Below are 51,127 nucleotides of genomic sequence, written 5' to 3' on the forward strand. Positions count from 1 at the left end.
AGCTGTATCTGGTGAAAGACCGCCTACGAAAATTTTCTTTACAGGTTCCTTTTTCATTGCCTTGGCTTTTTTTGGATCAATCACTTTGCCATTCAATTTATGCTCCTTCTGTTCCATAACCTATATGGAAATGGAACAAGAAATTCCAAACATCACACAACGAAAACAAATACTGAAACTTGATTTCATTTCCATTATCTTCTGAACCCACTTTTTAAGCCCAAGGTTTTATGATCAAATACCTTATCCACACTGTCAGCCTCTTTAAACAGGACGAATCCAAATCCTCTTGAACGCCCTGTAATGGGATCCAACTTTAATGTGCAATCTACCACCTCTCCAAATTTAGAGAAATAGTCCTTCAGATCTTTCTTTGTGGTATCCCAGCTGAGGCCACCCACAAACATTTTTCTGCAGAAACAGTGAAGTATACACACATCAGTAGCCAAATCAAAACTTAAGCTGCCTCACACAGTAACCATGTACCTTAGTCACCTTCATCAACAGTACATGCAAAACCCCATTAAGCAAGCAGAGACATGATAGTGGATGCACAAGAAAGATTAATTAAGCAATTGTTTAAACAGATTAGGGCCTTGTATTTTACTGTGGAGTAATCCAAAACAAATCAAGATACAAGTCTATACAAAGCATAGATGAGACTGATCTCCAGCCAAAAGTCCTGGAATTTCTCCTACCAAGAAGTCCAATTTATACCAGCACCCCACAATGTATAGTTTAACTGCCTCAACACTTCCAAAATCATTCTTATAGTATGTCAATATTAATTCCTGGCCACAATGGACTCAATCTTTTACACAGCTTCCTCTAAAACATTGAATAGGTCAGAACTTCAAGGAATATACCTTTAATTTTAATCTTGAATTTTCTAGTTTCAACCAAGACTGCTTTCCTTGCTGAGTGAAGTGAATCTCAAAGTACAGTGACATCAAAACTAATCAAAAGTGAAATGAGCAATAAGGCCTTAAAAGTTACCAAGATACAGGCTGTAAATATGCAGAAAACAAAAATCATTTTTTAAAACAAGTTTACTGAATCAGATCAAAAATAACAAACATGAATTATATACACTGGACAGTAAGGTTTAATTGCCAACAATTCTAGACCTTGGGCTTAGTAGTGACACAAGTGCACACTTAAAAATTGTTACATGCAGCTCTACACCCATTTCTGCCAAAAAATGTTGATGATGGTTCTGGCCAGAAGCTGTCCACAATAATGGTAGGAGAAATTTTTGAGCAGAAAAAAAATAAACCTCGGGCTTTAATTTTCACTTTAAAAATCAATCTATTCCTGGGTAAATGCTCCTGTCCCATCAACCATTCCCTGATATTCAAACTTTACAGGGAATACCAACTTGTTATGAGTATGACATTCCTGACTTTAAGCATTTGGTCAGACTAACAGGAACCATAGCTCAAGAATCTAAATGGTGGCTGATTTCGTCACTCTTCAAACAGAACCAAATGAAACACACAACCCACTGCTCTGATTGAGAAAACTTACCAAACTTGTCACTTGTAACTCAAACATCAGGTATGTGACCACTGCTATTTCAGCTTCGTAGGAATTGGAACAATGCCTCTTGGTCCCAATGGAAGGTTAATTTCCAAGATTTAAAATGGATTGAAGTTTTTGCCAAGATTTGAAAATCAGAGACGAGGAGGATACTCAAACAACTAACTTTTTTTTCTTTTCTAATAAAGCAGTTATGAACTGAGACATCATTACTGTACTGTCAAGTACACTATACAAACCAGAATAATCCCATTGCTGACTGCTATATGCAAGAAACATTTCACAGACACATCACAGATAACGTCCAAAACTGACCAAGACATTACAAATAACTCCGATTCTGTTTGCGTTTGAAATTAGCCACCAAATAAACGCGCTGGAATGTAAAATGTGCAAAATCATATATTGACCTATTATCCACACGGGCAGAACTGGACAACTTGACACCATTCAACTCTGTACCCTGAAATTGGCAGAATAGTTAACCCCCTCCCAAAAAAAAATTGCTCCAAGTATTAATCTTGCAAAAAATATAGCAAACAAAAACAGACTTTTTTTTATTACCGTACAACCAATATTACATGTTACCTTCAAAGGACATGGCCATCAAATTGTGTGATGGCTGTACTAGAGACAATAAATAAACGAGTGCTTTTCATACAAAAAGGTGTACACGTTGCCAAATTTGCGTTCTCCAACAGGAGTTACAATTTTAAAAGAAAATCGACTGAAATGGATAAGTTTAAAGAGCAGCTCGACTCCTGCCTCTGCCATTACAGCAGCATCCGCGGGAAGGACAAGAGCACATGGGGGGTGGGGGAGACTTCAGGCGGAAAATTGCGGCGGCGAACGCGGAAATGAAATGGAGACCGTCTGCAGCGGGGCCACCATCGCGCCCGACACGGCCTCCGCCCCCTCCCGCCATCCACACACACACAATGGCCCCGCATATAGGGCCTCCGACCACAACAAGGAGCCCGGGCCTGGGGGCCAGTAATCGGTAACCCCCCCCCCCACACCCACTGCCCCAGCACTCGGGCGGCAAGGACGGTGATGCCCGCGGCACCTGTACCGACACCGCCGGCCTGCTGGGGCGGGGTAAGGGACGCGCCGACCGGCTGGCCTTCGTCAGGGCGCCGCCAATCACTCACCCTTCGTCCTCCTCCGTTTTACTGGCGTCGATCTTGGCCCCCTCCGTCTCGACGACTGCGGCTGAGCTGTCGCCGCCCTTGGCCTCCGACGCCGCATCGCTCAGGCCCACCGCCGCCGACTCGGCGGCCGCCGCCACCGCTCCCAGGCCTTGTTCCGTAGCCTCGGCCTCGGAGAACTGCACCGCCTCCGACATCACTGGGCACACCCGGGAACCCGCCGCCGCCGCTGCCGCTGCCCTGATCAAAGGGGGGGAAATGCACTGGACACACACGTCACGCCGGGCGGCAGGAGCGGATAACGAAGGGGAATGGGTGGAGTGTGCGGCGGAACTGGGACACAACGACGGGGAAGCTGTCGAGCCGACTGGCGGGGCCAAAGAGGAGAAGTGGCTGCAGACGCTCTTCTCTTTAAATAATGGTGTCTCCACAAAATGGCCGCCTCGACCGGGACCAAGGCCCAAAGATGGGACACGTGGGCCGGGGCAGCAGCCAATGGGAGCGCGGAGGAGCCGGAGGCCGGCGCCGGCTGGGGAGAGGAGAGGGACTGGAATGTTAACAAGGAGGTGTCAGCTCAGCTGGCTCCGTGGACAAGAGGTAACCCCGGCCAGCCGGGAGCGAGAACGGCGACGGCGACGACTAACGGGGAGGAGCGAAGTGGGCATTGTTTTGGCGTGCGGAGTCCTCCCGCAGGTCGTGGCGGCGGCGGCGGCCCAGGCAGGCTGATGGCTTTGTGTGTTGTCTCCCCTCCGTACCGTACCGTACCGCTTCACCACGTAGCTGATGGGCTCGAGGCATGTTTTTTACCAATGGACAATTGTGGGGTTGTCCGTGGTGTAAGTTTCCAATATCACTACCCCGAGCCTTACCAATAGCATCATATAAATCGGGGGAAAGGTTTTAGGCGCCTCGTCTTTCTGGCGATATTGAAAAATCAGTCACGCTGGAGTGTTTTAATGTAGCCCTTATCAACAGCATAAATGCAAGAGATTCGGCAGATGCTGGAAATCTGGAGCAGAGGAATTCAGCGAGTCGGGTAGCATCTGTGGATGAGGAAAAACAGACATCGTAGGCCGAGAGATTTCTCCCGGACAGGAAGCAAGGGGGAAGAAGCTGGGGAGGGTGAGAAGGGAAGGAAGTGGTAGGTGAAACCGAGTGAGGTGGTCGGGGAGGGGGCATGAAGTAAGAAGGATTTTCACTTAGACAATTAGCACCAACATCTTCCTACTGCCAGCAGATTAGCTACAGATAAATAAATTATTCCATTTATCCAAAAAAATAGTTTGTACACTGTACATTTTCTTCCACCGATTGCAAACGTTTGCCTTCCCACCCACTACGATGGTACTTCTGAGATGATAAACCCAGTGCAGTTAAAATCACAGCTGCATCTTTACCCTGCTCAGAAACCGCAGACCCTCTCATGGGTTAGTCATCCTCTCACCTCGTCTCTGAGTATTGCCGCCATGTGATTGGAGATTCTCCTTCAAATGAGTGCTCAAAATAGTTTTTATTCTGCAAGTTTAAAATAACATGCATATATGTAGAGACTATAAGCATGTTTTGCTTACAGCATTTCCAATAAAAATGAATTTTAGATCCCAATGTTTGAGTGATTTGAAGGCACATCTCTTTCGAATTATCACTGGTTAATCTGCTCCGTACCTTACAGTGTTTAATTTATGCGCTTTGGTTTGTTATTTATGCGTCATTCATCTGTAGATTCCATCCTTACCTTCATATGTTATGTGTGTTCCGTGTACTACCGTGCTGTACAGCCTGCTTCAGAGAAACGTCGACTCGTTTCTGTAAACATTGTATGGTTTATATACGTCATGTGCATGCATATATGGATATAAACTTGACTTGAGATCTCAGGACGAAGTACTTCTGAGACACAGTGCCTGTTATTGTGTGAGATAATTTGGTAGTAATAATCTTTACTGCGGGGTGGGAGGGAATAAGTGATCTCCTGTGTACCTCAAACCACCCTGCTCCCATCCGTCTGTTCTTCCAACAGCGCTATGGAAACTTAAATTCCCTTGAACCATGCCAATGCGGGAAAAAAATGTTCAATTTCATCCTTCAGATGAGCTGCTGAAGAGGACCTTTGTCAGAGTTGCCCTCCAATGTCAGTGCAGATTAGGTGCACAGAATTACATTCGAACTATTAGAAATGAGAAGTGTATTTTCACTTCAACCAGGCTGATGTTGATGTACGTACATTAAACAATATTTTCAAAAAGTTATTTTTCCCTGGATGGCAGATGCTGGAATCTGCAGGAAAATCCCCAGCAGGCTGAAGATCGTGGACATTTCGGGTTGAAACTCTGCATCAGAATTCCTGAAGCAGGGTTTCCACCTGGAATGTCAACAATTCCCTCTCCTCCCACTGAGTTCCTCCAGCAGATTATTACCTGCTTATTCTGATTTCCATATCTGGCATTTATGTTACCAGTATTATCAGGAACAGCTTCTTCCCTTTTGCCGTCCCATTTCTGAATGGATATTGAACACCACCTCGCTATGTCTTTTAATTTTTTTTAGTTTTGCAGTACTTAAATTAACTATTTGGGGTATATATATACTTGGTGTAATTCCTCTTGTGTATTGTATTGTACTGCTGCAGACAAGTCTCACAACATATGCCAGTGATATTAAACCTGATTCTGATTTCTAATATGATTTCCCATTCATCCCAGAAGGAAGAAATGTATTTTTGGTCTTGAGCAATGGCTTTCTGTCACTGTTTCCAGATACCAGCTTAGAATGTGTGTCGGCGGTAGGCTGTTCCATTACTGGAGGGATGTCTCACCTTGTTCTTGAACAGCTTTACAAATAATCCATTTAACATGCGTAGCAGTCTGTATATTCAGGGCAGAATGAGACTCCTATTAAATTTTGAAGATGCACAGATGGTTTCCATGAAAGCAGACTAGAAACTCAAGAGATCATTGCGCTGTTTTTCCAGAGTTTTAGCCAACCTTTAGCAACTCCAAGCTGCTGCATGAAGAGAATTTCTTTCTAACTGAGTTAACAGGGAAGTCAAATAGTTTGCATTGTTGAGACACTGCCATCTCTTGGGCTTTGTTGGTTCTTCCATATTGTTATTTTTGGAGCTTCTAATTCTAATACTCATCTCTATGAGAGCAGTTCACACTGAATGGGGTGGAATTGATTGGCATTATTCAGCAAATAATGGCAAGACTATTATGAAAGCAAAATTACATTCTTGTAAAAAAATAAGTAATTTTATTTTAACTTTCATGCTCTAAAATATCCCAATAATTCCATGTTAGGGACAAAGTTAGCAACTAGTTTCCACAGCAAAGTATCTCAGAGAGGAATGAGGCAAATGAATGGTGATATTTTAGACAACAGAGAGTCTTATAATGATCAAAATCTCTTCACTTTTCACTTCATCTGATTACTTTAGCTGCACACTTCATATGCATATGCCATTGCCAATAAGTATTGTCATCAGCCAAACCTGGGGTCTGTTTTCTCCTTTCATTTAAACAATAATGCAGTTAACAAGGACATTCCTAGTTAGCCAGTAGCTGGCTAATGTTAGGCAACAACATTGCTGCTTTCAAATACTACTATCTTGGGTAGTTTGGCTAAATCTCGGTGAAACCAGTATCCTTGTGGGAATGTTGGTTTATTAGTTGTGGTTATACACAATTTTATCACAAAGTAAAATAGCAAGGGAAGATTAATTAAATCCATTTGCACTACAACCACAATGTGTGAGGTGCTGAGATGGGCACAGTCACAACGTTTCAAAGCCAAGTAGATGGTTTTAGAGGGATAGGGTCCGAACACGGACAGATAGGGCTAGTCCACTGGGCAACACACTCAGTATGGATGAGATGGGCCAAAGGGCCGGTTTCTATCCTACATGATTCTATGGCTCCGTAACTACTTAGCCTTTTTAATGCAGTAAAACAGCTCTAGGCACCTCAGGAACGTCAGCCAATAACATTTGGCATTGAGCAATTATGAAGTGATGTAAGAAGAGGTATTTAAAAGCATGGTCCAAGAGGTCGTTTTAAAGGATGTTAAATGAAGAGCCAGAGACAGAGGTTAAGAGTTTCAGAAAGAAGCTCAGATCTTAGGGGAAGGTATGGCTGGCTGTTATGCAGCAATGATCTGGGATAATTCCCTACACAGGCCTCGGCTCAATGGTCACACTATCAAAATAGATTCATCTCCGTAGTCCCCTTTATATTTTCAAATCAGATGCAGTCAGAGATTGTGTGAGGTGACACGGCAAGTATATTTTTCTGAGTCTATCAGCTGTATTGCTACTTTTAAATGATTTCCGTTTACTGCATTTTGAGGGGAATTCTCTGCTGACTTGAGGGATGCTCAACAGCTGTGGCAGGGTTTGAATTTAAAGTTAAATCAAACGACATGGGAGACAACAGGGCTTTGCTTCCAGATGAACTCAATGCCTTCTATCCTCGCTTTGATTGTCAGAACATGGAGGAACTATCGTGAACTCTCACATTCCCCAATAATCCTATGATCTCAGTCTCTGAAGCTGACCGGCAGGCTGCCTTTGGGAGGGCGAAGCATCTGGACCAGCAAGGGTACCTGGCCAAGTACTAAAGACCTGTGCTGATCAACTGGCTGGAGTGTTCACTGAGATCTTTAACCTCTCACTTCGGCAGTGTGTAATACCCACCTGCTTCAAGCAGGCTTCAGTTATACTAGTGCCCAAGGAGAGTGTGGTGACCTGTCTCAACGACTATCACCTAGTTGACCTTACATCAGTGATGAACTGTTCTGAGAGGTTGCTGACATCGGCTCCTGCCTGAGTGACGACTTGGATCTATTCCAATTTTGCTACCGGTGTAACAGGTCCACAGCAGATACCATCTCATTGGCTCTTCAGTCAACACTGGAACACCGGGACAGCAAAGATGCATACATCAGGATGCTCTTTATCCACTACAACTCAGCACTCAATACCATCATCCCCTCAAAACTAATCAATAACTCCAAGACCTTGGCCACAATACCTCCTTGTGCAATTGGATCCTGGGTTTCCTCACTTGTCCCAGTCAGTTCGGATTTGCAACACACCTCTTCTACAATCTCCATCAGCAAATGTGCATCACAAACAAGGCTGTGTGCTTAGCCCCCAACTGTAATCGCTTTATGAATGTGTGCTTTAGCACAGCTCCAATACCAGCTTCAAGTTTGCTGATGACACCACTGTTGTGGGCCGAATCAAAAGTGGTGATGAATCAGTATACTGGAGGGAGACTGAAAATGTGGCTGAATGGTGTCATAACAACCCCTGTCACTCAATGTCAGTGTTGTGACGTGGATGAAATTGCCGGAGAGACAAAGTCACTGGTAGATACAAAGCAGCTTCTTTATTCGACACAACAAGGTACAGCAGGCATCTTACAGATGAAGACGCTTTCGGTGGAAAGGTCTGCTAGCCCAATATGGGCTCAGTATTTATATGCTAAACACAAAAGGCAATTGCTACTTACAAAGTTATAGACAATGCTTCCTTTTGAAACTACATACAAACACCACACCTTCTGACTTCATCCTTTCCTCCTGACGCCTACATGTCTCAGTTGGTACTCACAGCTTTTAGGAATGCAAGTTAAATCCACAATACATTTATATGTCCTGACGAAGGGTCTCGGCCTGAAACGTCGACTGCGCCTCTTCCTATAGATGCTGCTTGGCCTGCTGCGTTCACCAGCAACTTTGATGTGTGTTGCTTGAATTTCCAGCATCTGCAGAATTCCTGTTGTTTGCGTTTAAAAAAATACATTTATATGGTATTTTACGTGCTAACATAGAGGACAATTAACATTTATAAAGTATAGATAATATTGCCTTCAAAACTACAGCATCTGGTCAAACTACGGCGTCAGCAGCGTCTGGTATTCACAGCTTTCAGGAAATGCATTGTTGTGAACTCAATCCACGGTACTTTGTCAAACAGAAGACCGGTGGCCAAGCCATTTAAGTGTAAATGAATCATCTACCCAAAAACTCACCCTACAGTCCCTCCTCTTGGCCCTCCTGGACAAAAATTAAATTTGTACCAGGAAAGGCCAACCTAGGATGATCTGCTCAAATAGGGCAGCAAGAACGCCCTGTCTCGAAATTCCACCCCCCCCCTCCAATTTTGTGTGCCTCGATATCTATCCTAGCATTCCCTAATCACTACCTACCAAATGTTAAGCAGAGAGGCTGTTCCAAGTCTATAGACAAAAACAACAGGAATTCTGCAGATGCTGGAAATTCAAGCAACATACATCAAAGTTGCTGGTGAACGCAGCAGGCCAAGCAGCATCTATAGGAAGAGGCGCAGTCGACGTTTCAGGCCGAGACCCTTCGTCAGGACTAACTGAAGGAAGAGTGAGTAAGGGATTTGAAAGCTGGAGGGGGAGGGGGAGATGCAAAATGATAGGAGAAAACAGGAGGGGGAGGGATAGAGCCGAGAGCTGGACAGGTGATAGGCAAAAGGGGATACGAGAGGATCATGGGACAGGAGGTCCGGGAAGAAAGACAAGGCGTCTCCTTTCATGTGCCTGTCGCTCTTTCCCCACAGGCTGACTGCAGCTTAATCACATTCCTTTGTCTTCAGCCCCTCATCCTCTGGTCGCTGAAACTCTCCTTCCAGGAGCACCCACAGGCTCTCTCATCGATGTACAGGAAGGGGTTGGGGTGGCATCTACGTAAATGTCTGCAAGGACCTCTCCCCAGTGGCACCCCCTTCCGAACTGTCCGGTCAATCACTGGCCCAACTGCTGAAAAGGGCCCAGCTCCTCAGACTGGGGTGACTGCTTCCAGATGCCGTGTGCAGTCTGAAATGCCATTGAAATGGTGGAATTTGCCGTCTCTGCTTTAACTCAAAAATCCCTCCCCACCTGTTTCCCAATAAATTTCTATACTATGCTATAAAATTAATCATCTACCTTCAGCAACCAGCCTTCTTTACAGAGTACCATCATCATCACACTTCAGCAGGCTATTCATGGTTTTCCAACAAGCTCTCAGTGTCTTCTGCCTTTGCGTTTTCATCGGCTGTGGTCAGGTCTGGCATGGCCGGCTGGTGTTCCTCTCTTAGGTTCTCTGTAATTACATGGTTACTGGGTACACTTGGTTCCCCACTCTGTCTGTGGGAGCAACAAAAGGGTGAGTTGTGTGCTTTAATCTGGGTCCAGTGTTTCCACTGGCTGCCTCGCCGAGTCTGTACACAGACACACGTATCATTGGTTAAGAGTACCGTCTGTGGTCCTATCCATCTGGGGGCAAACCCTGGCCTTTCTGGCAGAACCCTCACCATAACTTGGTCGCTGGGCTGTGGAAGGACTATCTCCTTTCCCTCTGGCTCTCTCTGATCAGTGATTCGCTGCTGTTGTTTCGCTCGGTCCTTCAACACTTTAAATTGGTTACAAAGGTCTTTCACGTATTGGGTCATTCTATCCCTGTAAGCCCCAGGCTCCCCGCAACCCATAATTACCCCATAAGGGAGTCGCATTTCTCGCCCCATCGATAATTCGTAGGGGCTGAGACCCAATGTGCGGTTCGGGGTTGCGCGCAATCTCATCAAGATTCCTGGTAATACATCGACCCATGTCTTTCCTGTCTCAGCTATAGCTTTGATTAACGCATTCTTGATTGTTTGATTGATCCTTTCTACCATCCCTGAACTCTGGGGGTGGTAGGGTACATGGAACTGTTGTCGAATCCCTAGTAGTTGGCACATTTCCTTCATCACTTTCCCCGTGAAATGTGCTCCCTGATCTGAATCCACCTGAACTGGGGTTCCCCACCTTGGGAGGATTTCCTGAACTAGGATCCGTGCAGCGGTGCGGGCAGTGCAGTCCCTTGTTGGGAAAGCCTCTACCCACCGGGTGAAGTGGTCCATGATTACTAGACAGTAGCTTTTCCCCCTGCTTTTTGTCAGGAGCCCTGTGAAGTCTATCTGGATGTTTTCCCAAGGTCCCCTCGGCCGAGGCTGATTTGCCAGCTGTAGCTTTCTGCCCTTACCAGGGTTATGCTGGGCACAAATGATACAATGGTGGCAGACATCCCCGCCCATCCCGGGCCACCACCAGTCCTGCCGGAGGGTTGTGATCATGCTCTGCCTTCCCTGATGCATCACCCTAAGAAATAACTTTAGTAGTATCTGTCTAATACAGGGTGGGGCCACCGTGACTTTTTCCTCCCCATGTGTCCAGCACCCACCTGGTCCCTCCTTTGCTCCTTTTCTCCTCCATTTTTCCTTCTCTTCTGCCTCGACCCCTTTATATAATTTTACTAAGCTGGCTTCTGTCGTTTCCTCCTGCACACTTGCAATTTCAATTGCCTCTTGTTCGCAGTAATGTCTGCCCTCGGAGGAACTGGGAAAACTTTATGTTCTGGAGTGGCCGCAGTCTCTCTGAGTATCCCCTAGTGTTTTTGTTCCTTCGCTATACCCTGAACAGCGGTCAGTGTGTCAGTTTGTATAGGGTCCTGCTTAGGGGGTTTATACAGACCCTCCTCCATTTTAACTGGGTTTATCTTTACTCGACCACAATCTTGCTTGTGTGTAGCCCACACTGCTGGGAACTGCTGACAAGGTAACCCATAGCCCCCATCCGAGCTGCAGTCTCTGATGACTGGAGCGGCTGCGACTATACTAGGCAGGTTGTGCATTCTGTTGATTGTGTGCGTTCGCTGCCCCTGACTCATCCATATTATTTCTCCCTTTCCTGAACAGCTCCTGCTTCCCTTAGGATGTCTATTCCAAGGATCGTGCCCTCATTATTTGGACATACCTAGAAATACACCGGAAGCTGCACTCCCGCGATTTCTAGTATTTGCGACTCGCTTCTTTCCGCTTTTACTGTTTTCCCTCCTACACCTCTGATATAACTGGCCTGTCCGGTTGTTGGTAAGGGTAAGTCTGTTATCAATACCGATGCCCCAGTCCACTAACATATTGCATTGCCGTTGTGTAAATCCCCAGGTCTCCAGCGCTGGCAGTGGAGCCCGCTGCCACATCTTTTTCTGCCCTGAGAGGCGCCGTTACTAGCTCTTTGATCTGATCGAGTCAGTCTGGTTGCTGATGGGATGAGTGACAGGGTGTCTGCCGTGACCTTCGCCTGAGTTTTCCCCCTCCCTTTTGGACACTGTCTCCAGCCATGTCCCGATAGGCCACAGCTGTAGCATATCAACTCCTTCACTGTTTTATACCTGGTCCGGCAGTCCTTTGCTAGGTGTCCTGACTGCCGGCAAGCAAAACAAACCCTCCGGGACGTCACAGCAGCCGCATCCACTATACCCACTTTACGATTTCTCTTGCCTTTTCTTTGGTCTATCTCAGTGGCCCACGAAACTATCGCAGAGTAGGTGGACCCTACCGTTATGCCTAAATCTAAAACGTCCTGGTGGGCTGAGCTCAGGCCTTCCTTCAGCATTTTTAGGAAGACTGGGTCGTCCCTCCCTGAATTATCCAACCCTGAATACTCCTCATACGCTCGATATTTACGTTCTGCATAATCCATGGCCGTCTTGTCAACCCTCTGGGTCACTGCCATTATCGTTCCGCAGCTACTCTCGCCTCCCCCCCAGCCGCTGCCTCACTTCCCCTTTAAAGGAGCGACATCTTTTCCCGCACCCCCTGGGCCATCCTGTCCCATATATTCCTCGGGCACTTCTCTCTTACCAACCGTGTATATCTTTAGGGAGCATCTGGTGAATTTCAACCATTTCCCCGAGCTTACGCCAGAATTCTGAATTCCCACAGGCGACTTTAAGTGAGAGCAACTCAGACAAGATGCTCTGTTTCTCCCCGGGGGTGAAGGGATTATGAATGGTCGTAATCAAGGTCAAGGGCTGGCTCGGATCATCAGGGTTCTCAACCTGACGTTGCCTAACCTCAATAGGTGCCATTCTGGTAGATCTATCCGGGTAAAACCTTTCCCTGAGAAAACCCCACACTAAGCAAAATATAAAATACGGGTAGCAGTTAAACAGTATATACTTAAAATCGCAGAGTATGTATTCCACAATCTGCCACTTTTGAGTACCCGAACTCATGATGCCTGCTGTATTCCTTTGCATCACACTTGCAAACGCATACACTAAAATGCAGCTCCCCGAACGAGTATACACGCCCCTACTCCGGCGTCTCGAACCGTACCGTCGGTTACCACCTTTCGCAACTGGTGGCTCCGTCTCACCAAGTTAACACACAAAGCTTCCTCACTTACAATAAACACACATGCACACGCACACACTACTTTTATATCTACCAGTTCAGCTCTCCGCGTTCGTGATACCTCGTCGCCCGTGTACCACCGACCAAACAGATCCAAGTGTGAATGTTATTTTAGAAAAATACTCACCAACTTAGGCTGCTGGCCACACGACGGGTCACGAAGTATCCCATCACTGACACCAAATGTTGTAGCGTGGATGAAGTCACCGGAGAGACAGAGTCACTGGTAGATACAAAGCAGCTTCTTTATTCGACACCACAAGGTACAGCAGGCATCATACGGACGGAGACGCTTTCGGTGGAAAGGACTGCTAGCCCAATGTGGGCTCGATATTTCTATGCTAAACACAAAGGGCAATCCCCATTTACAAAGTTATAGACAATGCTTCCTTTTGAATCTACATACAAAATATCACACCTTCTGACTTCATCCGTTCCTCCTGACGCCAACCTGTCTGGGTTGGTACTCACAGCCTTTAGGAATGCAAAATTAAATCCACTATACACTTATTTGGTTATTTTACGTGCTAACATGGAGGACAATTAATTTTTATAAAATATAGATAAGACTGTCTTCAAAAGTATCTGTAAGCTTCACACTTCCATCCTGGCTAGTATTCCAATATTCACAGCTTTTAGGAAATGCATTGTTGTGAACTCAATCCACAGTACTTTGTCAAACAGAACACTGGTGGCCAGAGTCATTTAAGTGTAAATGAATCACTTACCCAAAAACTCACTCTAACAGTCAGCAAAATCAAGACACTGATTGTAAACCTCAGGAGAGGGAAACCAGAGGTCCATGAGCCAGTCCTCATCGACAGATCAGAGGTAGAGAGGGATAGCAACTTTAATTTCCCAGGTGCTACTATTTCAGAGGACCTGTTCTGGGCCCAGAGTTTGCAGGGATTCACATGACATCCAAAACGTTGACAAACTATTATAGATAAGAGTATATTGACTGGGAGAATCAGAGTCTGAAATGAAAACATCAATGCCCTTGAACAGAACATCCTGCAAAAAGTAGTGGATTTGGCCCAGTACATCATGGGTAAAGCCCTCCCAACCCTGGAGCACATCTACATGAAACTCTGTCATAGGAAAACAGTATCCATCATCAAGAATCCCCACCACGCAAGTCATGCTCTCTTCTTGCTGCTGCCATCAGGTAGAAGGTAAAAGATGCTCAGGACTTGCACCACCAGGTTCGAAAAGTTACTACCCCTCAACTGTCAGGCTCTTGAAAGACAGGGGATAACTTCACTTCCCCCATCATTGAAATGTTCCCATAACCAATAGGCTCATTTTCAAGGACTCTTCATCTCATGTTCATGTTATTTATTGCTATTTATTGTCACAGGGTGACAGTGACATTGCAGATAGATCCTCATCTCCATGAACTAGGCAATTAAATGGGTAAATTGCGGAGTCCAGGCCCTTGCTTAGACGAGAGTGCCACTGGGCGATTGTTTTTGGGGCAGCTCACCCTGCTCTTCTTGGGCTCTGCTATGGTTGTCACCCTTTTGAAGCAGGTGGGAACTTCTGACTGCAGCAGAGACTGAAGTCACTCCCACCAGTTGGTTGGCACAAGTTTTCAGAGCCCAACCAGGTACACCATATACACATTATATAGCAGAGGCAAGCTGACAGGACATTTGTATACTTTTACTGCATGCTGTCAATGAGTTGATGATCTGAAACTTGATCTCCAAAGGTGCACCTACACAAGCATTGCCTATGTATTAGTTTGAATAATTATACTGGCCTTGGTTCTAAAGTGGACATAGAAGATTGTTCAAATTCCCATGTATTCTGTTAATCAGCCCCATTCCAGCAGAGAACTTGGTAGATTCAAGGTTTGATAGTTCAGTGAGAAAGCGCGTCAGATCTAGCATTATGGGTCAAAATCAAACTGCATCAATGCAACTTAAGATGCAGTTAAAATATCGAAATCCAGATGATCTCTTACATTATTTATATAAAAATACTTTCTGCCTACTTTACCATTGAAACAAGGCCTCACCTATTTCACAGGTGACATTAAATGCACTTTGTTAAAACAGTAGTTATCAATCTGCTACTGTGCAATCATTGGTTTTATTTGTTCAAATCTTAATTGTTTAAAAATTAACTTTTAAACCAAAGAACATTTTTCCTTTTTACTACTCACTGCTATATTTATTTCCTGTACCCACTATTGGACAGAATTAAGCACCTACTCTTTCAGTGCAGCAGCAAAACAGCAGTGCATAGATCAAACAACTCTTAAGTGCAGGTTTATAAGATTCCATCTGAGCACCTACTAATTTACATTTCCATTGAGCTTTTACAGAGTTTCAGATTATCCTAGGCCTGGTTTTACAGCAACAACGCAGGATAAGGCACATCTGCACTTACTCCTGTGGATATTTTAAAAAATCTATTTCCTCTTTAGAGCAATTCAGTGAAGCATTAACCTTCCACTATTTCTTTAACATGATCCCGTATAGCATTAAAATCAACAGCTAGATTTTGTATTTCAATAGTTTTTTTAATGCTATGTACATTTTAAATTTAGGAGTCCAAAACCAGACAATATTCCAGCTGCCATTTGAGGTCTTGTATAATTGAAGTTGTCTTTATTCCCATAATCAGAGCACCAACTAAAGCAATATCCTTCTTAATGGGCATAATCCATAGGTTGGCTTTCGCCGATTTGTGTGAAAGACAGAACACACTGGGTTTCTTTGAACATTACACAATTTTTCACTATTTAGAAAATTGTTCTGTGCCCCTATAGTTGCAAGAATAAGTTTGCAAACACTTTGCAGTTACCTGGTTTTCTGCATAAAATGTTATCTGATCTTCATCTAAGTCACAATAATAGACAAACACAATCTACCTAAATTAGTAACACACAATTAGTACTTCTCATCAATACTGAGTACACCATTTAAACAATATGAACCTCCGGGATAATGCCTTCTACAAAAGCTATTTGAGTCAGGTGTTCCAATCAATGAGATGAGATTGGAGGTGTGGGTTGTAGAGGTGCCCTGGCCCGACCCCTCTCTATGTATTTATAGACAGACACCACAGAACAATGCTTCCCTCCCCAAAAAATGCAACAAACATCGCCACGTCTCAAATTTGCAAAAAAAAACACACCTGGATGTTTCTCAATGCTTCTGTGGACAGAAGTGAGACTAAAGTTGACATTTTTGGCAGAAATGCACATTGCTATGTTTGGTGGAAAAAGGGCACTGCACACCAACACCAAAACCTCACCCCAACTGTGAAGCATGGTGGAAGGAGCTTCATGGTTTGGGGCTGCTTGGCTGCCTCAGGACTTGGACAGTTTGCAATTGTTAAGGGAACAATGAATTCAAAATTGTATCAAGTCATTTTACAGGAGAATGTCAGTCTATCACCTGAATCTGAATAAGTTGGATGATGCAACAATGATCTGAAACACAAGAGTAAATCAACAACAGAATGGGTTAAAAAGAAGAAAAATTATGTTTTAGAATGGCCAAGTCAGACCTGAACCCAGTTGAGATGCTGTGGCATGACCTGAAGAAGGCTGTTCATACAAGGTATCCCAGAAACATTGATGAACTGAAATAGGTTTGCACAGAAGAATGGTTTAAAATTCTTCTTCGCCTTTGTGCAAGTCCAATCAGCAGCTACAGGAAACAACTGGTGGAGGTTATTGCTTGCTAAAGGAAGTTCAACCAGTTATTAAGTAAAAGGGTTTACACACTTTCTCCAGCCTGGACTGTGAATGATTAAACAATGTATTCAATAAAAACATGAAAAGTGCAAGTGTTTGTGTTACTAGTTTAGACAGATTGTCTACTATTACAACTTAGATGAAGATCAGACCATATTTTATGAGTAATTAATGCAGATAATTGCAAAGGGTTCACAAACATTTTCTTGCAACTGTAAATGGTAATTTCATATTTTTCTATATTTCATCTATTGTGTTCTTGTCTATACTTAACCAGGCCTATATTCTCTTGAAGCTCTTTTATATCCTCCTCCTTACTAAGTACCACCTAGTTTTCTATCTGAAAGCCAGGAAATGAGATATTTAGTCCCCTCAGATAAAATTGTTTTTATATTGGTCTTAAGAACACAAGAATCAGGAGCAGTAGTTGTCCAACTGGCCCATCAAGTCTGTTCCACTATTGAAGGTCATGGCTGATCTGAGCCCATGGACTCAGCTCCACCTACCTGCCATTTCCCCAACTATGCAAAAATCTGTCTTAAATGTATCTAATGACGTAGTCTCTACGGCTTCCCGGGGCAAAGAATTCCACAGGATTACTTCCCACTCCTCTCCCTCATCTCCATGCTAAATCTTTCTTCTTCCTCTCTTCCAGGCCTTTGTGCGATTTGCTTTTCCACCCATTTTAGTGTCATCAGCAAACTTGGATGCATTACAATCAGTCTCCTTATCCAAATTGAAAATGTGTATTGTGAACAGTTGTGTGTGCAGTTCTGACACCCAGGACACCCTGCTTACCACCGAATGCCAACCAGAGAAACACCAATTTATAGCATTTCCACCTTAACAATTAGTTAACCAATCCTCTATCCATGCCAATACATTACCCAACTCTATGCATCCTTTAACTCTGGACAAGCTCTCTGTATCCACAGTTTTTGTTACATCCTCAAAGAACTCCAATAAAGTTTGTTAAACAGGACCTGCCCTTCCTCAATCCACACTGCATCTACCTGATAGAACGATTCCTATCAAGATGTCTAATTTCTTCCTTAATTATAGCTTCAAGCATTTTCTCCAACTGAAGATGTTACACGCTTTCTGCTTACACCTTTTTAAAATAAATAAACAGTAGCTTGGCCCCAAACATGAATGTCTACTATACCGTATTAGTCACAGCCTATAAAACAGATTTATTCCTAGTCATTAATTATCAATTTACCTCCAAATCAGTATGGTCTATTGATAAGCCACCTTTATGGGGCCTTACTGAAATCCTTTGACTAATGATAAAACTATCCCAAAGAATTACTCAGGAGGATGAGCTCTGCAAAAGCATATTTGTTTGAATCTTCATTATGCATTGTCTCCCTTTCAGAAATCCAAATTACTCACCAGGTAAAATTCAAGCCTCTGTAAAGTTACTTTAACAGAATGCAAAACCATTATAAATTAATTATGGCTTCCTCATCAATAAATATATATCATCGAAGTTTAATGAAACTGAGCACTAAGATACTATCTCCAAGATGTGGAGATGAACTTGGCAATACAACACACAAAAAAAGTTATAATTAAAGTCAACGTACAGATGAAAAGTTATTCAAGAAACTTGACATCAGGAAGGGCAATAGTTTTAAATTGTTTAACAAAAAAATAATTTTGGGAGGGTGCAGTTGGAAATGGAAGAAAGCAACAAGAACTAATTCACTTGCAGATCTAGTGCAGAATATAAATTTAGATAACATATTAGTAGCATCAATGTAAACAGGAAAACCTGTTCCCTCTCAGACATTAGCCTAAATACAACTCCCAGCGCTCAGGAATGAATCCTTAGTCTACTGTATCTGTAACTAAAGGGCACCTTTGCACAATCAAATCAAAAAGCCAATTTTTCTCAACCCAATAAACAACTTGACATTTGAGCATTCACACTCATTTATTTCAGCAACAGATGCCATTCAGCAGATACAACAGGGTACAGCGACAAACATGTGTTCCATCACACCAGTTAGTAGCAACATTATTATATACTATCACAATACACAGATGTTAAGGAATGCAGTTCTCAAGTCGTACAAAGCAAAGTAACTATATAACTTAAAAACGTTTAGATGCTATATACATTTGGGACACAAAATATGTCAACTTCAGATTTCATGTGGTACAAAAGTCCCAAAGGAAAACACTGATGCTCTCAGGTTTAACATTTTCTCTTGACATTATCTTCTGTTATACTGATGTTTATACTTCCAATTCTCCACCTAGGAGAAAGTACAAATGTTTTAGAATAAGAAAGTAGTTTGCACAGTTTCACATATTATAACACACACTTGGCAATACTTCATGGTGCTGCGCACAGGAAAGCATTTTACTGCAGCAGATCAAGAGACATCAGACCTGAATTATCAAGTCTGACACATTTAACCCAGACAAACCAAAATATTTTACAGCTTGCTTGATGTTGTTTGGTTATTTGAATCACAGAGCTATGAAGAAACAAAACAAAACAAAAAAAAAGCATTGAATATATTTTTAAATAAAATTACCACACTGAAGATCCATAACTGAAATACAAGATGTTACCAAATAAAGAATACTGAATTAATTATGCAGTAAGTCATTATCCATTAAAAAACAAATGCCTGTAAGAAATGTTTATCCAATGTTATATATGATATATACACAAAGAAGACTGAAGACAAAGTCTGAAGTTTTCCAGTTTATCTTTAACGTTGATACATGTTGGAAGAGACCATACCACAGGGCAGCATTTTCACGAGCACACCTCACGTTCTGTCCGCAATGCGCGGCCCCAAGAGAATCGTGTGGTCAGGGTGACACGTGTCCTGCAATGAAGTTCCCGCTGGCGGGTACAAACAAGGTATAATGTCAGAGTTAGAAGGCAACTTTTTCTTTTGTCTTGCTGGGTCCTTTATTTGTACCCATTAGCAGTACTTTACCTGTTAAATTTACAAACTTGTTTAAAAAAAGTGTTAATCTCTCAGACCTTCCTGTTACAAAAGCCACAAATCACTTGAAGCGAAAACTAAGGTACCTGATGTTCAATGCTTAAAGCAAAATTTAAAAATAACCTGACATTTTACATTATTAAAAATGTACACTGGAATTTTATTTGTGCTCTTTTTTCCATTAGCTGCAATAAGATGCAAACACATACCTGCAATGAAACAACTAAATAATTTTTTCTTTAGTATGGTTGGTAGTTATTCTGGTGACTGCCTGCTCCTCTAGATGCCTTTCCGTAGCTGCTCTGCTGACCTGTCAAAGCAATTGAATTGCACAAGTTTAACATGCAAGCTCTATATCCACATTTACACAATTTTAAAAATATACCAAAGTGGCCATTATCAAATTTGCAGTAACATCTTTGACCTAACTCAGTAAAACCTGGACAAAAAAAAATTCCAGTTCCAACTCTGATTCTCTGCTGGTTGCAGAAAATGGGCTAAAGCTCATTTTGATTTATGGTTTATCCTATTCTCTTCTTTCACCCCTACAATTTTACCCACCTGGCCACTTGCCTCTAAACAGCCTCCTTCAGCAGAGAGGGTGAGGCAGTCCAGGCCGCAGACTTCTCCACGACCATCAATGCCGTTCCTTGATTGACCATCAGGAGGCACATTTGCTAAGAGGAGATATGAGCAATGTTAGTTTTTCCTCCTCTCCAAGATGGAATGTTGTGTTACCTGGACAAAAGCTAGCTAAATACTCCCCTTATCAAGGGTAACAACAAAAACCTCCAAACATAAAACAAGCTAATTTCACTACCTTATAGAATTCTTTATAGAAATTTAGTGAGAAAAGTTTACTGGCTAATTCAAATCTATCCACAGATGAAGTACTTTGAAAGTACTTTTGTGGTGTCATAAGTAATAATAAACTTGGTTAAGCAAGGCTAAAATGGTAGCCAACAGCACCAATGGAAACACAAGAAACATCACATGGCTTATAAAGCCTTAATACCCCTCTCATTGAAGTTTCACTGAGGTTTAATTTTTCTTTTGTCAATACGTCCAGCAAATAAATAAATAAGTCTTTAGTCAGTTTATTAACATTTCTCCAAAATTGTGCCACTTCACAAGAGTGTATTACCAGCCAATTAGCCAAATGCTGTAACTTACTATTGTAGGTATCATATGCTGGAGCATATCCGTAGTTGTTGTAGTTATACCCAGAGTAATCATAACCTCCATATCCATTGTAACCTGGATTGCTATAGCCATTGTTGTAACTACTATAACCTTGATTCCAGTAGCTGTTGTATCCTTGGTTCCAGTTCTGATTTTGTCCTAAAAGATAGCAAAACAAACAACTTTGCAGTTTCTTCTAAAGCACAAGATAATCCAAAATATCCAGAGGAAATTTAAAGTTCTCAGAAAAGCCAAAATATCGATCGTGTGCTCTGCCAAAACCTAGCAAGCTCCCAGAGAAGATCTCCACTACCAAAAGGAAATAGAAAGCTCAAACAGGGACTCCAACACCAGTGTCAAAACTCCAGTTAAAACCATATTGTTTTTACAGAGGAGCATCGCTTATCAATCAGGATAACTACATATGAAGGTGTATCCCTTAATGACAAACAGCTAATTTCCCTAATAACAAACACCTGTGGAGTACCAATTTTGGAAAGTGCAAACGATCTCTTAAAAATGAGCACCTATATGAAAAGTAGTTAATTACATATTAAATCTGTACCTAAAGTTTAAAATGACAATGCATAACTTGACATTGGAACTGTGGAGAATGTTTGCTTTAATTAGAAATATCATATCAAGAACAATAGCTTCTAAAATACTTTTCTTATTCGAAAGTAAATCCACAGCTTCAAGAATGCCACTATTACATTCTAAGGCCACCACTTGCCACCAACTAAAGCGTAAAAAGAGAAAAACTAGGTACAACCTTGGATTATATGAAAGTATCATTATAAATCAAATGAACTAACAGACAATGCTATCATCATCATCCTCCAAGTGGCAATCCACACTTTCTCCATCACTATAAGGAAAGGACAATCCTAATAACAAATGTTAATTTATCTTGTTCCTTGTAAACACAAGATCTGAAAACAAGATTTGATACATGGACATCTTCTGACAGACTTTCACGAACTGCATACTACTAAAACAAATCAAAGGATAAAGATCAACACAAATTTACTCAAATATCCAAAACTATTCTCCCTCAAAACATACAATTCAAAGCCTTTCCCAACTAATAATAAAAGCACACAATCTCCCATGGAACAAGTGGGGTGGGGTTAACCAGATAATTACCTAGCGATGCATTTCTTTACTGTTTCAGTAAAGAAATAATTTCATGATCAAAACCCACTCGTCAGGAAATTAACTTACCCCCTCTACCACGACCTCTTCCACCAAACCCACCTCCACCTCTGCCTCCTCGTTGCTGCTGTTGTCTGTAGATTTCCTTGGGCTGCGCCACTTTAATTTCACACTATTAAAAAATTCAGAAGCACAGGTTAAAATATTCACAAATTACACACTAAAATTTAGCTACATAAAACTCAAACACAGTATTTTACTATGAAACAATTGGAAGCATTTCAAATAGAACTATAGGGAAAGGTTTGGTTCTTACAGGACACCTGCTCCAATTGTCAATTAGAGATCTATGTTCATAAATTCTAGATTTACTTTAATGCACCATCCAGACATACAAGACTGCAGCTAAGACCATAAGACATAGGAGAAGAATTCAGTTATTCATCTTGAGTCTGTTCTCCCATTCCATCATGGGCGATTTATTATCACTCTCAATCCCATTCTCCAGACTTCCTCCCGTAACCTTCGACGCTCTTATCAATCAAGAACCTATCAACACAACACAGACAAAATGCTGGAGGAACTCAGCAGGCCAAGCAGCAGCTTTGGAAAAGAGTACAGGTGACATTTCAGGCTGAAATCCTTCATCAGGACTGGACACAAAAAGCTGAGGAGCAGATTTAAAATGTGCGTGTGTGGGTGAAGAGAGAAACACAAGGCGTTACGTGAAACTTAGTGGAAGGATACAGCGGCTCCCACTTTGTCACAATGGTTTTCTCAAGTGATGCTATGTCTTAGTTTGGCGAAAATTAGAAATCAAACCTTTGAACCTATGTTTGATTTTGAGAAAAGATGGGGTTCACTTGCTCGTTATTATCATTTGAGTTAATTTATAGGTTTCCTCCATGATCTAATTGTAAGTTTTTGGTACTTTTTTTTCTTGCTGGCGGTTTGATATTCATCTTTAGAATCTTTTTGTATGACTCATGGCTCTGGGGTTGAACACCTAATGGGAGTTTTTTCCCTCACTTTTTTCTTGCTTAGTAGGGTTTCTTTTCTCTTTTTTTTAAAATCACCAAAATTTTTTCAATCTTTATAATAATGTTTTTTTTCTTGAGACATTGTAAGTGTTGCTTACTTCGATGTACTCTTGTAAATTTTGGATAATAATAAAAAGATTTGAAAAGAAAGGTGAAACCTGAAGGGGGAAGGGATGAAGTAAAGAGCTGGGAAATTGATCGGTGAAAGAGATAGAGGGCTGGAGAAGGAAGTCTGATAGAAGAGGACAGAAGGCCATGGAAGAAAGAAAAGCGGAGTGGAGCACCAGAATGAGGGGATGGGCGGGCAAGGAGATATGGTGAGAGGGAAAAGGGGGTGGGGAATGGTGGTGGTGGTGGGGGTAGGGGGGTTGCATTACCAGAAGTCTGAGAAATCAATGTTCATGCCATCAGGTTGGAGGCTACCCATATGGAATACAAGGCGTTGTCTCACCAGTCTAAGTGTGGCCTCATCACGACAGTAGAGGAGGCCATGGACAGACATATCGGAATAGGAATGTGAAGTGGAATTAAAATATGTGGCCACTGGGAAATCTGTCTTTTTCTGGCGAACTGAGCATAGATGCTGAACAATAGGACTTCCCATTTCGAACCTTCTTCCCCCCCACCACCATTCCCCACCCCCTCCCTTTGGTGCTTTTCCCCTCTTTTCTTTCTTCCACAGCCTTCTGTCAGATTCCCCCTTCTCCAGCCCTGTTTCTTTCACCAATCAACTTCCCAGCTCTACTTCATCCCTCCCCTCCCAGTTTCACCCATCACCTTGTGTTTCTCTCTCCCCTTCATCCACATTTTAAATCTACTCCTCAGCTTTTTTCCCCTCCAGTCCTGAAGGTCTCAGCCCAAAATTTCGACTGTACTCTTTTCCACAGATACTGCCTAGCCTGCTGAGTTCCTCCAGCATTCTGTGCGTGTTGCTTGGATCTCTATGTCCATTCTATCCAGGCCTTTCAATATTCGGTAGGTGTCAATGAAATCCCCCTCATTCTTCTAAACTCCAGCAAGTACAGGCCCAGAGCCATCAAAGGTTCCTCATACATTAACCTTTTCATTCCTGGGATCATTCCTGTGAACCAGCTCGGGACCCTCTCTAATGCAAACACATACATTCTTAGATAAAGGCCCCAAAACTGCTCACAATACACCATACGGTATAACCAATGTTTTATAAAACCTCAGCCTAAACAGAGTTAGAAAAAAAACATTGTCTTTTAAGAAGCATAACAATAACTATAATCCAAACAGTTATTATGGTTCTGTAAAAACAATCTGGATTTTCTTGTATTCACCCAATGTTATTGACAAACAAAAGGAACGGGGAAGCAAAAAATAACATTTACAAAATGCTTTTCATGTCCCCATAAATTCTGGGCACAAACCCTTCCATCTTTCTTAGACTAAGGCAGTTTGGTAAAGGTACTCACGAGGAAATCTGCAGATGCTGGAAATCAAGCAACACACACAAAATGCTGGTGGAACACAGCAGACCAGGCAGCATCTATAGGAAGAGGTACAGTTGACGTTTCGGGCCGAGACCCTTCGTCTTGACTAACTGAAAGAAGAGATAGTAAGAGATTTGAAAGTGGGAGGGGGAGGGGAAGATCTGAAATGATAGGAGAAAACAGGAGGGGGAGGGATGGAGCTAAGAGCTGGACAGTTGATTGGCAAGAAAATACAAGGCTGGAGAAGGGAGAGGATCATGGGATGGGAGGCCTAAATTGAAATAAAGGGGGAGGGGGGCATCAGAAGAAAATATAGTGAGAGGGACAGAGGGAGAAAAAGAGAAAGAAAGGAGAAAAAATAAATAATAAATAAGGGATGGGGTAAGAAGGGGAGGAGGGGCATTAACAGAAGTTATAGAGGTCAATGTTCATGCCATCAGGTTGGAGGCTACCCAGACAAGATGTTGTTCCTCCAACCTGAGTGTGGCTTCATCTTGACAGTAGAGGCGGCCATGTATAGACATATCAGAATGGGAATGGGACGTGGAATTAAAACGTGTGGCCGCTGGGAGATCCTGCTTTCTCTGGCAGACAGAGCGTAAGTGTAGGATCTCCCAGTGGCCACACATTTCAATTCAACGTCCCATTCCCATTCTGATATGTCTATCCATGGCCTCCTCTACTGTCAAGATGAAGCCACACTCAGGTCGGAGGAACATCTTATATTCCATCTGGGTAGCCTCCAACCTGATGGCATGAACATTGACTTCTCTAACTTCTGTTAATGCCCCTCCTCCCCTTCTTACTCCATCCCTTATTTATTATTTTTTCCCCTTTCTTTCTCTTTTTCTCCCTCTGTCCCTCTCACTATATCCTCCTCTGGTGCTCCCCTCCCCCTTTCTTTCTTCCTAGGCCTCCCATCCCATGATCCTCTCCCTTCTCCAGCCTTGTATCTTCTTGCCAATCAACTTTCCAGCTCTTAGCTCCATCCCCCCCCCCCCCACTTTCAAATCTCTTACCGTCTCTTCTTTCAGTTAGTCCTGACAAAGGGTCTCGGCCTGAAATGTCGACTGTACCTCTTCCTATAGATGCTGCCTGGCCTGCTGCGTTCACCAGCATTTTGTGTGTGTTGGTGAAGGTACTATTGCTATGTGGGCAAACTTTCTGAACTACAGCTATAGGACCATAAAATACAGGAGCAGAACTAGACCATTCGCCTCCAAGTCTGCTCCAGCTTTCATATTGGCTGCTTTTTCTCAATTCCATTCAACCCATAACCCTTAATCTTCTTACCAATTACAAACCTATCTCTGCCTTGAATGCATTGAATGACTTGGCTTCCTCAGTCTTCCATGGCAACAAATTCCATAGATTCACAACTCTGGCTGATGAAACTGCTCCTCATCTCAATTTTAAAGGGATGCCCCTTTATTTTAAGACAGTGCCCTCAAATCTTAGACTGCCTATTAATGGAGACATCTTCTCTGCATCCACTCTATCCAGGCCTTTCAGTATCAGGTTTCCTACCCTGGTCTTAAATTGATATGAAATTTGTTTTACAGTAGAAGTACAGTCAAAAATAGAAATTATAAGTGCAAAAAAGGAATGATGAGTTAGGGTTCAGACTGTTCAAAAATCTGATGGCAGAGAAGAAATTGTTTCTGAATCAGTGTGTGCAAGTCTTTCAGGCTCCTGTAGGTACTTCCTCCCTGATGGTAGTGATGAACAGAGGGCATGCCCAGATGGCGAGGTCCTTAGTGATTGATGTGACCCAGCTAAGTTTACAGCCCTCTGCTGCCACTTGCAATCCTGTGCACTGAAGCCTCCATACCAGACAGTGATACAAACAGTCAGAATCCTCTCCACTGTATATCAATAGAAATTTGCTAGTGTCTTTGGTGACACTCAAATGCATTATGAAGTAGAACGGCTGGTGTGCCTTCTTCCTGATTACACCTACGTATAGAACCTACTTTTCACAATGTTGACACCCAGGAACTTGAAGTTGCTCACATTTTTCAATGCTGACACCCTCAATCAGGCTTGGTGCATGGTCTCCAGACTTCCCCTTCCTAATGTTCACAGTCAATTCCTTGGTCTTGCTGACAATGGATCTAATGTTGTTCAAAGAGATTCGCCCATCATTCTTCTGAATTTCAAGTACACACCCAGAAATATCAAAATATTCATGTTTAGCCTCTCATTCCTGAGCTCATTCTTGTAAACTTCCACTCCAGGGCAAACACATCCTTCCTTTGAGATGGGGCCAAAAACTACTCACAATATCCCAAATGCAATCTGACCAACACCTTATGGAGCCTCAGCAGTATATCCTGGGTTTTATATTCTAGACCTTTCAAAATGAAAGCTAGTATTACAATTATCTTTGTTACTACTGATTCAACTGGCAAGTTAACCTTTAGGGAATCCTGAATAAGGGCACCCAAGTTCCTGTGCACCTCCAAGTTTGAATTTTATCCCCACTTAGAAAACAGTCCACACCTTTATTGTTCCTGCTGAAGTACAAAACCTCATACTTCCCTATGCTGCTTTCCCCACCCCCACCCCCCAAACCTTTTGCCTCTGCAGCACTACCTGTTCCTCCATCTAGCTCAGGATTCTCTGTAAACTTGGCCAAAAAGCCATCAGTTTCTTCATTCAGATCACTAATATATACAGGGAATAGTTGCAGTCTCTTGCCGAGCTCCACTAGTCACCCGAAAAGGATTTCTTTAACCCACTAACTTCTGGCACTCAGTACTATCTGGTGGTGGTTTGCACCATGCCATCTTGCACAACCAGCTGAACAAAAATGCGGCTTGGGTTTACTATCTCATCAAGAGCATCTCTGGCAGTAGTACTTCCTCAGAATTGCCTTGTAGTCTTAGATTTCAGACTAAGGTACTTCACGAGGGACCCAAATTCATGTTCATCTCAAGAACAAGACACAAGTTAACTTTAATGTCATGATAAAGCTCAGGAGAGTAATGAGACCAGAGTTCAATGAAAACACGTTCTTGTAATAATCACCAATGGGAATTTTTCTCTTCACAGATGCATGGATCAGCAATTTTTCCAATCAGTCTGCAAAGCAACATCATTCACAAATTCACCAGACCCACAAAGACAGACCAATGCAATTATAAATATGGACCAATCGCAACTCCAGGGCAGCCCACTCTACCCCCACCCCAGGCCACTGGTTCACCTCTGCAGAAATTGAAAATAAGCACTCCCATCAAGAAAGGCTGCAGTATTCTGAGCAAAGATTTGCATTAATATACCAAAAGTCAGTCCCCAACCTTGCCAGGTTAAATGACATCAGCAGATATTCATCTCATCACACTACATCCAAGTGAAACTTAAAGGATAAACACTCTGGATGTCTCATAGCCTAAAGGACAACAGAATGGGCACTAGAAAGAGAGATTCATCTCCAGAATGCATATGGGCTTCCTGCACTACACCTGTAATTCTACCACTGGGCTTGGACAGGGTACCACCCAAGGTAAAAAAAAACAACCACATACAGACTGTCAAAAGATGTATGGTCATCAACCACTCAGGACGAATCCTTCAAACATTTATTAACAATGGCACATCAGTGAAAAAACTCAACTGATATCACGGCTTAGGAAGGTGTTATCTGGTATTAGAATCTCGTCTCATGAAAACTACCACAAATAATTAGTGAAGCCAAAATTGTGAAGTCAGATCATACAATATGGAAATAAGTCTTTTGACCCACTTGCTAACTTTCAAACACCAATATTAAGCCCATTGTAATTCTCCCTCACAATCATTAACTTCCACCTCCCCCCAAATGCTACCAGTGAAATAAAAAGGTAATTTGCAGTGGCTAATCCACCAACCCTCATCTCCTTGGGATGTACAGAGAGCCAGTGCACACAGAGAGAACCCATACAGTCACAGAAAATAATGTGCACACTTCTCTGCTGCCCTAAATGGGACAATGGGTCAGATCAAGTGTTAGAAAATGTAGCAGAAAGCATTGTAAATATATTTGATTACAAAGACAGACAGTAGGCATGGGTAAATAAGGCCCTATGACACAAACACCAATTAACTAAAGTGTATCAGTCCATATATTTATGCCATATTTGAATGCAAAGAAAAACACTGAGCTCAGTAACTGATCACCAAGATATTACTCTGATTTAGAATGAGAATTGTTTGTGTATTTGTCAATATGATTGCCAATTAAACTACTTCAATCAAATAAATTTGAGCACCCAGACAGTTCATAGTTCATATTAAACTAATAAGTCAGGGAAGTGGTAAAAAGCAGTGTAGACAGGGAATTAACTTTTGATAAGCAGTATCAACATTTAAAAGTGGAAAGTCACAGAGAAAGTGGCCACTATGAAGAGACAGCTACAAAAGTGGTAAGCATTCGAGAAGATTTGGGAAATTGCTGAGATCAGGTTTGGGGAGGTAAAGAAACCCACAGATGAAGCATTGAATTGTGGGCCAATTAAGATTTTAGGCAGCAACACAACAAGATAGCAGAACTGGAAGAGATTTCAGATAGGGAGGAAATAATCAGAGATTCAAAAATAGGTAGAGAGTTTAAGCTTACATAGCTCAATATAGATGTTAGATTGCAAAGTGTTGATGTAAAAAGAGACTTCAATCTTAGATACCCATTATTTTAAACATACAGAAGCAGTTAAGGTGGCAACTGATTAGTAGCAAGATGGTGCAAGTACAGTTATAAAAGCTCAATGAGACCAGAGAATTATATTGTGTGCAGTTTTGGTGTCCTTATCACAAAATATACTTGCTAGGAGATTGATTGCTGAGATGACAAGGCTGCCATAAAAGGAGAGATTGGGTTTGTGCTCGAAAGTTTAGTAGAGGGAATCTAAATGAAACGGGCAGCACAGCAGCGTAACGATTAGCCTAACACTATTATAGCACCAGCTGTAAGACTGAGGTTCAATTTCCACCAACATCTTTAAGAAGTCTGTACACTTTCTCCATAACTTTAGGTGCTCTGGTTTTCAAAGACATATGATTAGCGTTAGTAAGTTGTGGACAAACTATGTTGGCACTGGTAGTAGCGATACTTGTGGGCAGTCCAGCACTACCCTCGCTGATTTGATCTGACACAAACAACACATTGCACTATATTTCAATGTACATGTGACAAATAAAGCTAATCTTGGATCTGACAGACAATTTGCCAGCAGGATGATTCCACTGACTGCGGTGCCTAGAATGACAGGTTAATCTCAGTTCACAGAAAATATTTAGAAAGTGAGATGAGCAGTCAGAGGACTGTAGAGATCAAGACAATCACAAATAGATACACTTCTGGATGCAGAAGACTTCCAGGGGCTTGGGGAGGGAGCAATACATTGAAATAACTTGAGGAAGGATATACTGCCTTTGGAGGCAGTGCAGAGGAGGTTCAGCAGGTTGATTCCAGGGATGAAGGGATTAACCCATGAGGAGAGATTGAGTCGCCTGGGACTATATTCGCTGGGATTCAGAAGAATGAGAGGGGATCTTATAGAAACATACAAAATTTTGAAAGGTATAGATAAGATAAAAGTAGGAAAGTTGTTTCCATTGGTAGGTGAGACTAGAACTAGGGGACATTGGCTCAAGATTCAGGGGGGAAAATTTAGGCAGAGATGAGTCATGGTCTGAGTCCACGTTCCCTCCCTGAGGAGAAACTGTTTTTCCCCAGAGAGTGGTGCATCTATTGAATTCTCTGCCCAGGGAAGCAGTTGAGGCTTCTTCACTAAATATATTTAAGAAACAGTTCAGTTTTTAACATAGTAAGGGAATTAACGGTTATGGGGAAAAGGCAGGTAGATGGAGCTGAGTTTATGGACAGATCAGCCATGATCTTATTGAATGATCTTATTCAATGGACTGGATGGCCTACCCCTGCTCCTATTTCTTATGTTATCAGCCATGGCAGAGAAAGATTGAGGGGCCTACTTCTGCTTTCTATGTTTCTATGGTTCCTCATATCAAAATAACCACAAAACTGATATTAATTTTGTAATTACACATCCAATTTGCAATTAAAACATCTGCAGTTGTATGAGATTCAACACTCACCTTTCCTCTATTCAAGACCTTCATGCCCAATCCCCCACCCACTTGCCAAAAACTCTAATCAGTGAAGCAGAAATATAATTCTACCACCTAGACCAAGGAAAACAAGCACAAACTGAAGTGCTTCAGAAATGCATCTAAATCAGACCATAGAGTAGGCATCAGCTTGGCTAAGCCTGATTGTGCTATTTTTGTGTTTTATTTAATGAAAGATTAGCTGCTTACAGCTTCCTCACAAAGCAAACATGTTCCAATCCTCTAGGTCAGGACGCTGGGCCATTTACTCCCTTGTCCTCACTCAATAACCACTGCACTTTGAGTACAAATGCCTGGCTTTATCAGAATAAAGTTTGTGAGCAGAACATGGCAGGAATGGCAATTCAAAGATACTTACATCACATTGTGCAAGGAGCAGCTTATTTCTGAAAAAGAACTCTTTGAAATTGCAGTTTGTCTCAGGGAGAGTCCAAATTTGTAACCCAGCTTTGATGACATCTGTACCCACTACTGCAGGTACAGCATTGCCTTGAGCTGGGTCTGCACCAGTACTCAGATTAACCAACTATATCAGACAAGTTTCCCAGGTATCCATCAATGACACCCTCAAACATCATTGCAGCAATGTCTTGCCTCCAGTCTACAGCTAGAACTCATCCTAGTCCTCGCCTACATCCATCACAGGTCACTCCTTTTTGAAGAACTTGAGCTGTTCTGAGATTCCTAGAAACTGCATAGCCAGAGCTACTATCTGTCAAGCATTCAGGCAGGTCAGGAGTCAAACCACGCAGGTTGCAGAAGATGCCAGTACTCGCAAACCATCTGTTGTTTATCACAGACCAAGAAATCAGAACCATTGGCAAGACCAGAATTCTGCCAAACATCACAAGTTTCTCATCCCAGTTCACATCTGACTAAATACATTTTTGGCTTCTACAACAAATAATGAATTCAACAATTTCAGGTAGCATCTATTCCAGCCTTGTTTACAGCTTTAGTTTTATTTAGCCCTTCACCCTTATCCCATTACTCCAAACTTCATTAATTGATCTATTGATCTTTGCCACACTATTTCAGCAAGTCTATTCCATGATTTGTGCAAAAGAATCTTCCCTGGACTCCAAAAATATTGTTTGTTGTCTGTGCAGAATCCCCCCCTGCCCACCAACAACCATGTGACTTATCTGGAAAAATCTCTCAACTCTTCAGTTCTGAGAGCTCTTAAACTGAAGCATGAACCATTTCTCTCTCCATTGGATGAAACCACCTATAAAGCAATTCCAACGTCTGCAGTTTTCTACCTTTGCCTGAAGATTTATTTATATAAATACTGTTAAGTGTTATTACACGAGAGCTCTTCCCAAAACTATTATCTTTAAATTGTATTACTGGACCTACCTTGCTGGAGCCTATATTATGATACTTATTTTCCAAGAGCCTTTTCACTGGCTCTTCTTCCTTGAATGTGATGAAACAGAATCCTCTCCGCTCATTAGTCTTGTTGTCAATTGGAAGTTCAATGCCTTCAATCTAGATGAAAATCAGTTTAGAGATATTTCATGCCTTTTTACAGAACTTGTTCAATTTACTTAAGGAAATTGCAATCTTGTGCTAAAAATTTGGAAACTATAACATAAACAAGTACATAAAATCAACTTGTAAATTAAATACTACTATATTAAAGTAACTACACAACACTTACAAGTAACTATGAAATGAATATTAAGTAATAAAAGGGCAGCGCAATGGTTAGCACAATGCTTTACAGTATAGGTGACCCAGATTCAATTCCCACCACTGTCTGTAAGGAGTTTGCACATTCTCCCTGGGACTGCGTGGGTTTCCCCCGGGTACTCCAGTTTCCTCCCACAGTCCAAAGACGTACCAGATGGTAGGTTAATTGGTCATTGTAAATTGTCCCATCATTAAGCTAGGATTTAATCAAGGGACTGCTGGGCCCTGTGGTTCAAAGGGCCAGAAGGGTCTATTCCACACTGTATCTCAATAAATAAATAAATCGCAAGGAGCACTTCCACACACACTGGATACAAATCTGGTGTATTAATTTCATGCTGGATAAAAAAAAATAACATCAAATACAATAGTTTTGCTATTGCTTGCTTGGTGGATGGTTGCTGTTGATGCTTCTTGCTGAAATAAGTGGATGGGGGGGGAGGGTTGATGCTTTGCTGCCTAGTGTGTAGGGGGCTAGAAGGGGCTTTAGGGTTCTAACGTTGAAACTGTCACTCATTCTTTGGGGTACTCCTCTTATCATGGATGTCTGCAAAAAGCAAGAATTTCAGGTTGTATATTGTATACATTCTCTGATATTAAATGGAACCATTGAACCTTTTAAATGCTAGCCTAGTGACAAATCAAGTATACATCAAGCACAACACGTCTTAAAAGAAATAGCATTTGAAAAAGTTGCTTTTTGTGAATGCAACAAACTGTGGATAAAGCAGTTGATACCAGCATTTAGAATTCTATCAAGCATTTAGTAAAGTGTCAACACAAAAGGTTTCTGCCCAAGGCAAGTGCACAGTTGGATGGGGGGGGGGGGAATGATTGTTGGAAGAGAGGTAACACTAGTATGAACAGAGAATTGGATGACCATTACAAAAACAGTCTAGATAAATGAGTTGGTAACTTTGATAATAAATTTACTTTGAACTTTGAAGTAGTTGTCAGATAAAGTAAATGCAGAGAAAAATAGGTTATCCTCTACAAAAAAGGTAAACATTATTTAAAAGGAGTAAAGGTACAAAATGTATTGTTTATAGAGATCTTAGGGCTCTGGTACATGAACCAAAAGTTATGGCTCAAACACAACAATTAGAAAGAGTAATTGAAAAATCACATTTATTCCCAGGAGAGTATAAAAATAATGGCTTGATGCAACTTTACACAGAGCTTTACTGGTGAGATACACCTGTAGTATTGCAAATAGTTTTGATCTTCATATAAGGATGTATGGTACTTGTATAAAAAATAAAAAGCTCATTTTGTTACCTTTTAGAAAGAAGGGGTTGACTTGTACTTAAGAGCTTAGAAGAGTGAAAGAAATTTGTATTGAAACATTGAAGATTCTGAGGGGGTTTGACAGAATGAATGCTGAGAGTATGATATCCCAGTAAGGGTACCTAGAAAGAAGGCAGAGTCCAAAATAACAGTAATGAAGAGAAATGTCTTCTGGCAGAGGTTTCAGGCTCTGGAATTTTCCTACTCCAGAGTCAAAGACAGAGGAAATTAGACAGGCATGGGGAGACCAAGATTCAATCAGCCATCTTATTAAAAGGTAGTGCAAGCTCAAGGGCCAACAGGCCTACCTCCACCTACATTTACACATTGGTAGGAGATGCATGGCAATGAATCATTCTTAAAAGTAGAATACAGTTGGCCCTCCTTATCTGTGAGTTAAGCATGCGCGAATTCAACCAACCGCAAATCGAGAAAACCTGGAAGTGCTCTTCTAGCACTTGTTATTCAAACATGTACAAACTTTTTTTTCTTGTCATAATTCCCTAAACAATGCAGTATAACAACTATTTACATTGTATTAGGTATTATAAGCAATCTAGAGATGATTTAGAAGTATACGGGAAGATGTGCGCAGGTTATCGTGGATCGGGATCAGAAAAAAAAACAGAAGTTCTCTTACTAAGTAAGTCGGAACAGGTACATCCGGTATTACTTAGTGTCAGTTAGTCAAACGTTTGGCTTAATATATCGTATATATTTTACCTCTCTATGCATATAAAACACTTAAGAAACGTACGTTTCAGCGCCGGGCTCAGGAACGGAAGTTCCTGAGTTCGATCCAGTGACAGACCGCTCCCGAGCGCTCTCCATCCGTGCCAGGTTGATGTGAAGGACCAAAAACCCAAAAATTAAACCACTGCGTTACTGCGTAATAATTATAGCTTTCATCGGGGCAGGGCCTTTCTCACTTTATCCTTTAAAATTGTTCCATTCGTTGACCGACTGTAGCTTAGCGCTTTTCCAATGACAGATGGCATTTCACCTCTTTCTAATCGCTTTATTATTTCCAATTTATTTTCAATCGTGATCGTGATTATTTCGTGAACAGAAACACAGCGGATTCAGAGCTCCACCGCCGGGTCCTAATGTCCACTGCACTGAGACAAGTTAAATAAGGTCTGGGGTTCCGCTGGGTCCTAAGATTCACCACAGTGGAAAACTGCCAGTGAGTGAGTGGAGCTTTGAGGCTTTGACTCGAGAGATTCTGGCAGTATTGGCAGTTGGTCTGTGCAATCAAGTCAATCAAGATTTCAATAGATCAGCAGAAAGCCGTTGATTAGACACTCAAGATTTGAATAGTTCAGACTCAGCAGAAAGCAGCTGATTGGGCAATCGAGGTCAGGTGACCAAGCATATTGAAAAGCTCAAACAGATAAATAAAGGGATAGCTCAAGCGAAGCGGCCAGTGAGTGAGTGGGTGGGCCAGTGAAGGAGTGGAGCTTTGAGGCTTTGACTCGAGAGGCTTCAATGAGAAGAGGCGGAGGACAAGCTAGCTCGCAGTTAGTCTTTACAATGCCTCCTGAGACGGTGATGTGCCTCTCATGTGAGATGTGGCAGTCTTGGGGGAACTCCCCTCTCTCGCAGAGTCACATCTGCCAGAAGTGCATACGGCTGGGCGATCTGGAAGACCGTGTAAGGAATCTGGAGCAGAAGCTGGATGACCTTCGACTCATAAGGGAGAATGAGGCAGTCATAGATGAGAGCTACAGGGAGGTAGTCACACCTAGGCTGTCAGAAGCAGGTCGTTGGGTGACAGTCAGAGGGGGAAATGCGAAGGTGAGCAGACAGGTAATGCAGAGCACCCCTGTAGCCATTCCCCTGAATAATAAGTTTATCGTCCTGGCTACTGTTGGCGGGGACGACCGACCAGCTGTGAGCAACGGTGGCAGGGCCTCTGGCACTGAGTCTGACCCAGTGGTGCAGAAGGGTGGGACGGAGAAGAGGAGAGCTGTCGTCATTGGAGACTCTATAGTCAGGGGAGCAGACAGGAGATTTTATGGACGTGAGAAGGACACTCACATGGTTTGTTGCCTCCCGGGTGCCAGGGTCCGGGATGTCTCTGACCGGGTGCACGACATCCTGGTACAAGAGGGAAAGCAACCAGAAGTCATGATACATGTAGGGACCAACGACATAGGCAGGAAGAGGGATGAGGTCCTGAAGTGTGAGTTTCAGGAACTAGGCAGAAGGCTGAAGAACAGGACGTCAAGGGTGGCATTCTCAGGAGTGCTGCCAGTGCTACGTGACAGTGATGGTAAGAATTGGAGGAGATGGCGTTGAATGCGTGGCTGAAGAGTTGGTGCAGGGAGCAGGGTTTTAGATTTTTAGACCATTGGGATCTCTTCTGGGGAAGGTGGGACCTGTACAGATTGGATGGGTTGCACCTGAACTCGAGGGGGAGCAATATCCTTGCAGGTAGGTTTGCTACCATGGTTTGGGAGGGTTTAAATTAAATTTGCAAGGGGGATGGGACGCACAGCAATAGAGCAGTGAAAGAAGTGCATGGAGTAAAGCCAGATCTAACATACAGAGAGGCTTTGAGGAAAGAGAAGCAGAATAAACGGTGTAAAGACAGTAAGGTGGAAGGGCTGAAAAGTGTGTACCTCAATGTAAGAAGCATCAGGAACAAAGGTGATGAACTGAGAGCTTGGATACATACATGGAATTATGATGTAGTGGCCATTACAGAGACTTGGCTGGCACCAGGGCAGGAATGGATTCTCAATATTCCTGGATTTCAGTGCTTTAAGAGGGATAGAGAGGGAGGAAAAAGGGAAGGAGGGCTGGCATTACTGGTCAGGGATACTATTACAGTTACAGAAAGGGTGGGTAATGTAGCAGGATCCTCTTTTGAGTCAGTATGGGTGGAAGTCAGGAACAGGAAGGGAGCAGTTACTCTATTGGGAGTATTCTATAGGCCCCCTGGTAGCAGCAGAGATACAGAGGAGCATATTGGGAGGCAGATTTTGGAAAGGTGCAAAAATAACAGGCATGTTATCATGGGTGACTTTAACTTCCCTAATATTGATTGGCACCTGATTAGTTCCAAGGGCTTAGATGGGGCAGAGTTTGTTAAGTGTGTCCAGGATGGATTCCTGTCACAGTATGTGGACAGTCTGACTAGGGGGAATGCCATACTAGATCTAGTACTAGGTAATGAACCGGGTCAGGTCACAGATCTCTCAGTGGGTGAGTATCTGGGGGACAGTGACCACCGCTCCCTGGCCTTTAGCATTATCATGGAAAAGGATAGAATCAAAGAGGACAGGAACATTTTTAATTGGGGAAGGGCAAATTATGAGGCTATAAGGCTAGAACTTGCGGGTGTGAATTGGGATGATGTTTTTGCAGGGAAATGTACTATGGACATGTGGTCGATGTTTAGAGATCTCTTGCAGAATGTTATGTCCCGGTGAGGAAGATAAAGAATGGTAGAGTGAAGGAACCATGGGTGACAAGTGAGGTGGAAAGTCTAGTCAGGTGGAAGAAGGCAGCATACATGAGGCTTAGGAAGCAAGGATCTCTGATGGGTCTATTGAGGAATATAGGAAAGCAAGAAAGGAACTTAAGAAGGGGCTGAGAAGAGCAAGAAGGGGGCATGAGAAGGCCTTGGCGAGTAGGGTAAAGGAAAACCCCAAGGCATTCTTCAATTATGTGAAGAAAAAAAAGGATGACAGGAGTGAAGGTAGGACCGATTAGAGATAAAGGTGGGAAGATGTGCCTGGAGGCTGTGGAAGTGAGCGAGGTCCTCAATGAATACTTCTCTTCGGTATTCGCCAATGAGGGGGAACTTGATGATGGTGAGGACAACATGAGTGAGGTTGATGTTCTGGAGCATGTTGATATTAAGGGAGAAGAGGTGCTGGAGTTGTTAAAATACATTAGGATGGATAAGTCCCCGGGGCCTGATGGAATATTCCCCAGGCTGATCCTCTGGCTAGGATCTTTATGTCCTCGTTGTCCACGGGAATAGTACCGGAGGAGTGGAGGGAGGTGAATGTTGTCCCCTTGTTCAAAAAAGGTAGTAGGGATAGTCCAAGTAATTATAGACCAGTGAGCCTTATGTCTGTGGTGGGAAAGCTGTTGGAAAAGATTCTTAGAGATAGGATCTATGGGCATTTAGAGAATTATGGTCTGATCAGGGACAGTCAGCATGGCTTTGTGAAGGGCAGATCGTGTCTAACAAGCCTGATCGAGTTCTTTGAGGAGGTGACCAGGCATATAGATGAGGGTAGTGCAGTGGATGTGATCTATATGGATTTTAGTAAGGCATTTGACAAGGTTCCACACGGTAGGCTTATTCAGAAAGTCAGAAGGCATTCGATCCAGGGAAGTTTGGCCAGGTGGATTCAGAATTTGCTTGCCTGCAGAAGGCAGAGGGTCGTGGTGGAGGGAGTGCATTCAGATTGGAGGATTGTGACTAGTGGTGTCCCACAAGGATCTGTTCTGGGACCTCTACTTTTCGTGATTTTTATTAACAACCTGGATGTGGGGGTAGAAGGGTGGGTTGGCAAGTTTGCAGACGACACAAAGGTTGATGGTGTTGTAGATAGTGTAGAGGATTGTCAAAGATTGCAAAGAGACATTGATAGGATGCAGAAATGAGCTGAGAAGTGGCAGATGGAGTTCAACCCAGAGAAGTGTGAGGTGGTACACTTTAGAAGGACAAACTCCAAGGCAGAGTACAAAATAAATGGCAGGATACTTGGTAGTGTGGAGGAGCAGAGGGATCTGGGGGTATATGTCCACAGATCCCTGAAAGTTGCCTTACAGGTGGATAGGGTAGTTAAGAAAGCTTATGGGGTGTTAGCTGTCATAAGTTGAGGGATAGAGTTTAAGAGTCGCGATGTAATGATGCAGCTCGATAAAACTCTGGTTAGGCCACACTTGGAGTACTGTGTCCAGTTCTGGTCACCTCACTATAAGAAGGATGTGGAAGCATTGGAACGGGTACAGAGGAGATTTACCAAGATGCTGCCTGGTTTAGAGAGTATGCATTATGACCAGAGATTAAGGGAGCTAGGGCTTTACTCTTTGGAGAAGAGGAGGATGAGAGGAGACATGATAGAGGTGTACAAGATAATAAGAGGAATAGATAGAGTGGACAGCCAGCGCCTCTTCTCCAGGGCACCACTGCTCAATACAAGAGGACATGGCTTTAAGGTAAGGGGTGGGAAGTTCAAGGGGGATATTAGAGGAAGGTTTTTTACTTAGAGAGTGGTTGGTGTGTGGAATGCACTGCCTGAGTCAGTGGTGGAGACAGATACACTAGTGAAGTTTAAGAGACTACTAGACAGGTATATGGAGGAATTTAAGGTGGGGGCTTATATGGGAGGCAGGGTTTGGGTCGGCACAACATTGTGGGCCAAAGAGCCTGTATTGTGCTGTACTGTTCTATGTTCTATGTTTTGAGACAGGTTGAATAAGGGACTTGAGCATCCGGGTTTTTTGGTATCTGCGAGGGGTCCCAGAACCAATCCCTCGCGGATATGGAGGGCCGACTGTACTCATTCAATATCTTAAGCACTGCACGCTTCCTCTTAAAATTAGTATGCAATTGAATGAAAAGGTAGATTTTACACTGGCACATTCTAAAACAGTAAATATAACAAACCCAAATTTTTACAGAATTAGCAGAGAAGCAGAATATTCCTGTGAACCTTAAAAGCAGTGCCCCTCAAAGTTAATGTGAGGGTTCAACTTACCTCTCCATATGCTCCAAAGTAGTCCTTAACCATTTCTTCTGGTACATCAGGACTTAGGCCCCCAACAAACACTTTCTTAGCTGTCTCCTTGCCTTTTATTGCCTTGGCTCTTTTCGGGTCAATAAGCCTCCCATCAAGCTTGTGTTCCTTCAGTTCCAACACCTAGAAGAGTTGAAGAAAAGTTTCTGTACAAAAGAAAATTTGTGCAAGCTACCTAAACTTGTTTGAGGCTGAACGAAAACTAAATGTAATGTTAAAAACTTAGGCTTACAGTAATTACAAAAATGTGAAGCAGGCAGAGGAAAATTAACTCTTAATTTCTGAAGTTTATCCATTCTGCTAAAATTCCAGCTATGAACTCAGTACTATTTAGTCAATTGCAACACAAGCAGAAATATTAGCCGTGTTACTTATCTGGCTCTACAATAAAAAATTAATATTAGCTTATGACCAAATTGTATTTTCAGACAAATTCATGAATTCAAATTGCACCCCATTCATATTAAATGGAAACAAATCAACTTCCCAATTTAAATTAATTTCTCGTATAATAAGCCAAGAAGATGTTTAAACTTCTGCAGCAGAGATCAAATTCAGTTGCACAGAATCTCCTACCTCAATCCAATATATTTTTCCCAGCGGGGATCAATAACAAAAAGCACATTTGTGTACTTAAAATGATCACATCCGCTCTTTACTCACCTAGCTTCCTGCCAATAAGATTCATGAGCTGGGGTGAAAAGCAGAAATCAGTGCCACAAGAACACAAAGTGCACGCTTCTTGGTATCATTCCCTGCTGACAACAAATATCTTCAAAAATGGATTGAGTTTTCAACAAAGTTCTCAACTACAGATCACACATACAAAATGGGTTCACTTCAGTCAGCTATCTGTAAGCCAACTTCCACACACCCATGACAAACTTGATTTGTGCACAGATCATGCTCCATTTCTCTTAATAATTATACAGTAGCACAGAAGAAATGGAGTTGAGGCAAATTTTACGCCTCTTCCCAAACTCACAAATAGGTTAATACTATTGTTACTTACAGAGTAGCACAAATAAAGTACCAGACCAGAAACTTGCTCCAACTAGGACATCCTAAACATTTATGAAAAGAAACTAACGATCTCACTAACATTGTGCCTAAAAAGGGAAAAAACAAATAAAACTCCCTTTGTGTTTATGTCACAACTGGATATTCAAATTTTCAAGAATTGATATCCATTTATAACACAATTCTAAATATCATTTAGTATCTTTTAGCCATGAACACACAGGAAAATACACCAACTGTCAAAATGATCCATAGCAGCTTAGAAGTTTGGATATGATTTACCCTGTCCACACTGGCAGGTTCTCTGAACAGTACAAAACCAAATCCTCTTGATCGACCAGTCACTGCATCCATTTTTATGGTACAGTCCACAACTTCACCGAACTTGGACAAATAATCTGTCAAATCCTTCTTGCTTGTGTCCCAGCTAAGACCCCCAATGAACATTTTTCTGCAAACAATAAAGATGTATATAGTGATCATGACAATCATACTATAAATTTTGATATGTTTAAAACTGAAAATATCATCCAACTGTACACATTAAATAACGTTTATTCAAGTTATTTTAACACATTATTCCTATGTATTAGTCACTTGAATGCCATGCTCAAGAGGGGGAGGGGTGGGGAAAGTATTGTATTTATATCTTCAGTGTTCCTTAGGATGTATTGGTACACTTTAAAAATCGTTTGACTTTCCCACCAAATTGTTTCCTTAAGTTTGAAGATCCAAGGAAACGGATTACTGTACTTGAAACCATAGTACTTGTGCAATAATCTACACAATGTTCTGAGGGTGGAGCGGAAGAGAGAAGGCAGGCCAAAAAAAAATACCCTAGCAAGCCTTTCAGAAAGAGAAAGAACACTTTCGCTTAGTCATGTTTTAATTTCATTCGGGCATGGACGCAAAATAAAAGCCAAACCTGAAAGCAGGCGGCCGAAGGGAAGTGGGGCGGAGATACCAAAACTAGGTCACACACAAGGAGCAACATCACTTAGTGATCCAAAACAAAAAGGGGCAACCAGCGCAATCTTCCCAAATCGTTTGACTGGACCAAGACAGACACTGGTCAATGCTGAAAAGTTCGGGTTTAGCCCCAGGGTTAATTTGAAACCAGCCTACCCTAACAACCGGGGCCCTGAGTACTTTCCACATCGGAAATTCTGCAGATGCTGGAAATTTTGAGTAAATGCACTGAGACGTCTTGGTGACAGGTCTCAGCCTGAAGCATAGACATTTAGACCCTGCCCGGCCTGCTGAATTCCTGAACCATTTTGACTGTGCACCTCGCCCCGTCTCCCCCTCTCCGACCCCAGAACCCTCGGCCCCGAGTGAACGCCACCCCGCCCACGATGCACAGCCGACCGCACTCACCCTTCGTCCTCCTCGTTCTTGCTGGCGTTTATCTTGGCCCCTTCGGGAAACTCCTCGGAGCCCACGGCCGCCATGGGCTGTTCCATGAGACTGACAGACGCCGGGCTGCACCCGTACGGCAGTAACGGAGGGAAGGGAGAAGGGCTCGGCTCCTCCGCGGGCGCCGGTACCGGGACGGTGTAGATGCCGCGGACTGACTGTGACAAGGCCGCCGGGTCGCTCACAACTCAAGAGCCCACACCGCCGCCGATCCGCTCGCAACCAACAAAATGGCGAGGGCAAAGAAAGGGGAGAAACCCAGGCACCCGTCCGGGAGGGGGAGGGGTGGGGTGCCGGGCCTTTATACGGATCACGTGACCGCAGCCGCCCAATCCGGGCGCCACGCTTTGTGTCGCGGGCGGCGCCTGGGCGCAGACTCGCGGCTCAGGACGCGGAAGGCCGAAGGCGGAAGGTGGGCTGGCCGGCGGTACAATTGAAGGTTCCTGCTGGGCGCGGGCGGGTGATTACGTGGAGTGAGGAGAGAACAAGCAAGGGAGTGAGAATTGGGTGAGGTAGAAAGGTGGTAGGATGAAGGAGAAAGCGACGGGAGGGAAGATGGGAGAGGAAAGGTAAAGTGGATCGTTAGATAGGAGAAATAAAAAGAGCCCAGACAGCTGGGTGAGGATAGACAGATCCCCACCCCAGTCTACCTGCAGGGTACATAGAACAAACATGAGAAATGCTGGAAATCCAAAGCACCACACACAAAATGCTGGAAGAACTCAGCAGGCTAGGCAGCAACTACGGGAAAGAGTAAAGAGTCGACGTTTCGGATCGAGACCTTCAGCAGTGTATTTTCCAGACCTGGAGAAGGATCTCGGCTGGAAACGTCGACTCTTTACCCTTTTCCACACAGATGCTGCCTGGCCTGCTGAGTTCCTCCAGCATTTTGGGTGTATAGAACGACCAGTCACTATAATTAGATGGGTATGAAGATGCAGATTCGACTTGTTTAAGTGATTCAGTTTATGTCTGTGTGTTAAAGTTTGAATTAAAGGCACTTAACAATTCGTACCTCCACTTAATATAAGAAGTCAGGTTCTGTTCTATTTCATAATACCAAAGTTAGACTTTTACTCCAACTCTGACTTCTCATATTCCAAAAAAACAATCTGTACTGTGCCAGCATTGAGTAGCCAGAGTGCCCTGAGGGTGACGATTTCTACAATTCACAATCCTTTTCTTAATCATAAACTACCTTTTTAAATGCTTTTTATCACTATCTTTATATGGATTGCAGTAAAATCTACAGTGATGAAGTGTTTTGAGAGGTTGGTTATGGCTAGAATTAACTCCTCTCTCAGCGAGGACCTTGTTGCAATTTGCCTATCGCCACAGTAGGTCTACGGCAGATGCGATCTTATTGGCTCTTCATGTGGCTTTGGATCACCTGGACAATACAAATATCTATGTCAGGACGCTGTTTATCGACGACAGCTCAGTGTTTAACACAATTATTCCCACAGTTCTGATCAAAAAGCTCCAGAACCTGGGCTCCCGCTGCAAATGGATCTTTGACCTTCTTGCTGGAGACCACAATTTGTGTGGATTGGAAATAACATCTCCTCCTCACTGACAATTAACACTGGTGCACCTCAGGGATGTGTACTTAGTCCACTGCTCCACTATCTCTTCACCCATGATTGCGTGGCTCGGCACAGCTCTAATACGTTGTATAAATTTGCTGATGATACCACTATTGTTGGCAGGATTTCAGATGGTGATGAGAGGGCGTACAGCAGCGAGATAGATCAGCTAGTTGAGTGGTGTCTCAGCAACAATCTTCCACTCATCACCAAAGAACTGTTTGTGGACTTCAGAAAGGGTAAGATGAGGGAACACACACACCACTCCTCATAGAGGGATCAGAAGTGGAGAGAGTGAACAATTTCAAATTCCTGTCCGAACATCTGAGGATCTGTCCTGGACCATGACATATTGCTGCAGCAAAAAAAGCATAACAGCAGCTATATTTCATTGGGAGTTTGAGGAGATGAGGTATGTCACCAAAGACACTCGCAAATTTCTACGGATGTACCATGGAGAGCATTCTAACTGGTATGGTAGTGGGGGTTGCTACTGCACAAGATCGAAATGAGCTGTAGAGAGATGTAAACTCAGTCAGCTCCATCATGGGCACCAGCCTCCCTAGTATCCAGAACATCTTCAAGGATCGATGCCTCAAAAAGGCGGCGTCCGTCATTAAGGACCTCCATCCCCCAGGTCATGATTGTTCTCATTGCTACCATCAGGAAGGAGGTACAGGAGCCTGAAAACACACACAACAATTCAGGAAAAGCTTCTTCCCCTCTGCCATCGGATTTCTGAATGGACATTGAACCCATGAACACTACCTCACTGCATTTTTTATTTCTATTTTTGCAGTACTTATTTTATTTAATTATTTATATTTACTGTAATTCATGTTTTTTCTATTATGTATCGCATTGTACTGCTGCCACAAAGACAACACATCTCATGAAAGATGCCGCTGATTTCTGAATGTCTGCCCAACTTGACTGTAATTTATTTTCTCTATCCTTTCTTGAATAACTACTATTTTTCTGTATTCCTAATTTGTTATTGCTTTTTTCATTGTGGATGCTCTGGTGAACTGATGATAAGACAAAATTCCATCAAATCCATTTTCGTCTAATTTAACCTTAGGTGGAATATTGTATCATGCAAATTAAGTTTCCATTTTGGCTACATTAATTTCCTTATGTTTGACAAGAATAGAGGCTCAGTGCCATTTTCACTGTTAAGTTATCCATCTGCCACATTGGCTCAATTGTTCTCTAGTTTGGACACGTTCCACAGCCCTGCATCAGCAACACATAGTGGGTGTAATCACCCTCTGACTGCCCCCATTAACCCATTTGACCTGCCTTCTAATCACAAACATCTCCCTTGTTCTACTCATCCCTCCCACCACTTTGCAACTTAAAATCACCTTTTTATTTCCCTTTCTCAGTTCTGACAAAGGAATATTTTTTAAACTTCACCTAACAACACCATGCTCTCTGTTATTGACCATGACTAATTTACTGGAGGATGAGAGCTGACAGATGCCAAAAGTCTTTATTCTTCATGACAAGCAGGTATTTTCTTGGAGACCTTCTGAATAGAATGTCTCTGAACTCATAAGGTGACGCAATGCAATTGCTATAATCACATTGCTGATTTCAACATTTTGTGTCTGACAAATGGTTCCATTGAATGACGTTTATAACAAGAGTGCAATGTAACTGACAAGACCCCTCAATATTCAAACCCTTTGCTGGGACAATTCACGTGGATGATTGAAAACTTAGGGAAACAGAGAAACTAGACACCCAAAATAAGTGTGGTGAGGGTTGATTACCTGAAACAGAACAAATACATTTATTATATTTGATGGGTCTCGGCCTGAAATGTTGACTGTACTTTTTTCCCATAGATGCTGCCTGGCCTGCTGAGTTCCTCCAGCATTTTGTGTGTGTTGCTTGGATTTCCAGCATCTGCAGATTCTCTCGTTAGTGATTCAAATACATCTATAACCATTTTGACGTGCTAAACCACAAAATATCTGGAAACTGGTATTGCTTTGCACTGTTGTAACTATATGTCATAATGAAAGTTGCTGGTGAACGCAGTAGGCCAGGCAGCATCTCTAGGAAGAGGTGCAGTCGACGTTTCAGGCCGAGACCCTTCGTCAGGACTAACTGAAGGAAGAGTGAGTAAGGGATTTGAAAGCTGGAGGGGGAGGGGGAGATGCAAAATGATAGGAGAAGACAGGAGGGGAAGGGATAGAGCCAAGAGCTGGACAGGTGATTGGCAAAGGGGATATGAGAGGATCGTGGGACAGGAGGTCCGGGGAGAAAGACAACGGGAAGGGGGGGAACCAGAGGATGGGCAAGGGGTATAGTCAGAGGGAGAAAAAGGAGAGTGAGAGAAAGAATGTGTGTATAAAAATAAATAACGGATGGGGTACGAGGGGGAGGTGGGGCATTAGCGGAAGTTAGAGAAGTCGATGTTCATGCCATCAGGTTGGAGGCTACCCAGACGGAATATAAGGTGTTGTTCCTCCTACCTGAGTGTGGCTTCATCTTTACAGTAGAGGAGGCCGTGGATAGACATGTCAGAATGGGAATAGGATGTGGAATTAAAATGTGTGGCCACTGGGAGATCCTGCTTTCTCTGGCGGACAGAGCGTAGGTGTTCAGCAAAGCGGTCTCCCAGTCTGCATCGGGTCTCGCCAATATATAAAAGGCCACATCAGGAGCACCGGACGCAGTGTATCACCCCAGCCGACTCACAGGTGAAGTGTCGCCTCACCTGGAAGGACTGTCTGGGGCCCTGAATGGTGGTAAGGGAGGAAATGTAAGGGCATGTGTGGCACTTGTTCCGCTTATAAGGATAAGTGCCAGGAGGGAGATCAGTGGGGAGGGATGGGGGGGACGAATGGACAAGGGAGTCGCGTAGGGAGCGATCCCTGCAGAAAGCGGGGGGGGGGACGGAAAGATGTGTTTAGTGGTGGGATCCTGTTGGAGGTGGCGGAGGTTACGGAGAATAATATGTTGGACCTGGAGGCTGGTGGGGTGGTAGGTGAGGACCAGGGGAACCCTATTCCTAGTGGGGTGGCGGGAGGATGGAGTGAGAGCAGATGTGCGTGAAATGGGGGAGATGCGTTTGAGAGCAGAGTTGATAGTGGAGGAAGGGAAACCCCTTTCTTTAAAAAAGGAGGACATCTCCCTCATCCTAGAATGAAAAGCCTCATCCTGAGAGCAGATGCAGCAGAGACGAAGGAATAGCGAGAAGGGGATGGCATTTTTGCAAGAGACGGGGTGAGAAGAGGAATAGTCCAGATAGCTGTGAGAGTCAGTAGGCTTATAGTAGACATCAGTGGATAAGCTGTCTCCAGAGACAGAGACAGAAAGATCTAGAAAGGGGAGGGAGGTGTCGGAAATGGACCAGGTAAACATGATCCTCTCATATCCCCTTTGCCAATCACCTGTCCAGCTCTTGGCTCTATCCCTCCCCCTCCTATCTTCTCCTATCATTTTGGATCTCCCCCTCCCCCTCCCACTTTCAAATCTCTTACTAACTCTTCTTTCAGTTCGTCCTGACGAAGGGTCTCAGCCTGAAATGTCAACTGTACCTCTTCCTAGAGATGCTGCCTGGCCTGCTGCGTTCACCAGCAACTTTGATGTGTGTTGCTTGAATTTCCAGCATCTGCAGAATTTCTGTTGATACGTCATAATTATGTGGTTTTGTCAGTTTTAGTCTTGGTTTGTCCTGTGATTCTTGTGATATCATTCTGGAGGAACATTGTATCATTTTTTAATGCATGCATTTCTAAATGACAACAAACGAGAACTGAGTGTCCTCATAATCTAATCTAATCTAACTTCCTTGATTTCAGTCACATTGGAACAAAATAACTTAGCTGAAGGTGTCTGATGTCTGGTACGAGATGGGCCAGGGCTAACGCTAAGAGGCCATAAGATCTTGGAGTAGAATTAAGATGTTCGGCTCATCAAGCCTGCTCCACTATTCCATCCTGGCTGATTTACTATTCTGTTCAACCCCACTCTCCTGCCTTCTGCCCGTAATCTTTGATGTCCTGACTAATAGAACCTATTAACCTCTATTTTAAATATACCCAATGACTTGGCCTCCACAGGCATCTGTGCAAATAAATTCCATAGATTCACCACCCTCTGGCTTAAGAAATTCCTCCTCATCCCTGTTCTAAATAAATATTCTTCTATTCTGATGTTATGCCCTCTGGTCTGACACTCCCCTACTACAGGAAACAACCTCTCCACATCCACTCTATCTAGCCTTTCAATATTCAATACACTTCAATGAGATCCTCCCCCTACCCCCCATTCTTGTTCTCAACTCCAGCAAGGACAGGCCCAGAACCATCAAACGTTCCTCATGCATTAATTTCATTCCTGGGATCATTCTCGCAAACTTCCTCTGAACCCTCTCCAATGCAGCACATCCTTTCTTAGGTAAGGGGCCCAGCTGCTCATGCTGGAAGTGCAGTCTGACTAATACCTTTTAAAGCCTCATCATTACATCCATACTTTTATATTCTAGTTCTCCCCATTGGTGCTGCTCTCCAGTGTTTGCTCGATGGATGACAAGCTGGATCACATACATCTGCGGCTGCTCCACAGTGAGATGTGGCCTGCTTGTTCTTGCAGAAACGTGGCTCCAAAACAACATCCCATGCACCATCAATCTACAAGCCACGATACTCAGGAACTTGAGCTGTATTTTTTTGTGACTGTTTACCTGCAAGAACGATCATGGCTTGAAGATCCACCAAGCGAGGATGAAGTTAGATTAGATTAGATTATGAGGACACTCAGTTCTCGTTTATTGTCATTTAGAAATGCATGCATTAAAAAATGATACAATGTTTCTCCAGAATGATATCACAAGAAACACAGGACAAACCAAGACTAAAACTGACAAAACCATATAATTATAACATATAGTTACAACAATGCAAAGCAATACCAGTTTCCAGATGTTTTGTGGTTTAGCACATCAAAATGGTTATAGATGTATTTGAATCACTAACGAGAGAATCTGCAGATGCTGGAAATCTAAGCAAGAACGATCGCGGCTTGAAGATTCACCAAGCGAGGATGAAGTGTTTGGCGGGAGCAGGAGCAGCACAACGTGCAGGTGTCCAACCTGGTGAGATGAAGGAGGGGTCAGGCCCGGAGTCACCCCATAGTGCTTGGAACCTCCAAGTGTTGCAAACTAATCCCTCGAACATGAAGTCTAACGGGAGGTGGATCAAATGGCCTGCAGCTAACATGACTTCACTGTGGAAGCAGTTTGATGAAGATGTTAACCAAATTCTGGAGGCAATGGCGAAGAGAGGGGTTGATAGGAAGCTGCAAGAGCGAGGTGTCTCCCAGTGGAGGTTGGTTGTAGGGGATTCGTAGCCCGTTCCTTAGTTAGAGCCTTCAGCATTTTGGGTATCGAGGGAGAGAGGAAGAGGAGAGCCATCCACAGTACCACCGATGCGGCAGAGAGGGCCTCAAGATGGCTGTGGCTCAAAAGAGGGGAGCCATGGAGTCATAAGTAGCTAGCCATCTGGACACAAGCTGGGATCTGATCAGCCCCGGCTGGGTCACCTGGAGGAGGTTGTATGATGTTGAAAGACCCGAAACACCTGATGATTCCAGGAACATCACTGAAGATGTGTCCAGAAGCATCAATAGATGTATGTACACAGCTGCATTAATGACTATATGTGCTGTGTGAGACTGTGGGTACTGTTTTTTGCATCTTGGCCTCAGAGGAATGCTGTTTCATTTGTCTGTAATCATGTGTATATTTGAATGGCAATTAAATTTGAAATTGAACTTTCAAAATAGATGCTAACATTGCCTTCCTTACCACTGACTCAATCTGCAAGTTAAACTTTAGGGAACCCTGCACGAAGACTCCTAAGACCCTTTCCCCCAATGATTTCTTATTTTTCTCCCCATTTAGAAAATAGTATATGCCTTTATTCCTTCTACCAAAATGTGTGACCATGTACTTCCATACACTATATTCTATAAGTCATTTCTTTGTCCAATTTCCTAATCTGTCAAAGTTCTTGCTTCCTCAACACTTCATGCCCCACCAGCTATCTTTATATTGTACGTAAACTTGGCCACAAAGCTATCAATTTAGCCATCCAAATCATTGACATATAAGGTAAAGATAATCAGTCCCAACACTGACCCCTGTGGAACACCACTAGTCACCAGCAGCCAGCCAGAGAAGGCTCCCTTTACTCTTACTCTTTGCCTCCTGCCAGTCAGCCAATCTTCTATCCACGTTGATACCCTTCCTGGAATACTACGGACTCTAATTTTGTTTAGCAGCCTCACATAGCACCTTGTCAAAGGCCATCTGAAAATCCAAGTAAACAGCATCTATTGCCTCTCCTTTATCTATCCTGCCTGCTATTTCTTCAAAGAATTCCAACAGATTTGTCAGGCAAGATTTCTTCCTTTAAGGAAATCATGCCGACTTTGGCCTAATTTGTCATGTGCCTCCAAATACCCTGAAACCTCATCCTTAATGGACTCCAATACCTTCCTAGATACTGAAGTCAGTAATGTTTGATGGCTCTGATCCGGTACTTGTGGAGCTTAGAAGAATCGGGTGGGCAGATCTCACTGAAACTTACTGAATATTGAAAGGATTGGATAGAGTGGACATGGAGATGGTCCAAGACTCTCAATAGTTAGAGAGTCTTAGGCATGAGGGCATGGCCTCAGAATGGAAGAACATCCCTTTAGAATGGAATGAGCAGAAATTTCTTTGGCCAGACTGTGGTGAATCTGTGGAATTCATTGCCACAGACAGATGTGGAGTCGATAGCAAAGGTGTCAAAGGTTGCGGAGAAGAGACAGGAGAATGGGGTTGACCAGCGAAAACAAGTCAGCTTTGATAGAATGGTGGAGCAGACTTGATGGGCCGAATGGCCTATTTCAGCTCCTAAGTCTTATGGACTTATAGTCAATACCACTATCTACATTATTCTGTAACCCATGAAGAAGTCCCAAATGATCCTTAATACACTGACAATGAGCATGCTCTGTGTCTTAGGACACTTCAGCCTTCCAGCCCACTAAACTCCAGTCCTCCTGAGCAGGAACATCGCTCAACAAAGGAGAAGGTGAAGGAGGAAGAAGACCCAAAGCCTCAAAGCACCAGCTGAAATAAGAACATAGCAAATCTAGCCAGAATTGAAATGTGTATTTCCTGTGGAGGCACTAATTGGCTGAAGTTAGGACAGAGCGACATGGAAGGTGACATGCTAGCTTCCAGTCTATCCTACGGCAGACAGTGAGCACTGTATTGTGTGCTACAGCCCCTGTGAATAAATGTGGAAATTGCTGCATTATCTGGCTTGCCTGATAACATATCAAAGAGTTTTGGGGGAGCCATCTCCAAGCATTCCTTGGACTTTACACAGAGCAAGAACGACATTACCTTCAGTCAGTATGTGACGTGCACCTCAGTTACAAATAGCATTGCTGTTCCTACAGGGCAATTGTTAGTGGAACATGGTCCTGCTTACACTGATAGACAGACCTTGCCAGTGGGAGCTCTGCTTTTTGTTTCTCACATTCAAACTACTGATCTGAAAGATTAGACAGCTGACAGACAGAAGCAACCTTGCCGTCAGGAAATGTATAGCTGCTTTTTGAGAGTTGATCATACTTAATAGCTAGGGTTTATCAGACCTGGTGGATGATCTAGGTCACAAGTGGAACTCAGCCTGTTACGAAACTCAACTTGGTATGGTAACTGTTCTGCCAAGACTGCAAGAAATTCCAGAGAATTATGG

General features: G+C 43.0%; 3 protein-coding genes across 10 annotated transcripts in view; all 3 read right to left on the reverse strand.

Annotated features, from left to right (window-relative positions):
• Positions 1-3,122, reverse strand: part of hnrnpd (heterogeneous nuclear ribonucleoprotein D) — a 6,516-nt gene extending 3,394 nt beyond the window's left edge. For 2 of the 3 annotated variants that reach the window (XR_010017370.1, XM_063043449.1), the window contains exons 1-3: positions 2,691-3,122; positions 243-411; positions 1-120 (exon numbers count right to left, since the gene is read on the reverse strand). The exon at positions 1-120 is cut by the window's left edge and continues 39 nt beyond it. Coding sequence is in view for 2 of the 3 variants with exons in the window: in XM_063043449.1 (XP_062899519.1) it covers positions 1-120; positions 243-411; positions 2,691-2,884 (483 nt within the window). In the remaining variant the exon portion in view is untranslated. The remainder of the gene's footprint in view (positions 121-242; positions 412-2,690) is intronic. The other variant, XM_063043448.1, reaches the window with a different exon arrangement.
• A 4,935-nt stretch (positions 3,123-8,057) lies between these two features.
• Positions 8,058-11,426, reverse strand: LOC134344134 (protein NYNRIN-like). Its single transcript, XM_063043442.1, has 2 exons — positions 9,644-11,426; positions 8,058-8,463 (listed from the first exon to the last, which is right to left on the reverse strand). Exon 1 carries the CDS (start codon positions 10,831-10,833, stop codon positions 9,697-9,699), a length of 1,137 nt encoding a protein of 378 aa, XP_062899512.1. The 5' UTR covers positions 10,834-11,426; the 3' UTR covers positions 8,058-8,463; positions 9,644-9,696.
• A 7,142-nt stretch (positions 11,427-18,568) lies between these two features.
• Positions 18,569-42,074, reverse strand: LOC134344135 (heterogeneous nuclear ribonucleoprotein D-like). 6 transcript variants are annotated; one of them, XR_010017369.1, is made up of 10 exons: positions 41,728-42,074; positions 40,633-40,801; positions 39,292-39,453; positions 31,943-32,074; positions 22,027-22,129; positions 20,794-20,961; positions 20,182-20,297; positions 19,830-19,930; positions 19,410-19,514; positions 18,569-18,912 (listed from the first exon to the last, which is right to left on the reverse strand). XR_010017369.1 is itself a non-coding variant. In XM_063043444.1 (9 exons), exons 1-8 carry the CDS (start codon positions 41,811-41,813, stop codon positions 19,844-19,846), a joined length of 1,023 nt encoding a protein of 340 aa, XP_062899514.1. In that variant the 5' UTR covers positions 41,814-42,074; the 3' UTR covers positions 18,569-19,514; positions 19,830-19,843. The 6 variants fall into 6 exon arrangements, 5 of the variants coding, with proteins under 5 accessions (XP_062899514.1, XP_062899513.1, XP_062899515.1 ...); XM_063043444.1 differs by having other exon boundaries at positions 18,569-19,514; XM_063043443.1 differs by lacking the exon at positions 19,410-19,514 and having other exon boundaries at positions 41,728-42,073.
• Between the last annotated feature and the right edge of the window lie 9,053 nt (positions 42,075-51,127).

The sequence above is a fragment of the Mobula hypostoma genome, chromosome 3, assembly GCF_963921235.1.
Source record: "Mobula hypostoma chromosome 3, sMobHyp1.1, whole genome shotgun sequence".
NCBI classification, from domain to species: Eukaryota; Metazoa; Chordata; class Chondrichthyes; order Myliobatiformes; family Myliobatidae; genus Mobula; species Mobula hypostoma.

Coding starts and splice junctions, on each gene's coding strand:
- LOC134344134 (XM_063043442.1), bottom strand. CDS start 10,833: ATGCATCAGGGAAGGCAGAGCATGATCACAACCCTCCGGCAGGACTGG.
- LOC134344135 (XM_063043444.1), bottom strand. CDS start 41,813: ATGGAACAGCCCATGGCGGCCGTGGGCTCCGAGGAGTTTCCCGAAGGG. Junction 32,075..39,291: donor ACTTTGGAGCATATGGAGAG/GTAAGTTGAACC, acceptor ATTTTCATCTAG/ATTGAAGGCATTGAACTTCC. Junction 20,298..20,793: donor AGCATATGATACCTACAATA/GTAAGTTACAGC, acceptor ATCTCCTCTTAG/CAAATGTGCCTCCTGATGGT.